We start from the raw sequence: 72089 nt of genomic DNA on the forward strand, positions 1-72089 counted from the left end.
TTTTCCGTTAATATGTATTAGAGCTATGACAAGTGATTGAAATATTATTTAAATTTTTGCTGGCGTCAAATCTTTGATAGATGTAATTGTTGTACTTGCTTCCATCTATCAAGTATGAGATCATACATGGATTTTTCTAGGAGGAAAAACTTGAAGATCGTGGTAATTTTTTTTTCCCATTAATATGTATTAACTTTATAATTCATGATTGATAGATGTAATTGTTGTGTTTCCACTTGCTTCCATTTAGGATTATACATGGATTTTCCTTGTAGGAAAAAATTTGAAATTATATATGGATTTTTTTTTTTTACATTTTTGTAATCAATATAAGGATAAACTTATGTTAGAATCATTATTCTCTAAATAAATAAACAAATGTAAAAAAAATTAAGATCCAAAATCTTGAAAAAAATTGTTATATGTGATTTTTTTTTTTTAGGAAAGTCTTAACCTTATTAAAAGAAAAGGTAAGGACTTTACCTCCTCACTCCTTTTCATTATCTAAGTTTTGATTCAAAACCAAGGACATATTCCCCAAAACTAACCCAAAGATTATTGTTCATTTATGGGAGGAAAGATCTTTCCTCTGACTAATATTACTTAACTCAATATGGAAAACAACAAGATCTTGGTAGCATAAGTCTTCTCAAAGAAAAAAAATTTACAATGTTAAGAAACTTTAATGTACATTAATTAATATGGGAAGATATATAACCATTATTTAAGAGTTATTAGTGCCAAATATTTGAAATTTTTTTCATCTTAATTTAAGAAGATTTTTTAATTTTCTTTGCCTAAAAGCATATGGATTAATTAGACACTATTACTTGGTGTCATGGAATAACATGGGATATCTTATCAATTATGAGACGTGCTATATAACATATAGAATTGAACATTACATAATATTTCCCAAAAAGATGTTTGCTCACAATTGTAGGTTATTTCGTCATTAAAAATCAAATTAATTTTAAAAAATGTTTATGCCTAAACATTGAAATGAAATTGGATTTCTATCTCATACTTCCAAAAAAAAGTATTCATGAATTTTTTTGTTTGTTTGTCAAGTTGTGTGTGATCCCCCAATTTGTGGCTTTAGGAGCACCAAGGTGCATCTAAGTTGTCAAAGTCATGAGTCCAACCTATGGCTTGAGGAGCCCCTAGGGGAATCTAAGTTGTCAAAGTCACCACTCTATCACACATGGCCTAGCCCACATGAACCATATTCTCACTAGATTTTTTAGCATGTCTCCTCCTCCTAGCATAGAGCACAACCACCCCCCATGAGGTTTGATCGTGGGTTGCCTTGCTAACTAGGCCCATCCTCAACTACTTGTGCTAGTGAGAATTGACTTATTCATGAATTTATTATTGTGACTTATTCTTCTCCAAAATTCTATGGAGAAGAATAACTTGGGCCATTAAAAAGAAAAATATTCCTATACCACAAAGAAAATCCTTCCATGATTTGTTAGGTTAGAATTTCTTAGAAATTTGAATTTTCCCACGATGGATTTTTTATTTTATTTTATACCATTCACACATATCACTCATCTTTTTGAAAGAGGTGTACTATTCTAATCTATTTGTAGCCTTTTATATGGTCTATTCTAATCTATTTGTCTCGTTTTATATGTTCCATTCTAATCTATTTGGACTATAATATAAAAAGGAAAATGAAAATGAAAATATTGGTTTTGGTTTTCATCGATACAGAAGAGGAGGCTATTGTAGCCTATGATATTGCATGCATTAAATATAGGGGGCGCAAAGATGTTACTAATTTCGGCCTCAATAATTTAGATGTCAACATAATTCAACATCTCAAACGTGAAATCAATACTTGTGCTACTCGCACTCCCAATGCCAGTGAGCATAAAAGTTGCACATATAAAATCAAGTGGATGCTACAAGTTTCAACATGGCTACCTCCCTAGTGTTGGACAAAAAGCAACCTGAAATTCAAGGCCCTCAACTTACAAAGCGTGAATTGTATTCTCAATAGTACATTTTTTTTAATCTAAAACATGGTTTTCAACACGACTCTCTATTATTGAGAAAATGATTCATGCTTCGTAAGTTGAGGGCGTCGACTTTAAAGTTGATGTTCATCCAACATTAGGGTGGAAGTCGTGTTGGAAATCATCGCATCCGTCTATGGATTGGCGTTAAGGTCGATTTTATATCTACAACTTTTGGGCTCACTCCCAATGGAAATGGTAGTAGCACAGGTATTGATTTCACTTTTGACACACTAAATTCTATTGGCATTGTAATTATTGAGGTTGAAATTAGTGACATATTTTCGACCCTTGTATTTAATGGTTGTAGTATCATAGGCAACAACAACCTCCTCTTCTGTATTAGTGTAAACCAAAACCAATTATTTTTATTTTCACTTTCTTTTGTATCTTACAATTCAAATAGATTAGATTTGGACATATAAAACACTACAAATAGATTAGAATAGAAGAGAACATACCCAAATACATTAGAATAGAACATATAAAAAACTACAAATAGAATGGAATAGTACACCTATTATACCATCCACATCATTTTGAAAGAGAACAAAAATGAAAATAGATGGATATTACTAAACCACATGTTATCTCTTACATGAAACCCGAATACAGGAAAACCTATAAGGTAACCTTAAACCTCTTTCAAGTTGAAAGCTGACCCTTCAATGTTGAGAGCAATCTCTCCCTAAAACCTCAACTACTCAAGGTCCTTGTAGTAGAAGGCTTGCAATCGAGTCCTATGGACATATTTATTGAAGAATGGTTGAAATTTGTTTGGGCTATGTGAAAATACTACCATTGGGCATGGAGTCTAACCTAATCAGGTTTTATACAAACACAGTTTTGATGAGTAAAACACAAAAGCAGGGTAGCAATAATTCCTCTGACGCTTAAGTGATTTAGAGGAAGATGAAGGAAATTAATGTAAGGGTTAAGTGAACAATAATTATTAATACCTGAGAAATAAAGAAACAAGAGCATGAAATATGAATCCCATTCTCATACACTCATTTTTTCAGACATGAGGAAATATAAAACAAGGAAAAAACAGACACAAAAATACAACACGAGAATTTCTATAAATGATCATGAAGCAAGGAAAATTTTAAGGATGGAAATTTTTCTTGAAGTTTAAAACATTGGTGAATCTCACTAATCCCTAATATGCAAATTATAAATGTTTATTGATATATTTGTAAAATTATTCAAATTTATAATTATTTTATATATAATCTCTATATAATGTTGGCGATTTTTAAGGTAAAATAATTTTCTATTCTAAAATTTGGGTGAATCGTCTTTTATAAAATTGGAAATTGGCGAATCTTTTTTGTGGAAAAATCATGGAAAATTAGCCCACTGGGTGAACATTAGCCCCTAAAATTTTCCATGTCATGAAGATTGTTTTCATTAATGATATGCTCAAAAAATACACAAGGATTTTATATCTCAAATAAACATCAACCTTTATTCCTTCTACAATTCTTTCTTATATAAGCATTACAATAACTGGAAGTTTTTTGTCGCTAAAAAATAATTAAAGTTATCCAAAAATATAAATATAAATATTTTAGGTACATGCATCTAAAAATATCCTTTTAATCATATCAAAAATCAAAATAACTTGTTGAAAATTATGCTGAAAATGGGGTTGAGAAAATGTGTCATGATTGTGTTTCGCTCGTTGTAGATAAACCTTGTCATCCTCCAAAAATGTATTTTTATTTTGTTGTTGTCTTCTCATTCATCCCTGTTGCAATAAACTGATCCTTCTGCTATCAGTCCTTTAGTTGTCTGAACTGATAGTTTCGTTGATGGGCCTATTGTGAGCACTTTTCTCAAACTGCTTCTCTGAGAATGCGCTAACAATGGAAATGTCTGCACTTTCTGTGCAAAATTCTCTTACAATGGAAATGTCACCTCTCCTTTGTGTTTTTCTATATCTTTTTGGAAGAGTTGTACTATTCTAATCTATTTTTAGCCTTTTATATGTTCTATTCTAATCTATTTAGATATGTTCTTTTATATTCGAATATATTTGTCTCATTTTATATGTTCCATTAAAATCTATTTGAACTATAAGATACAAAAGAAAATGAAAATGTCACTAATTTTGACTTCTATAATTAATATGCCAACATAATTCAACGTCTCAAAAGTGAAATCAATACTTGTGCTACTCGCACTCCTAGTGGCAGTGAGCCCAAAAGTTGCACATATAAAATTGACATCAATGTCGATCCAAAGTGGATGCTACGAGTTCCTTGCTAGTGTTGGACAAACATCAACCTGAAATTACAGGCCCTCAACATACAAAGAGTGAACTGTAATCTCGATAGTACATTGTTTATCTAGAACATGGCTTTGAACATGGCTCTATATTATTGAGACTATGATTCACGCTTTTTCATTTGAGGGCCTCGACTTTGAAGTTGATTTTCATCAAACACTAGGGTAAAATTCATGTTGGAAATCATCGCATCCATCTATGGATTGGCATAAAGGTTGATTTTATATCTGCAACTTTTGGGCTCACTGCCAATGGAAATGGCAGTAGCACAAGTATTAATTTCACATTCGACACGCTCAATTCTATCGACATCGTAATTATTTAGGTTGAAATTAGGTACATCTTTGCACCCCTTGTATTTAATGGTTGTAGTATCATAGGCGACAACAACCTCCTCTTTTGTATCTGTGTAAACCAAAACCATTATTTTCATTTTCATTGTTTTTTGTATCTTAGAATTCAAATAGATCAGAATTTGACATATAAAACACTACAAAACGACTAGAACATACCCAAATATATTAGAATAGAACATATAAAACACTACAAATATAACAGAATAGTACACCTCTTAGTACAACTATTATACCATTCACATCATTTTGAAAGAGAACAAAAATGAAAACAGATGGCTATTATTAAACCACATGTTATCTCTTAGTGGAATCCCAAATGTGGGAAAACCTATAAGGTAACATCAAACCTCTTTTAGGTTGACAGTTGACCCTTCAACCTTGAAAGGGATCTCTCCCTAAAATCTCAACCTCTCAAAGTCACTGTAGCAGAAGTCTTGGAATTGAGTCCTATGGCCATATTTATCAAAGAATGATCAAAAAGATTAGAATAGAAGAGCGCATACCCAAATATATTAGAATAGAACATATAAAACACTACAAATATAACAGAATAGTACACCTCTTAGTACAACTATTATACCATTCACATCATTTTGAAAGAGAACAAAAATGAAAACGGATGACTATTATTAAACCACATGTTATCTCTTAGTGGAATCCCAAATGTGGGAAAACCTATAAGGTAACATCGAACCTCTTTTAGGTTGAAAGTTGACCCTTCAACCTCGAAAGGGATCTCTCCCTAAAATCTCAACCTCTCAAATTCACTGTAGCAGAAGGCTTGGAATTGAGTCATATGGCCATATTTATCAAAGAATGATCAAAATTTGGTTAGGCTATGTGAAAATACTACCATTGGGAATTGAATATAACCCAATCAGGTTTTATACAAACATAGTTTTCATGAGAAAAACACAAAAGTATGGTAGTAATAATTCATTTGATACTTAAGTGATTTAGAGGAAGATGAAGGAAATTAATGTAAGGGTTAAGTTAACAATAATTATTAATTACCGAGAAATAAAGAAAAAAGAGCATGAAATATGAATCCCAATCTCATACACATTTTTTCAGACATAAGGAAATATAAAAGAAAGAAAAAAACAGTCAGGGAAATACAACACAATAATTTTTGTAAATGATCATGAAGATTGTTTTCATTAATGATTTGCTAAAAAATACACAAGGATGTTATATCTCAAATAAACACCAACCCTTTTTCCTTCTACAGTACTTGCTTATACAAGCATTATAATAACTGAAACATGTTTGTAGCCCAAAAATAATTAAAGTTATCCAAAAAATAGAAATATAAATATCTTAGGTATAGGCATCTGAGAATATTTTTTAAACATATCAAAAATCAAAATAACTTGCTAAAAATTATACTGAAAATGGGGTCGAGAAAATGTATCATGATTGTGTTTCCCTTGCTATAGATCAACCTTGTCATCCTCCAAAAATGAGTTTTTTTTGTTGTTGTTATCTTCTCGGTCATCCCTACTACAATATGTTGATACTATTGCTATTAGTCCTTTAGATGTCTGAACCAATAGTTTTGGGTATGGGCTTATTGTCAACACGTTTCTCAAATTATTTCTCTCAAAATGTGCTGACAATGGAAATATCAACACTTTCTGTGCAAATTTTTCTTACAATGGAAATGTCACCTCTCCTATGTGTTGTTCAATATATTTTTGAAAGAGGTGTACTATTCTAATCTATTTGTAGCCTTTTATATGTTCTATCTAATCTCTTTGGATATGTTCTTTTATATTCAAATCTATTTGTCTCATTTTATATGTTCCATTCTAATCTATTTGAACTATAAGATACAAAAGAAAATGAAAATGAAAATATTGGCTTTTGTTTTCATCGATATAGAAGAGATGGCTATTGCAGCCATTAGATATAGAGGGTGCAAAGATGTCACTAATTTCAACCTCAATAATTACGATGTCAACAAAATTCAATGTCTTAAATGTGAAATCAATACTTTTGCTATTGGCATTACTAGTGGGAGTGAGCCCAAAAGCTACACATATAAAATTGACATTAATGTTGATTTAAAGTGGATTCTATGAGTTCTAACATGACTACATCCCTAGTGTTGGGCAAACATCAACTTGAAATTCAAGGCCCTAAACTTACAAAGTGTGAATCATATTCTCGATAGTACATTTTTTATCTAGAACATGGCTCTATATTATTGAGAATATGACTTAGGCTCTGTAAGTTGAGTGCCTCGACTTTCAAGTTGATGTTCATCCAACACTAGGGTGGAAGTCATGTTGCAAATCATTGCATCCATTTATAGATTGGCATTAAGGTTGATTTTATATCTACAACTTTTGGGCTCACTGCTAATGGCAATGACAGTAGCACAAGTAATAATTTCACATTTGACATGCTAAATTCTATCGACATCGTAATTATTGATGTTGAAATTAGTGACATCTTTGAGGCCCTTGTATTTAATGGTCGTAATATCATAGGAGACACTAACCTCCTCCTCTGTATATGTGTAAACCAAAGCCCACATTTTCATTCTCACTTTCTTTTGTATATTACAATTCAAATATATTAGAATTGTACATATAAAACACTACAAATAGATTAGAATAGAAGAGAACATACCCAAATATATTAGAATAGAACATATAAAACACTACAAATAGAATCAAATAGTAGACCTATTATACCATTCACATCATATTGAAAGAGAACAAAAATGAAAATAAATGCCTATTATTAAACCACATGTTATCTCTTAGAGGAAACCCGACTACGGGGAAAACCTATTAGGTAACCTCGAACCTCTTTGAGGTTTAAAGTTGACCCTTCAACCTCAAGAGGGATCTCTCCCTAAAACCTAAACTACTCAAGGTCACTATCGTAGAAGGCTTGCAATTGAGCCTTATGGCCATATTTATCGAAGAATTATTGAAATTTGGTTGGGATATGTTAAAATACTACCATTGGGAATGAAGTTTAATCGATTCAGGTTTTATACAAACAAAGTTTTGATGAGAAAAATACAAAAGTAGGGTAGCAATAATTCATTTGACACTGAAGTGATTTAGAGGAAGATGAAGGAAATTAATGTAAGGGTTAAGTGAACAACAATTATTAATGCCTCGGAAATAAACAAACATGAGCATGAAATCCCAATCTCATACACTCATTTTTTCATACATGGGGAAATATAAAACAAAGAAAAAAGCATATAGGGAAATACAATACAAGAATTTCTGTAAATGATCATGAAGATTGTTTTCATTAATGATCTTCTAAAAAGTACACAAGGATATTATATATCAAATAGAAAGCAACCCTTTTTCCTTCTACAATTATTTCTTATAGAAGCATTACAAATAATGAGATTTTTGTAGCTCAAAAATAATGAAAGTTATCCAAAAATAGAAATATAAATATCTTTGGAACAAACATCTAAAAATATCTGTTTAAACATATCAAAAATCAAAAATAACTTGCTGAAAATTATGCTAAAAATGGGGTTGCGAAAATGTATCATGATTGTGTTTCCATCATTGTACATCAACCTTATCATCCTCCAAAAATGACTTCTTTTTTTTATTGTCTATTCCGTCATCCTTGCTGCAATACGCTGATACTACCACTATTAGTCCTTTAGTTGTCTGAACCAATAGTTTTGTTGATGGGCCAATTGTCAGCACCTTTCTCAAACTATTTCTCTAAGAGTGTGATGACAATGGAAATGTTAGTGCTTTCTGTGCAAAATTCGGTTATAATGGAAATGCCACCTCTCCTCTATGTTGTTCTATATCTAAACACTGACATGCACGCGATCAGTGACAGCTCAACAAAATTCACTTTAATAGTGAATAATAAAATAACAAAAAATGGTTATCGACTCCCGAACTAAGGGTACTTTCCATCTCCAAAAGAATGTCCATCTTATCCATCCTCTGCCCCTTGCTCTGTCTGGTTTCCATAGGGATTTTCTTTTTAGTTTCCTTAGCCTTTTACATTTTAGAACTTGCAGTTTTCCCTTTGTTTATTATGTTGTCCTTTAATAGACATTGTCCACATCTATCACTTCCTTGGCAAGGTCAAGATTTTTTTAGAAATTTATCTTCAACCCTAATTTGTTTAAAGGCTTTGTGTGAGGCATTTTACCCCATTTGAACATTTGAAACATGGAGGGTTCTTCTTCATCACAGGGTTCAATTTCAACTTATTTTCCTTGGTCTACTCTGGTGGATGCGTTTCTGCAAGGGAACTCTCAGTGGGTGGCTTCTTATGATGAGGGGAATTCACTAAAGGAGGCAGCTCATTAGAGGGAGGGTTTTTAGTAGTAGCTTTTGTTTTCAAAATTATTTTGATTCTTTTAACATAAACCTTAGGAATTATAGGACTAAAGGATGAGTGAATGTCTTTCTCTTTTCAACTTTGGGTTTCATTGGAGGTGCCTTGAGAGGAGATTTATACTTAAATTTTCTTGCCTGTTTGGTACTCTTCTGCCTCCCTCATTTAGCTTTAGGGTTTTGGGGCTGAAACGCTCCCCAAATCAGGAAATGGATCCAAGTTCTGTTAGATTTTTCCAACTGATTGTTAATTAACAACCTAATTAATCCTTTCTGATAAACAAAATGAGGGGATAGGTCTGTCCTGACCTAGAAATGAGCAACCATGTGCTTGAGACTCTCCAATAAATAAAAAAGCATGCGTTCTTACTTGTCCTACTAGATGTGTTAAGAAATGAAAATGGTATAGATTTACCCAGTTCAAACACCCTTCACATGTGAAATATAACTCTGTAGTGTGGAGTATCCCATGCCATTTTTCCTCCAACGAGGATCTCTGCACCCCTGCCTTCCTGTTTCCGTCCTTGAACTCTGCTCTCAGGAAAAATGGGACATCAATCCTAGATGAAACGTGAATTATGAAAAAAAATTACCCATTCATAGGCAGAGCTCTAACCTCTCCAATTAGTTCCTCTGCGATCGGGAACAAAATCTCTCCTACCTGCACACATTGATCATCAAACCCTTAGGTGAATGTTCGATCCACAATGTCATGGTAAATGGCGCATCCATGGAACATTTCCTACCACCAAGCTTGTTGTAATTATTGCTGAATATATGGGTAAATCTCCAGGAGGTTAGGACCTGTACGTCCATTTCTGTTAAGCTTACCTCCTTTCTCCATTATCCATACAATTTAGTGATTAAGCATATGAGAGATCACGATCAAATTTTGTATCTTTGTCGGTTAATTTGAAACAAACAGATCTACAACGCTAAACTAACAAAAATTACAAATGACAATGGTGAAAATACTGTGTGGGAAAAACAATGAGGTTTTCAGGAATAATAATTGATTTACAGGTGAAATGAAATTTTAACTCTTTGATAATTACAAAAACCACATCGGTACCACTTTGACAGTAAAAAACATTCCTTTCAAACATAAATTTCACCTCCAGATTATTTGTAGCATGACCTCGCAATGAATATATGTCAACGTGATTTCAAAAATCCAAATTCAAATTTTACTTTTGGCGTTGATATTCCCTTTATCAACCAATATCCAATAATGATGACACTCTCGTTGTTAGCGTATCCCTATTAATAACTTTCTAAACTTAATAAGCATTGATAATCCCATTATCAACATTTCTCCTGTTTATTACAATTTGCTTTGCTGACATTGAAATTGTTAGTGTTCCTTAAAAAAGTTCGTAACTCAAAATAAAATGTGACAATAGTTGGCTCCAATGGGATGTTGTCGGTCATTGATGGAAACAATAACCTCACATACCAGAGGCCTACTTATTACATAAAATCTTGCTAAAAGAAGGAATATGACTAAATTTAAATAAAGAAAACCCATCTTTCTAAAATATGTGCTTTTTACATACTTTGTGATTTTTAAAACAAAAACATAATTTCTCTCTCTAATAAACATTATCAGAACCTTAGGGCCTTCTCCTTGGGCTTCAAGTTCTTCATAATGTTCGTCCACATTTGTAAATATGGACATTTACAATGAAACTTGAAACATTTTTTGTTTTAGGAAATGTAATTTTTCATGAAACGTCCATTAACTCGACCTCATGGAAGCAACACTCCTTCCAGATATTCTAAAATGAATTTTTTCTTACCACGGAAAGTTTTGATTCTGTATGGACATTTCGAGATGTTGTCAAACTTCCATGCTTACCTTTATCCTCAATGTGAGCATCCCATTTCAAGACTAGGTCTAGGCACTTAAAATCATCTTCTTTTGTCTTTTTATCAAAAACCTTCTTGATTTGATTTTGAACTTCTTGAGACTTTTCATACACCTCTTTTTCCTCTTGTACCTATATTAACTGATTTATCCTCCTTTGCAGATGATTCAATTCTTCTCCTAATTCCTGTAAATATCTCATAACAGGGATTCAATTGAAACCGGGAATGTTGCATCAACACCATATACTAATTGAAAAGGGGTAGTACCTATTGACCTTTTAGTACTGATCATGTCTACCCACAAAACAAACTTAAGTTTTGTATGCCAAGCTTTCTTGTTATATTCTATTTTTTTTTTAATAATTTTGATAAGAATTTTATTTGAGGACTCAGCCAGTCCATTACCTTGAGGGTAATAGGTTGTGGAATGACTAAGTTTAATATGGTACCATTACTCATCATAAGAATTCATTAGTCTTTTGGATTTAAAACATAGTGCATTATCTGTAATAATTCATTTTGGGCTACGAAACCTAGAAAGAAAGTTTATCTAAAAATTGAATAACAACAAGATCAGTGGCTTGCCTACTTGGAAGTGCCTCAATTCATTTGGTAAAGTAATTTGTTCCTATTAAGATCCATTTGTGTTGTGCTGAGGATGTTGGATGAATTTTTCCAATGAAGTCAAGGCCCCATTGTTGAAATGGTGCTTCTACAGAAATGGGTTTCAAAGGTAGAGACATTAATTTGGCTTTGCCTTCAAACAATTGACATTTATGGCAGGCTGCAACTTCCTTTTTGACATCATAAAAAATTGTAGGCTAGTAGAATCTTTCTCTTAAAATATTATCAACAATTGTCTTTGAGTAATGATATCCTTCACAGGCTCCTTCATGAAATTATTTGATCATTTCTTTGGCTTCATCTTCTAATAGACAATTCAATAATATGCTTTGCGAGTATTTCTAAAATAGATAAACATCCAAAAGACAATATTTGACAAATTCGAGTCTTAAAAATTGATCCCGAGCTTTATTTGTCCCCGGTGGTGCTTATAGATTCTATAATATGTAAATGACATCAATATACCATGCGCAATTTCTGAAACAATCATCCACTTTAACCACTGACTCATCCTCTGGCAAATCTAATAATTCCGTAATTAAATTCACATCAAAAGTATCAATATTTGTTTCATTCATTAGCATAGCTAAACCCTGTACTTTGATTAATTTGGTAGGCTTAATTTCAAAATGAAATTATAACATCTTACTAATCCACTTCCCCCTCCTGCCATCACTATCAAGCTGGATCAGAATAATTTTTATTGCAGTGTTAGGTACATAGGCAATCACATGAGAATGCATTTTAAAGACCCTGAAATCTTTGAGTGATTTAATCAACACATATGCCTATTTTCCCATTATGTTGTATTTTAGTTCAGCGTTCCTTAATGTCATCCTAAAAAATGAAATGGGTTGTTCTTGATCTTCCTCATTCTTCTAAAGTAAAACACCAAAGATAGTGTGCTTAGAAGCAAATGAAAATTACAAAATCTCTAAAGAAATATGGACTATTGAGTAAAGGAGCTTGGCCTAAAGACTTTTTGATATCACTAAAGGATGGATTAGCTTGTTGAGTCCATTTATCTCATTTCCTTTATTAATCATGTTTGATATTACCTTCAAAATCTCTGCAAAATTTGGGATAAATCTTCGCAAAAAATTTATCTTACCTAGAAAAACAACACTTCTTTCTATTTTTTGGTTGTTCAATATTTTTATTATTGCCACTCGACTGAGATCCATATGAATGCCCTCCTTTTATAATATGTGACCCAAAAACTTCCCCTCCTTCATAGCAAAATCGGATTTTTTTGGATTTAAAGAAACTCCGAACTTCCTACACTTAGTGAAGATTGTCCTCAAATTTTTTAAATGAGTAGATTCCAATTTTGAAAAGACAATTATATCATCTAAATAAATTAAAACAAACTTATATCAATCATCAAAGAAAGTGATATTCATTTCTCTCTAGAAGGTGGCTTTGGCATTCATGAGTCTAAATGGAATTTTTGAATACATAAATGTGCCCCATAGCATGGTGAAAGCAATATTGCCCTGATATTTTGGATCAACCAATATCTGATTACATCCACAAAACCCGTCCAACGCGGGAGTCATTTCTGAGCTAACATGAATTCTTATATGTTTCCTTATTTAGGCATGATTATAAAAAAATAGATATTATTCTCCTTGTCCTTGGAATTGTGACTTGAATTAGCAAATTTTTTTCTCTTTAGTTCTAAATTTTACAAAAGGATTTCAAAAACAATTTCATTTTCATCCGAACAATTTTGCCATTAAATTTAATTTTCTATTTTTCAACCTTTCAAAAGTTGAATGCGCTAGTAAAAGTTCTTCCATTAATATGCATTTGAGCTACATCTCATGAATGAAATATCAGTTATATTTTTGTTGGCCTCAAATCTATGTTAGATGTAATTGTTATGCTTCCATCTATCAACTATGAGATCATACATGGATTTTAGTGGAGCTTAGTAATCAATATTAGGATAAAATTTGAGATCATACATTATTTTACTTTGGATTTTTGTAATCAATATAAGGATAAAATTATGTGGAATCATTATCCTCTCAATAAATAAATAAATGGAAAAAGAATTAAAATCTAAAACCTTGAATTTTTTATTTTATGTGATTTTTTTGTAGGAAAGTCCTAACCTTACTATAATAAAAGCTAAGGACATTCCCTCGTGACTCCTTCCACTTCCTATGTTTTGAAGATTCAAAACCAAGGACATATTCCCTAAAAATAACCCAAAAATTATGGTTCATTTATGGGAAATATTTCCTATGACTAATCTAACTTAATTCAATATGGAAGATGACAAGATCTTGGCAGCATGGGACTTCTCAAAGAAAGACAATTTACAATGTTAAGAAACTTTAACGTATATTAATTAACATGGGAAAATATATAACCATTATTTAATGATATGGTAAAAGATATAACCATTATTTATGAATTATTAGTGCCAGATTTTTGAAATTGTTTCATTTTAATTTATGAACATTTTTTAATTTTATTTGCAGAAAGGAATATAAGATAAGAATGTATTAATTAGGCACTATTACTTGGTGTCATGGAATAACATGGAATATCTTATCAACTATTAGACATGTTAGATAACCTATAGAATTGAACATAACATAATATTGCCCTAAAAGGTGGTCTCTCACAATTGTAGGTTATTTTTTCATTAAAAAACAAATCCGGATTATAGGGAGCTCAAAAAGCTCACTATTAAAGATAAATTTCCCATTCTTGTCATTGATGAATTATTGGATGAATTGCATGGATCAATTTACTTCACCAAGTTGGATCTTCATTCAGGATATCATCAAATCAGAATGAAGACTGAAGACATTCCGAAAACAACATTTAGAACTCATGAGGGTCATTATGAATTTTTGGTCATGCCTTTTGGCCTTACCAATGCACCTTCTACATTTCAAGGTTTGATGAATTCCATTTTCAAACCCTTCCTTAGAAAATTTGTGTTGGTATTTTTTGATGATATACTAATCTACAACAAGTCTTGGAAGGATCATGTTGAACATGTTGACAGGGTGCTCAAACTATTGGAGGAGAAACAATTATATGAAAAAAGCTCCAAATGTTTATTTGGAGTACACGAGGTGGAATATCTGGGTCATATTATATCTCATGAAGGAGTTAAGGTAGACCTTAGAAAAATTAAAGCCATTAAGGAATGGAAAATCCCCACATCCATAAAGCATCTGCGAGGATTTCTCGGGTTGACAGGGTATTATCGTAGGTTTGTTAAGAATTATGAGAGAATAGCAGCACCTCTAACAACATTATTGAAGAAAGATGCATTTTCATGGACTCTAGAAGCAATAAAGGCCTTCAAACATATTAAAGAGGCAATGTGCCAAGCATCGGTCTTAGCTACGCTGGACTTCACAAAAACCTTTATTATGGAATTTGATGCTTCAAGAAATGGAATTGGTGTTGTTTTAATGCAAGATGAAAGACCCATTGCTTTCGAAATTCATCCAATCAAGGGAAAGTATTTACAAAAAGCTAATTATGAGAAGGAAATGTTGGAAATACAACATGCACTTAAGAAATGACGACCGTACCTAATGGGAAGGCACTTCAAGGTAAAACAGATCATGATTGTCTTAAATACTTTTTAGAACAAAGATTATCCTCTGAAAAGCGACAAAAATGGGTCACAAAGATGTTGGGTTATGACTTTGAAATCATCTACAAAGAACGGAAGCAAAATGTTGTGGAAGATGCACTCTCAAGAAATGATGAGGATGTGCAAGCATTGTTGTGCACCATTTCTACTATCCAACCAAATTGGATAAACGAAGCAAGGGAGGAATGGAAGAATGATGAAGAAGTGTGGGTACTCATTCAAAAGTTACAACAAAATCCCAGTACATCTGATACATTTAGCTAGAAAAATGATTCGTTATGGTACAAAGATCGCATATAACTATGTAAGAATTCCAAACTCAAACAAAATATTCTTATGGAATTGCACACTTCTCCCTTAGGAGGGCACTCAAGATTTTTAAAAACTTACCACAGGGTTAAGAATGAATTTTTTTGGGATGGCATTAAATTGGATATTCAAAAGTTTGTGGCGGAATGTTTGGTTTGTCAACAAAATAAAGTTGAAACAATTAAGACCCTGATTCTATTATAACCTTTATCCATTCCAAGCCAATGTTGGGAGGAGGTTTCAATGGATTTTATCACAGGTTTACCCAAGTTCGAGGGAAAGAGTGTCATCATGGTGGTAGTTGACAAACTTACCAAGTATGCACACTTTTTTGCATTATCACATCCATTTAAAGGCAGTACAGTTTCTACTGCATTTATGGAAATAATTCAAAAGCTACATGGAAACCCAAAGATTATTGTAAGCAACAGAGATCCCATTTTCACTGGAAATTTTTGGACAAAATTATTTTCTTGTCTCGATACTTAGTTAGCTCATAGATCATCTTATCATCCTCAATCTGATGGGAAAACTGAGATAGTAAACAAATGTTTGGAAGGATATCTTCATTGCTTTGTATCTAATAAACAGACACAATGGGTCAAATGGTTGCCTCTATCTGAATGGTGGTATAACACTTCCTTCCATACTGCAACAAAAATGACCCCATTTATAGAACTTTATGGATATCATCCACCATCCATCACATCATATTTAAGAGAAAATTCTAAGTTTCAAGCAGTGGAACATCACATCGAGCATCAACAACAAGTTCTCCAACTCTTAAAAGATAACCTCACGTTGGTGCAGAATAGAATGAAACAATAGGCAGATCAACATCGCAGCGAAATAAGTTTTGATGTAGGTGACGGGGTATTCCTACAACTACAACCATATAAACAAATGTCCCTCAAGCAAGCTAAGAAGGATAATAAATCATCACCAAAGTATTATGGTCTGTACAAGGTGTTGCAAAAGATTGGTACTATGGCATACAAATTGGAGCTTCCTGTAGCTTCCCGAGTGCGCCCAGTTTTTCATGTTTCATGTTTAAAGAAGGTTATAGGTGACAAGCTCCCAGTTCAAACAATATTTCCAGAACGTGACGAAGAAGGAAAAATCATATTCGATCCGGAAGTAGTCACAGAAACAAGAACTCGATAGCTATGAAATCGATCAATTTTGGAGTATCTCATCAAGTGGAAGAACTTATCTGCTGAAGGTTCCACATGGGAGGATGAGAATTTTATGCAGAAGCATCCATAACTACTCAAGCATTGAGGATAACACTTTTTGGAAGGAGAGGGGCATGTTAGGCCCCTATAATACTAGTGATTTCCCCATTAATATTGTCATTGTATCCGTTATTGTTATTATTGTTCACCTATTGTCCCCATATTGTTATTAGTATGCCCCATAGAAACCCACTATTGTTATTTTTGTGCCCTTCTGTTATTACTATTATGTCGGCTTGATTATATTATGACCCCTTAGACTCCTATATATAGAAGGGAGGTTTAGTCATTTGAATCATCCAAGAATTGTTCATTTGTGTAATGTAAAGGAGGTTGCCCCCTTGAAGAGGCTAAATTCTAAGGCATTGATCTATCTTTTCTATCTTTCTGTGAGCTAGTTTCCTAACAAAATTATGCTAAAAATGGGGTTGAGAAAATGTATCATGATTGTGTTTCCATTGTTGTACATTAACCTTATCATCCTCCAAAAACGGATTTTTTTTGTTATTGTTTTCTTTGTCATCCCTACTACAATACGCTGATACTACTGCTATCAGTCCTTTAGTTGTCTGAACCAATAGTTTTGTTGATGGGCCTATTGTCAACACTTTTCTCAAACTATTTCTCTAAGAGTGTGCTGACAATGGAAATGACAGTGATTTTTGTGCAAAATGCGGTTACAATGGAAATGCCACCTCTCCTCTATGTTGTTCTATATCTAAACACTGACAGGTGCGCGATCAGTGATAGCTCAACAAAATTCACTTTAATAGTGAATACTAATAAAAAGAAATGGTTATCAACTCTCGAACTAAGGGTACTAGCCATCTCCAAAAGAATGTCCATCTTATCCGTCCTTTTCCCCCTTGCTCTGTCTGGTTTCCATATGGATTTTCTTTTTAGTTTCCTTGGCCTTTTACCTCTTAGAACTTGCAGTTTTGCCTTTGTTTATTATTAGGTCCTTTTATAGACATTATCCACATCTATCACTTCCTTGGCGAGGTCAAGATTTTTTTTTAACTTTGTTTTCAATCTTAATTTGTTTAAAGGCCTTGTGTGAGGTATTTTACCTCCCCTGAACATTTGAAACAGGGAGGGTTCTTCTTCATCATGGGGTTCTGTTTCAACTTCTTTTCCCTTGGTATGCTCTGGTGGATGTGTTTCTGTAGGGGAACTCTCAGTGGGTGGCTTCTTATGATGAGCAGAATTCACTGAAGGAGGCAGATATTTAGAGGGAGGGTTTTCAGTGGTAGCTTTTGTTTTCATAAGTCTTTCACTTCTTCTAACATAAACCTTAGGAATTGTTGGACCAAAGGATGAGTGAATGTCTTTCTCTTTTCAAATTTGGGTTTCATTAGAGGTTCCTTGAGAGGAGATTTCTACCTAAATTTTCTTTCCCTGTTTGGTACTCTTTTGCCTCTGTCTTTTAGCTTTATGGGTTTGGGGTTGAAATGGTCCCCAAAACAAGACATGGCTCCAACTTCTGTTAGCTTTAGCCAAATGATTGTTAATTAACAACCTAATTATTCCTTTCTGATAAACAAAATGAGGGGATAGGTCTGCCCTGGCCTGGAAACGAGCAACCATGTGCTTGAGACTCTCCAATAAATAAAAAAAGCATTCATTCTTACTTGTCCTAGTAGATGTGCTAAGAAATAAAAATGGTAAATGTTTACCCAGTTCAAACACCCTTCACATGTGAAATATAACTCGGTAGTGTGTAGTAGACCATGCCATTTGTCCTCCAGTGAGGATCTATGCACCCCTTCCTTCTTGTTTCCGTGCTTGAACTTAGCTCTCAGGAAAAATGGGACATCAATCCTAGATGGAACATGAATTATGAAAACCTTTTCCCCATTCGTAGGCAAAGCTCTAACCTCTCCAATTAGTTCCTCTGTGACCAAGAACGAAATCACTCCTTCCTGCACACATTGATCGTCAAACCCCTGGGTGAATGCTTGAGCCACAATGTCATGGTAAATGGTGCACCGATGGAACATTTCCTACCACTTATATCGTTGTAATTGTTGTTGAATACATGGGTAAATCTCCAGGAGGTCGGGACTTGTTCGTTCATTTCTGTTAAGCTTACCGCCTTTTGTCGTTATCCATACAGTTTGGCGATTAAGTATATGAGAGATCAGGATCGAATTTTGTATCTTTTTCAATTAATTTGAAACAAACAGATCTACAATGCTAAACTAACAAAAATTACAAATGACAATGGTGAAAATACTATGTGGGAAAAACAATGAGGTTTTCAGGCATAATAATTGATTGACAGGTGCAATGAAATTTTAACTCTTTGATAATTACAAAAACCACATCAATACCTCTTTGATAGTAAAAAACATTCCTTTCAAACATAACTTTCACCTCTAGATTATTTGTAGCATGATCTAGCAATGAATATCTGTCAACGTGATTTCAAAAATCCAAATTCAAATTTTACTTTTGGCGTTGATATTCCCTTTATTAACCAATACCCAATAATGATGACACTCTCGTTGTAAGCGTGTTCCTGTTAATAACTTTATGAACTTAATAAGCATCGATAATCCCATTATCAACATTTCTTTTGCTTATTACAAATTGTTTTGTTGACATTGAAATTGTTGGTGTTTCTTGAAAAAATTCAAACTCAAAATAAAATGTGATAATAGTTGGCTCCAATGGGATGTTGGTGGTCATTGATGGCAACAATAACTTCACATACCAGAGGCCTACTTATTACATAAAATCTTGCTAAAAGAAGTAATATGACTAACTCTAAATAAAGAAAACCCATCTTTCTAAAATATGTTCTTTTACAGACTCTGGGATTTTTAAAACAAAAACATAATTTCTATGAAAAAATTATTCTCTAATAAACATTATCATAACCTTAGGGCCTCCTCCTCGAGCTTCAAGTTCTTCATAATGTTCATCCACATTTGTAAATACTTTTAAAAATATGGACATTTACAATGAAACTTGAAACATTTTTTGTTTCAGGAAATGTATTTTTTCATGAAACATCCATTAACTCGACCTCGTGGCAGCAACACTCCTTCCAAATATTCTAAAATGAATTTTCTCTTACCACGGAAAGTTGCATTTTGTATGGCCCTTTCAAGATGTTGTCAAACTTCAATGCTTACCTTCATCCCCAATGCGAGCATCACATTTCAAGACTAGGTTGAGGCACTGAAAATCATATTCTTTTGTCTTTTAATAAAAAACCTTCTTGATTTGATTTTTAACTTATTGAGACTTTTCATACACCTTCTCTCTTTCCTCTTGTACCTATATTAACTGATTTATCCTCCTTTGCAGATGATTCAGTTCTTCTCTTAATTCCTGTAAATATCTCATAACAGGGATTCTAATTGAAACCGAGAATGTTGCATCAACACTGTATAATAATTGAAAAGGGGTAGTACCTGTTAGCTTTGCTATGCAAATGGATTAAAAATAGATTCAAAAAGCTCTCAAAGGCTGCAAATATGCTTATAGTCATGCTCAAAATCCATGTTTGTTGTTCAAATCATCAAGACATGACAAAAGCTACCCACCGATCAAAGAGGTTGCAAGATGGAAGCCCTTTGGAGCGAAGAATTACACTATCGGAAGGTGAAAATACCCAAAAAATCACATAAAAACCAAAGTTGCAGGCTTAAGGGTCCGAAATCATATCAGCCGTTGGATCTGGCCGGTCAACGGTCCAGATCGCGTCGGCATTTCGCTATTAGCGATTACGAGGGGCAGGCTTTAACATAAGTTATGCGCCGATGCGATGGGCCGGACCTGATGGCCCTTCAACACTCCATTTTATAAAATATCGGGTCTGCGGCAATATCGGCAATCAGCGGGTCAGCGGTATCGGTAGTGGCATTGCGATTGCGGTCTAGCAATTTGATCAGGGTCGTTAATCGCGTGCATAGATCAACGGCTCGCATCACGTCGGCATTTCGCTATCGTGGCTGCCAAAGAGTACAGGGCCTTCACATATGTTATGCGCCGATGCGATGGGTCAGACCCGATGGCCCTTCAACACTCCATTTTATAAAATATCGGGTCCGTGGCAATATCGGCGATCGGCGGGTCGGCGGTATTGGCAGTGGCATTGCAATTGCGGTCTAGCGATTTGATCAAGGCCGTTAATCGCGTGCACATATCAACAGCTCGCATCACGTCGACATTTCGCTATTGGGGCTGCCAAAGAGTACAGGGCCTTTCACATATGTTATGCACCGATGCGATGGGCCGGACCCGATGACCCTTCAACACTCCATTTTATAAAATATCGGGTCGCGGTGATCGCCGATATCGCATTGGCACTTTCAAAGGGGCGGGGCTTTAACACAAATGATGGTGCAGGCCGATGGGTCGGACCCGATATATGCACAACACTCCATTTCATATTTTTTAAAGTCCGCATCCATATCGTTTTCAATGTATTTGGTGTATTTTCTTTGTATATAGAAAATATAAAGGGAAGCCCTGGGCAGATGTCGATTATGATGGGTTTTGCATCTGATGGGATTCGAAAGTAAAATATATATATTCTTCAAATCCACTAGAGCCATTTTTCATGATTTTGCAGCTATTTTATGTATAATGTTCAAATATTAAAAAAAAAGGGACCGGTGCAGGGATTTCATAAGAACGGCAGCCACTCCATTGTAGGTTCAAGCGGCAAGCCATCCTTGAAGGAACCGTGCAGTTATGTTATATACCAGAAGAAGGATTCGACGGAGGGACAACGACCGACAAACATAACCCAGAAAGGGAAGGGGAAGGGCCACTACACACCTCAACCCAAATCAAATAAAATCATGGAGCATTCACAGCCCTGCCAGTGCAGCAATCATCCTAACGAACTTAATGGGGCATCTTTGGCACGAGGGAGCTCCTATGCATCACAGCAGGCCACCCAAAATATCTGAGTATGGTTATTTCTCTGTCAGAAGAGGAAAATCGCCGAGCCATGCCTACCTATTGAGGGAATCGATCAGTTAAACAAGACAGAAGGATAGATTAAGACACCTGAAGCCTCAAAAGGCTGAGGACCATTGTAAACAAGCTATAAAAAGCTAAAAAAAAGATGTAACAGGGGTTCGACTTTTGGAGATTATTCCCTCCCTGTTTTCTCAAGCTTCTCATATGTAGTCTTTAGTAATACAAGCTTCTTTTGCTGCTACATGTTTAATGTCCATTTCTCTTTTGTTCTATGCTTGCACCTGAACAATTTGTTTAGGTTTTCTGTGTGTTCGAGGCTAGATAACTGTCATATTATCTCTGCTTTGATATATTAGATTTGCAAGCTTCTTTGCTGCCTATGGCTAGCCATTTATATGTGTAATTATATACGCATCTGCCGGTATAGTCAGTAAGTTCATTTGTTGCCTGTAGCTAGCCATTCGTATATGTCCATGTATGCAACCTGCTGGCATAGTCAGTGTTCTCCATCTATCCATTAAATCTACAAACTATTGAGCATCAGCAGTCTAAAGCCTTGTGTTATTGGGGGTGTTCATGCATGCCTTGAGTGTGAATAGAGCTGAAATGGTTATCCGACTTGATCCAAACCATCTTTCATTCCAATATTTCAGAGTACAATATTAAAATTTATATGTTACCAGGCATATCTGATTTACAACCTCAGAGAGTTTCCTGGAGTGATAACAGTACCTATTGACCTTTTAGTACTGATCATGTCTACCCACAAAAGCAACTTAAGTTTTGTATGCCAAGCCTTCTTGTTATATTCTAACAATTTTTTAATAATTATGACAAGACTTTTATTTGAGGACTCATCTAGTCCATTACCTTGAGGGTAATAGCTTGTGGAATGACTAAGTTAAATATGGTAATACTACTCATCACAAAAATTCATTAGTCTTTTGGATTTAAAACACTGTGAATTATTTGTAACAATTCATTTTGGACTACCAAACCTAGAAAGAAAGTTTTCTAAAAATTGAATAACAACAAGATCAATAGCTTGCCTACTTGGAAGTGCCTCAATCTATTTGGTAAAGTAATTTGTTCCTATTAATTTCCATCTGTGTTGTGCTGAGGATGGTGGATGATTTTTTCCAATGAATTAAATGCCCCATTGCTAAAATGGTGCTTCTACAGAAATGGGTTTCAAAGGTAGAGATATTAATTTGGCTTTGCCTTTCAAAAAATTGACATTTATGGCAAGCTGCAACTTCCTTTTTGACATCATAAATAATTGTAGGCTAGTAGAATCTTTCTCTTAAAATATTATCAATAGTAGTCTTTGAGTAATGATATCTTTCACAGGATCCTTCATTAGATTATTTGATCATTTCTTTGGCTTCGTCTTCTAATAGGAAATAATAAGATGCTTTGTGAGTATTTCCAAAATAGATAAACATCCAGAAGACAATCTTTGACTGATTTGAGTCTTAAAAATCGAGATGGAGCTTTATTTATCCTTGGTGGTGCTTATAGATTCTCTAGTATGTAAATGACATCAATATACCATGCACAATTTCTGAAACGATCATCCACTTTAACCATTGACTCATCCTCTAGAAAATCTAATAATTCCATAATTAAATTCACATGAGAAGTATCAATATTTGTTTCAGCCGTTAGCATAGCTAAACCCTGTCCTTTGATTAATTTGGTAGGCTTAATTTGCAAATGAAATTATAACATCTTACTAATCCACTTCCCCCTCCTGCCATCACTATCTGCCTAGATCAAAATAATTTTAATTGCAGTGTTAGGTACATAGGCAATCATGTGAGAATGCATTTTAAAGACCTTGAAATCTTTGAGTGATTTAATCAACACACATGCCTATTTGTCCATTATGTTGTATTTTAGTTCAATGTCCCTTAATGTCATCCTAAAAAATGAAATTGATCCAGGTGGATGTTGGTGGCCACCCACCTATCCCATCTGGACCCCCACAACTATCCCTTTCAGTTTTTCAGTTCCTTAATTATAGCGCAGTTTACTATTTTTAGTAGTTTTTCGGGTCCTAAACTTCCAGAGCCGTTTTGAGGTCCTAAACGACATTTTTTGGGAAATCTACCGCTAGTGATTTTTCTATCAAAAAATCGTCTTTTTTGTCGTAGTCCTCGGAGAGATCTTTCTAACGGGCTATCATTCATGTCAAACAGAGATAATACGACCAATTCGCGACGCTGGGAAGTTGATGTACCAACTTACCCAAAAACAGGGCCCACAATTTGGCGTTTCATCTTCTAGGGTTAGATTTTGGAATGTGAAGGGTTTTCCATTATTTCTCAACAATAAATAGGCCTTCGAGCCTCATTGTAACATATTTTAGAACAGTTCAGAGGCATGTAGATGCCACATCTCTTCTCAGAGATAAGCTACCATCGCCCTAGCTGGTTTAGTTCTATTCTGGTTGTAAGCATATTTCAGTATTTTCCATTAATGAAATGAAGTATTATTTCCGCTGCATATCTGTGTTTATGGTTATCTCTGTAACTTGTTGCGTTCCTGTTTAAGTCCAGATCAGTGGTATCAGAGCGGTCTGCTTTTTCTCTGTTTTTCTTTGCATGTCGAACCTTTGCAAGGCCAGCCTCGCAAATCTCGACGACCTCCCATGGCGGATGAGAAGAAAAACGAGGGGGCAAGAGATCCTATCAAAATCTTGCTCGAAGAAGCCCTCGAGTGACAAAGGAATGTGATGATGGACAGCTTTGCCCAGATCCTTCAGCGACTACCCAGAGGCGACGCATTGGCTTCCAACAGCTACTCTGGAAATGCCACACCCTTTAAGGTATAAGTTAATTTTGAAATCCCCATCTTCGAGGGTCAAATAGATGCAGATGCCATAGATAAATGGTTAAATCTTCTAGATGGGTATTTTTCTGTTCATGAATTTTCAAGTCAGGAAAAGATTGTTTTCGCTCTTCTTAAAGCAGCCCCCCATGTCAAGGACTGGTGGGAAACCTACTGCGAGTAGAAGGATGAAAGTACAGGCTCACTGTTTTCAGCCGCACCCACTTGGAATGACTTCCGGGATGCCATCAAGGAGCAGTACTACCCTGTCAAAAGCTATGAGGACAAATACATCAAATGGACCACACTGCGGCAGGGATGAAACCAAGATGTGCCGAAGTTCACAAACATTTTTTATACCCTTCACACACAATTGTGTATCAAAGACTTTGAGCTACATCTTGTACTCAAATACCGCGACTACCTACACAGATGCATCCAGGAAGAGATGGAGTTCTTGAACATCTCCTCACTCGGCACAGCATACCAATACGCTGTCAAAATCAAGCAAAAGTTCAAACGGAAGAAGCAAGACTTTGGATCTACAAATCCGAAGCCCAAAGGACAAAGCCAAGGTGGGGTGACCCAAGACAACCCCTCGAAGCCGCAAGAAAATAACAACACCACGAAGCCGAAGAACGACACAGGAAAGTGGTGTGAGTTCCACAAGAGTCCCACTCATAACACAAGTGAGTGTCGGACTAAGCATTCGTTGGTGGCTGAGTTGAAGGCTTCCGATTCAGATGCATGTTCCGACCCTGAGCCAGAACTTGACAAGGGGAATCGCAAAGGGAAGGAGATCATTGATGCAGAGCCCAGCACCACTGTTGCCACTGCCAAGATCCAGAAAAATGAGCCCGAAGATCCAGAGGAGGGGGAGCGTCTTTTCCACTCACAGATGTGGGTGAAGGGTTCGCCGCTGCAATTCATTATCGACAGTGGTAGCCAAAAGAACCTCATTTCAGCAGAGGTCGTGAAGCCATTGGGCCTACCAACTACACCACACCCACAATCGTACAGTATCGGGTGGCTTCATGAAGGACGAGATCTCAAAGTTCGCCAGCAGTGCCGCCTTCCCTACAGCATCAAGCCCTTCACAGACGAGGTATTGTGTGATGTTACACCTCTGGATGTTTGTGATGTACTATTAGGTCAACCATACTTGTGGAGGCGACATGCTGTGTATGAGTCAAGGCCTCGCGCTGTCATTATTTCTTTGGATAATTCATTATACAGGATACCGGAGGTAGCCCCACCTACCACCACCTCTTTGATCACTGCCAAGAAAGGAAGCAAGCTCATCTCCCAGACTAGGAAATTCATTTTCTATCTAGTTTGCTCCCAAAGTAAGGGGAAGATCGTTGCTACATCCATGACCCCCGCAAAGGGTTCCTCCACACAGTAGCAGCAATAAAGGGATATGGTCATGATAGAACACAGGAACAACTTCTCCTCACCCACAGGGGTACCACACAAGTTTCAGGTGGGCAACAAAGTTTGGTTACATCTGCAGAAAGAATGCCTTACCAGAACCCATCAGAAACTCAGACCACTCCGACATGGTTCTTACACTAGTACCAAGGCTACGGGAAACAATGCTTGGAAGCACAACATTCCTCCATTCCTTTGCTTGCACCGAGTGTTCAATGTGGACCATCGTCGACCATGCTTCCCACCATTTATGGACACATCAGAGATTGCAGAACAACTCACCAAAGACCCAGCTCAGCAGAAGCTTCCTCATCTCAGGGAGGAACTCAACGCAATGGGGACCATTGCTTCCTAAGGGGGGAGGAATGATCCAGGTGGATGTTGGTGGCCACCCACCTATCCCATCTGGACCCCCACAACTGTCCCTTTCAGTTTTTCAGTTTCCTTAATTATAGCGCAATTTACTATTTTTAGCAGTTTTTCGGGTCCTAAACTTCCAGAGTTGTTTTGAGGCCCTAAACGATGTTTTTTGGGAAATCTACCGCCAGCAATTTTTCTGTCAAAAAATCATCTTTTCCGTCGTAGTCCTCGGAGAGATATTTCCAACGGGCTATCATGCGCGTCAAACGGAGATAATACGACCAATTCGCGACCCCGGGAAGTTGATGTACCAACTTACCCAAAAATGGGGCCCACAATTTGGTGTTTCATCTTCTAGGGTTAGGTTTTGGAATGTGAAGGGTTTTCCATTGTTTCTCAACAATAAATAGGCCTTCGAGCCTCATTGTAACATAGTTTAGAATAGTTAAGAGGCATGTAGCCGCCACATCTCTTCTCAAAGATAAGCTACCATCGCCCTAGCTGGTTTAGTTCTATTCTGGTTGTAAGCATATTTCAGTATTTTCCATTAATGAAATGAAGTATTATTTCCACTGCATATCTATGTTTATGGTTATCTCTGTAATTTGTTGCGTTCCTGTTTAAGTCCGGATCAGAAATGGGTTGTTCTTGATCTTCCCCATTCTTCTAAAGTAAAACACCAGAGATAGTGTGCTCAGAAGAAAATGAAAAAATACAAAATCTTTAAAGAAATATGGACTATTGAGTAAAGGAGCTTGGCCTAAAGACACTAAAGGATGGCTTAGCTTGTTGAGTCCATTTAATCTCATTTCCTTTATTAATCAGGTTTGATATTACCTTCAAAACCTCTGCAAAATTTGGGATAAATGTTCACAAAAAATATATCTTACTTAGAAAAAACAACACTTCTTTCTATTTCTTAGTTGTTCAAACTTTTTTATTGTTGTCACTTGACTGAGATCTATATGAATGCCCTCCTTTTATACTATGTGTCCCAAAAACTTCCCCTCCTTCATAGCGAAATGGGATTTTTTTGGATTTAAAGAAACTCTGAACTTCCCGCACTTAGTGAAGGTTGTCCTCAAATGTTTTAAATGAGTAGATTCTGATTTTGAAAAGACAATTATATCATCAAAATAAATTAAAACAACCTTATATTGTTCATCAAAGAAAGTGATATCCATTGCTCTCTAGAAGGTGGCTATGGACTTCATGAGTCTAAATGGAATTTTTGAATACATAAATGTGCCCCATAGCGTGGTGAAAGCAATCTTGTCCTGATATTTTCGATCAACCAAGATCTGATTACATCCAGAAAACCCGTCCAGCGTGGGAGTCATTTCTGAGCGAACGTGAATTCTAATATGTTTCTTTATTTAGGCATGATTCTAAAAAAATAGATATTATTCTCCTTGTCCTTGGAATTGTGACTAGAATCAATGAATTTTTTTTTCCTCTTTAGTTCTAAATTTTACAGAAGGATTTCAAAAACAATTTCATTTTCATCCAAACAATTTTGCCATTAAATTTATTTTTCTATTTTTCAGCCTTTCAAAAGTTGAATGTGCTAGTAAGAGTTCTTCCATTAATATGCATTTGAGCTACATCTCATGAATGAAATATCAATTATATTTTCGTTGGCCTCAAATCTATGTTAGATGTAATTGCTATGATTCCACTTGCTTCCGTCTATCAAGTATGAGATCATACATGGATTTTAGTGGAGCTTAGTAATCAACATTAGGATACAATTTGAGATCATACATTATTTTTATTTTGGATTTTTGTAATCAATATAAGGATAAACTTATGTGGAACTATTGTCCTCTCAATAAATAAATAAATGGAAAAAGAATTAAAATCCAAAACCTTGAATTTTTTTATTTTATGTGATTTTTTAGGAAAGTCCTAACCTTACTATAATAAAAGCTAAGGACATTATCTCGTGACTCCTTGCACTCCCTAAGTTCTGAAGATTCAAAATCAAGGACATATTCCCTAAAACTAACCCAAAGATTATGGTTCATTTATGGGAAATCTTTCCTATGACTAATCTTACTTAATTCAGTATGGAAGATGACAAGATCTTGGCAGCATGGGACTTCTCAAAGAAAGACAATTTAAACTTTAACGTATATTAATTAACATGGAAAATATATAACCATTATTTAATGATATGGTAAAAGATATAACCATTATTTATGAATTATTAATGCCAAATATTTGAAATTGTTTCATCTTAATTTAAGAACATTTTTTAATTTTATTCGCAGAAAGGCATATAAGACAAGAATGTATTAATTAGACACTATTACTTGGTGTCATGGAATAGCATGGAACATCTTATCAACTATTAGACATGTTAGATAACCTATAGAATTGAACATAACATAATATTATCCTAAAAGGTGTTTTCTCACAATTGTAGGTTATTCTCTCATTAAAAAACAAATCCATCTAAAAAAAATTCATGCCTCAACATTGAAATGAAATTGGATTTCTATCTCATACTTCCAAAAAAATGATTCATGATTTAATTTTGTTTGTATTTTTTTTGCTTGTCAAGTTGTTTGTGATCCTCCAACCCGAAGCACCCGGGGGCATCTCACACATTGCATAACCCACACCAGCCATATGCTCACTTGTTTTTTAGCATGTCTCCTCCCCTTAGCACAGAACACAACCACCCCCATGAGGTTTGATCCTACGCCACCTCACTAAAGACACCCATCCTTAATCCGTTCTTCTATTGAGACTTGACTTATTCATGAATTTATTAATGTGAATTACATTATCTATTAAAATTCTATGTAGAAGAATAAATTGGACCATTAGAAAGAAAAAGATTCCTATGCCAAAAAAAATTCCTTCTATAATTAAAATTACTTGGAAATTTAAATTTAATAAAAATAAAAAGTATATCATTCAAAGATATCACTCATCCTTTTGAAAAAGGTGTACTATTCTAATATATTTATAGTTTTATATGTTCTATTCCAATTTGGGTATGTTTTGTTCTATTTTAATCTATTTATAGCATTTATATGTTCCATTATAATCTATTTGAACTATAAGATACATAAGAAAATAAAAATGAAAATATTAATTTTGATTTTCATATATACAAAAGAGAAAGTTATTGTAGCTATGATATTGCATCCATTAAATACAACAGGCCGAAAGTTGTCAATAATTTTGACCTCAATAATTATGAGGTCAACAGAATTGAACGGCTCAAACGTGAAAGCAATATCTGTGCTATTGCCACTACCAGTGGCAGACTTCAACCCATATCTACAAAAGTAGTATACCTAAATGTATAGTGGTAAAAACCTAGCGTTAAAAAAACAACTGAATCACCAATTCCTCCAGTGGGAAAAAAATTCAGGTGAATCAACCTCAACCACGTTAAGCATTCCCATCAACTGAGAAACATGATGTTGGGGTAGAGAAATTAGTTTGAACAATGGCGGTTTTATGGAAAGTTTTCTCTGCCTCTGCCTTCTCTAGGGCAATATGAATATGTCTCTTTTATGGTAGGTTTTCTCTTCCCCTGCTTTGTCTTGGGCAATATGAATATGTCCCTATTATCTTTTCCTCCCTCATGTCTACTCCCATTGCCACCTCCAATTGAAACTTCGATCTCTCACACGCAGATCCTGCATTTTTATCATCTTTGTTTTTACTTTTATGGTCGTTGCGCTATTCCAACCTCCATTGTTGCTGCCGCAGCAGTTAATCAGGGGTGTAGGAATCAAGTAAAGAAGACGGCAGAAGTTTCAGCACAGGCCAAGCAAAACCAATTCTCACACAGACAAAACAATGCTTTCTTATGGAACGACACGATTAGAGGTTATGTCAAGAACGGCTTGTGGGGTAAAGCGCTGAGGATGTATTATCAAATGCGACGCGCAGGCATAATCCCCGAAAAGTTGGTGTTTATTTCTTTAATCAATGCATGCGCCAGACTATCAGATCTGCAAGCAGGCAGGAAGATTCATGAAGATATCATCGTTGGGAATTTTGAGTCCGATGTTATTGTGGGTACTGCACTCACCTCGATGTATGCAAAATGCGGGAGTGTAAAGAATGCACGCCAAGTGTTTGATAGAATGCCTGAACGAGATGTCGTGTCATGGAATGCGATCATCGCTGGTTATTCCCAGAATGGCTATTTCCATGAAGCATTGGCGTTCTTCAATAAAATGCAAATGCAGGGAATAAAACCAAACTCTATCACCATGATTAGTATTCTTCCTGTCTGTGCTCATTTATTGGCTCTAGAAGAAGGTAAGCAGATCCACAGTTACGCAATAAGAAATGGATTTGAATCTGATGTTGTTGTGGGCACTGGGCTTGTGGATATGTATACCAAATGTGGGAATGTTAACATTGCCCACAAATTGTTTGAAAGAATGCCTGACCGAGATGTTGTGTTATGGAATGCAATCATTGCTGGTTATTCACAAAATGGCCATCCCCGTGAAGCACTGGCATTCTTTAATGAAATGCAAGTCCAGGGAATAAAACCTGACTCATTTGCCCTCGTTAGTGTTCTTCCCGCGTGTGCCCATTTGTTGGCTTTGGAGCAAGGTAAGCAGATCCATGGCGTTGCAATTAAAACTGGATTCGAATCTGATGTGGTTGTAGGCACTGGTCTTGTAAACTTGTATGCCAAATGTGGGATTATTGACATTGCTCACAAACTGTTTGAAAGACTATCTGGACGAGATGTTGCATCATGGACTGCAATCATTGGGGGTTACTCCCAGAATAGCCATCACCATGAAGCCTTGACATTCTTTATCGAAATGCAAGACCATGGCATAAAACCTGACTCAATCACCTTGGCTGGTATTCTTCCTGCATGTAGTAATCTAATGGCTCTGGAGCAAGGTAAGCAGATACACGGTTATGCAATAAGAAATGGATTTGGATCTGATGTTGCTGTCGGCAATGCTCTTGTATACCTGTATGCCAAATGTGGGCACGTAGGCATTGCTCAGCAAGTGTTTGAGAATGTGTCAAGTCGAGATGTAGTCTCATGGAATGCAATGATTTTGGCACTTGGAATTCATGGACAAGGTGCTGATGCTCTTGCTCTTTTTTCCCTGATGCAACAGACAGGCATAAAGCCGGATCATATCACCTTCACTGCTGTTTTGACTGCCTGCTCTCATGCAGCGTTAGTCGACCAGGGCCGGCAATACTTTGAGTCCATGAAATCAGATTATGACCTTGCCCCTAAGCTGGAGCAATATGCATGTTTGGTTGACCTTCTTGGTCGTGCTGGGCATCTACATGAAGCGCATGACATTATTAATAAGATGCCATTGGAGCCGGATGCTAACGTGTGGGGGGCCTTGCTTGGGGCTTGCAGGGTTCACTACAACATTGAACTTGCAGAACAAGCAGCCAATCAACTTTTTGAATTAGAACCAAACAATGCTGGAAACTATGTACTTTTGTCAAATATCTATGCCGAAGCTTGCAGGTGGGAGGATGTGGTAAGGGTAAGAACACTGATGAAAGAGAGGGGAGTGAAGAAGCAACCGGGATGCAGTTCTGTTGAGGTACATAGAAAGGTACATACGTTCCTCGTAGGAGACAGAACCCATCCTCAATCTGAAAAAATTTATGCAATGTTGGAAACCTTGTATGAGCAAATGAAGAAGTTGGGTTATGTACCCAACACAAATCTTGTGCTCCAAGATGTGGAGGAGGAGCTAAAGGAAAACATGCTATGTAGTCATAGTGAAAAGCTAGCCATTAGTTTTGGGATCATCAATACAAACCCAGGCACCCCCATCCGTATCATGAAGAACCTTCGGGTTTGTAATGATTGCCACAATGCCACTACATTCATTTCCAAAATTGTAGGGCGAGAAATTATTGTGAGAGATGCAAACCGTTTCCACCATTTTAAGGCTGGATTGTGTTCTTGTGGAGGTTATTGGTGATGCTAGTTAAACCAAGCAACGAACGTCTATATGCTTTCAAACTAATACTTGCATACTATTCCTTTGTTAGGCAGATGATAATATCTGTCGAACATGCTATATAGTAGTATGAGGCAGAGTATAATATCTGTCAAACACGCTATATGGTAGTTTGAGCCTGATTTTTGTGTTTTGGGCTGTCGTATGAACCTTATGTGAAGCAATTCAATATGCACATAACATTGTTTTGAATGTGCAATATAACATTGTTTTGTAACAGGAGATGTAATATATGTTATAGTCACCTCATAGTCCTGGTTACGATTCCTCTAATTTCAACGAAATCAAAGGGTTCGGATGAGAAATGGAAAAGGTGCATACATGACTATGAGAGTACAAAAGAGACACTTGCATCTACATGTTCTATGACAATGTATATATTGTGTTTTGCTTATATTTCGTAGATTTTTTGTTTTTGTTTTTTTTTGTTTTTGTTTTTTTTTGTTTTTGTAGAATTTGGAATCATGTTTGATTTATATGGTTCTTTGATAAAGAAATAATTTCATATGTTAAATTGATTAGCAGATCTCTTTCCTTTCATCTCATCTCTTGTGTGGGTATGGTCATTATGATCAACACATAGCATGACTTTCACAATCTTTGATGTAAGTTATCCTTATTGATTTTATAACCAAAACCTGACCTTTCATGATATATGATATCAGATTTGATGGTATTTGTTTGTTGACCATATGTTATGTTTTTCTACAATGTCACTTAAGTAATGAAATTTTATGATTTGCATCCCATCTATGTTAATTAGGAACTTCACTATGACACAAGTAGGACAAGTTGGTAGGAAGGGTGACAACACTAGTCAAAACTAGCACAGGCAAGCACAACATACATAAAGTGAAAAGCATGGGAGACAATAAAGCACAACAAAAATAAAGTAGCGAGAATCAAAGACAACACTAGCCAAGGAACATAGTAAGAGAAGGTGTAACCATCATAAAGGAAAAGGGCTAGATAGGAGAGAAAAAGGAGCAAGCAGGGGTTGCTCAAGGAAAGGAAAAGGATGGGAGACTTTCCAACTAGTAACATAGAATAAAGAGGAAGAAAGGAAGCTTGACCCCATTAGATTGGCCTTGAATAAGAGAACTGAAGAAGATGCAAAAGGATCAAAAGGGGCTACTTCAAGTGCAATAGGAGAAAAGGAAGGTGGTTAAAGGCTAAGGTGAAAATAGGTTTGAGCAAAAGTAGAAGCTTAATGCACAAGGGGAAGCAAGTAGAGGAAGAGACCCCCTCTAAAGAAGAAAAGATAATAGGAGAATGCTTAGTAGAGGCATATTACCCACCAAAAATTGAGTAACCCCATGGGAGAAATTTTTTCTCCTTCTTTGGATAGCTAGCTGGCCACCAACCTAAAATTTGTTAATATATGATGATATGCCACATTCCTCTGCCACTTGCATTGGTCAAACACGGATCTAAAATGGATCCAGTTTTGCCTCTGGATCAAAGTCTTCAAATGTAGATGAAAGTGGGATCAAGTCAAAGTGCTCGTCGATACGATTCCAATGGTGCAAACAACGCATAAATCCAAGTCCAGATGAAGAAGTTAGAGCCAGTGAAAGTTTATGGAAAATTAGGGCAAAAAAGTCAAAAGTCAAAGGTCAACAGTCAACGGTCAACAATCAATCTAGTCAATGCCTACGTTAGCAAGGACACGTGTCAACCCAGGAATGAGCCACGGGTCCTGGATGATGTCAACAGAGGAGGTGATGTGGCAGATTGTGATTGGTTCATAAGGCCAATTTGGCGCTAACACGTGGCTGCCCAGATTTTGCCCAGTTTGGCCTTATTTCCAAAATTTTGGGGATCAGGGAGGATCGAACCCCTGACCTCCCGGAATGGCAATGTTTCGTTGGAACCAGCTAACTGGATGAGCTACCGCAAGCCTTGGTAACAAAAGCAATTAGGGTTTATTTATTGTGTGTCGGGATATTCGCCGGTAAAACGTTGGACAATCGGGGTCAACCCCACCACTGTCGGACCTTTGAAGTTATGGTTATCATATAGTTCGAAATATCCCACATTCAGTGCAAGTCAAAACAACACATGGTATATCATACCATACGGCTAAGGTATCAACCAACAAAACAACCATATCATATCGCATATACGTTGTAACAACATAACCAACGACGGAATGGTTGGGCGGGGGTTTCGAACCCTCGACCTTCCAAAACCATATATATTCAATGCTTTAACATAGCTCCGCTAACCAACATGTCACAAATTTGGGCTTGAAACAAATCCGAACAAATTTTTACCACCAGCGCACAGACCGAGGTGGTTTTATGTACGCAAAGGTGGTTTTTGCCAAACAGAGAGTGGTTTTGTAGGGACAGAGGCGGTTTTGGACTATTCCAGGGGGTTTGGAGGTCACAGTGGCCAAATATGGTCAAGTTTATGCTTGTTTGACTTGAAATTTTGAGCTGAACGCAGTGGTGAGGTCCATTTTCTTATTTGAGACTCTGTTTTCAAGCTCATACATGTAACAATGTTTTGAAGACAAAATAAAGAAGTCAGCTCTGGAAGCGAAAGGACCAAGAGATGTAGCCAGGGAGTCTGGTGAACTCCTTTATTAAATTTTGCTGTGTCGATGTGTTTGAATGTGTTTTCAACTTGTTTATGTGTTTATGTTATTTGAAATTTTTTCAATCTGTTGCACTAAGTAACATAAGCGAATTCACATAAAGTTTGTAATACCTTTTTCATTAACGGATCAAGTGGTATCACAGCAGCAAGGTTTTTAAAGTTTGACAAGTGTGTGAAGATTTGAATGCTTACTAGGTTGAGGCTCAGACAAGGTGAAGGTGAACTTGTTGAGGCGAATCTAGAGATTGGAAGGGTCTTTTCACAAAGAAAGATGACAGATGAAACTTCATTTAGGTTAGAATCCCAATTCTTGGATAGTTTCATGATGATACGTGCAATGGTGGAAGAAATGTATCGTGAGTTTAAGAAGAACAAAGATGAAGGAACTTCATCACCTAAAGATCAAGAAGATAAAGGAAAGGGAGGAATGCTTCCTCCACCATCTCCTCCATCATCACCATCATTGTCATCATCATCCTCTTCTTCTTATAAATCTAGTCCTTCTAAGAAGAAAAATAAGAATTTCTCTTTGATCAAATTAGATGTAAAATTTGATTTGCCAATTTATGATGGAGAACTTAACGCTGAAAAGCTTGATAATTAGATAAGACAAATTGAAGTGTATTGTAGGGTGCAAAAAGTTGTTTCAGAAAGGAAGAAGATCCAGCTTGCTAGCCTTCGACTTGGAGGAACCACACTTGTATGGGGGGAAGGCAAGACACAAGATGATATCCAAAAGCATGGTAAAATCATTTCAACTTGGAATGAATTTGTTTCTGCGATTAGAAAGCAATTTTATCCTTCGGCTTATATGCAACAAGAAATGATGAGTTGGCAAACACTACGTCAATGAAAAGGTCAAAGTGTTCAAAGTTATACTCAGGAATTCCGTAAGAGAGTTTTAACATTAGGCATGTCATTGGACTCACCAGAGACATTGTTGAAATACATAGGTGGTCTTCATATTTATTTGAGGCATACCATACTTATGTTTAATCCAACTAGCTTAGATGATGTATCGGTTCAAGCAACTCATCTAGAAGCTAGAGGCAAAAATGTAACCCAAGATGTTGGAAAATCATCCAAACCTATTGAAAGCAAGAATAAAGGCAAGAAGAAACTTAAATGGAAGGAGAAGAAAACAAACACTGTGAAGAAAGATAAACCTTCATGCACTCATTGTAAGAAGGAAGGACACGATGAGGCACACTGCTGGTCATTGCATCCAGAATTGAAGCCTAAGAAGTTTGGGAGTAAAGAGCGAAAGAATGCTGCTGCTATTCAAAAGGACTTGGGATCAGATTTAGGTGACGAGACAACGGTTACAGCTACAGGTATAAAAGGTAAAGATTCTAAAGCATCTATAAGTACTTCTTCGCATTCTGTTGATAATGATAATGATGAGAGGAAAAAAAATGAGCTATTTCACATTAGAGTGATTTCCAAGCATACTAAAATTGATACTTTATTTGATAGTGGATCACAAGTTAATTTGATTTGTGAAGCAATTATAAAGAAGTTGGGTCTAGAAACAAAACCTCATAAAAAGCCATATTCATTAGGTTGGGTGTGTGATAAAACTAAGCTACAAGTTACGAAATAATGTGAACTTTGTTTTGCTATTGGGTCAAAGTTTGTAGATGAGGTTGAGTTAGACATAGTCCCATTGGACATGTGGAATTGTATTAAGAAGTCCATACTTGTATGATAGAAATGCTATCTTCTATCGAACTAAAAATAAGTATCAACTCACTAAGGATGGTATTGTAAGGGCTCATAAATTCAAAGATAACTTCTCTCTCATAAATTCAGGATAGATGAAAAGAATTGTAAATTCAAGTAAACAACTTTTACTTATGATTGTAAAAGCAAAGGATATTGATAAATATGATGCTTTCCAAGGCTGTAATCCTAAACAAAAAGCAAATCTAGTTAAAGTTGTTTCTGATTATGATATTCTATTTCAAGAGCCTAAAGGGCTTCCACCCAAGCGAGAGATAGAACATGAGATTTATTTTCAGCAAGATGCTCCACTACCTAACATTGGAATGTACATGTTATCAACTCTAGAGAATGCAAAGATAAAGAAGCAGGGACATGAGTTGCTCGATCAAGGGTTTATTCGACCAAGCACATCACCGTGCAGATCACCTATTGTGTTAGTGCAAAAGAGAGATGGTTCGTGGAGAATGCGCATTGATTTTAGAGCATTAAATAAAATCACAATAAAGAATCGTTATCCTCTTCTTCGTTTTGATGATTTGTTAGATCTGTTAAAAGATGTAGTTTACTTCTCTAAATTGGACTTGTGAAGTGGCTACCATCAGATCAGAGTTGTAGAACAGGGTGTATGGAAGACTGCTTTCAAAAAAAAGAAAGGACTCTATGAATGGATGGTTATGCCTTTTGGCTTAACTAACGCTCCAGCTACATTCATGCGAGTCATGAATGATGTATTTAGACCATTCATTGATGATTTTGTAAGAGTCTATTTAGATGATATTCTTGTTTTCAGTAGAACATGGGTTAAACATGTAAAGCATATAAAACAAATTTTAGATGTTTTGAAAAGAGAAAATCTCTGTGTAAAACTGTCAAAATGTGAATATGGTAGAACTTGTTTGAATTATTTGGGTTATATTGTAGGGGGTGGTGAATTGAAGATAGATCCCTCTAAAGTAGAAGTCATTGTAAATTGGCCTAAGCTCAATACTGCTACAGAAGTTGGAAGTTTCTTAGGGGAACACAGTATTGGAGAAAGTTTATTGCTAACTTTTCTTTGATTGCAGCTCCTTTATGTGCTTTGACAAGTGTGAAACAAGTGTTTCAGTGGGGAGGCAAACAGTAGAAGGCCTTTGACACATTAAAAGAAAGGATCAGTACAACGCCAGTACTAGCATATTCACTTACAACCATGCAAAACATTCTTCTACTCAAAGATCTCCTTTTGAGACTTGTTTTGGTTTTATACCAAAGTGTCCCTTGGATTTTGTCTTTGGTAAAGACATAGAAGTTGATGGACACAGTGATGTGGACAAAGCAACCAAGTTCATTGAACAAATCTAGGAAATTCACCAGGCAATATAGGAACAGCTGGAAAGAAGCCAAGAAAAGTATAAGGCGCGACATGACAAGCATCAAGTTGAGCATAGTTTTCAGTTTGGTGATCAAGTCTGGTTGTATATCAGTAAAGAAAGACTACAAGGGGAAGGTAAGAAGTTGAAACCAATTAGATATGTTCCTTTCAAAATACTTGATAAAATTGGTGAAAATGCTTTCTGCCTAGATCTACCAGCTTATATGCAGATTTATTCTGTTGTAAATGTTGAAAACTTGTGATTGTATGAACCTTCATTGATTGAAGATCCCAAATAGCAAGGTCAGCTACCTTCCACTGAAGATATTTTGCCCGAGTATCTAAATGAGCTACAAGAGGATAAGGACTTGCAACAAGGAAATTTTGAGTATCTTCGAGTTGGACTCAAAGGTACAAATCCAAGTAAAACACGATGGATAGAGATTGGAAAAGTGAAGGAAATATATCCTCACATACTGAACAACTAAAACCAACTTTTGGTGGTCCAAAAGATTCTAGTGGGGAGGAGTGATCCAAAATGGATCCAGTTTTGCCTTCGGATCAAAGTCTTCAAATGCAGATGAAAGTGGGATCAAGTCAAAGTGCTCGTTGATACGATTCCAACAGTGTGAACGGCGTGTAAATCCGAGTCTGGATGAAGAAGTTAGAGCCAATCAAAGTTTATGGAAAATTAGGGCAAAAAAGTCAAAAGTCAACTTAGTCAATGCCTACGTCAGCAAGGACATGTGTCAACTCGGGAATGAGCCACGGGTCCTGGGTGATGTCAACAGAGGAGGTGATGTGGCAGATTGTGATTGGTTCATATGGGCCAATCGGTTCTGACACATGGCCGCCCGGATTTTGCCCAATTTGGCCTTATTTCCAAAATTTTATGGATCAGGGAGGATTGAACACCTGACCTCCCGAAATGGCAACGTTTTCGCCAGAACCAGCACACCGGATGAGCTACCGCAGGGCTTGGTAACGAAAGCGATTAGGTTTTATTTATTGTGTGTTAGGATATTCACCAGAAAAACATCAGACAGTGGGGGTCAACCCCACGATTGTTGGACCTTTGAAGTTATGGTTATCATATAGTTCGAAATATCCCACATTCACCACAAGTCCAAACAACACATGGTATATCGTACCATACGGCTAAGGTATCAACCAACAGAACAACCATATCATATCACATGTACGTTATAACAACATAACCAATGACGGAATGGTCGGGCGGGGGTTTCGAACCCTTGACCTTCCAAAACCATATATATGCAACGCTTTAACATACCTCTGCTAACCAACATGTCACAAGTTTGGTCTTGAAACAAAGTCGGACAAATTTTTATTAAAACTGTTGCAGGTGTTGAACCCGCCATACCATCAGCGCGTAGACTGAGGTGGTTTTATGTAGGCAGAGGTGGTTTTTTCCAAACAGAGAGTGGTTTTGCAGGGACAGAGGCAGTTTTGGACCATTCCAAGGGTTCTGGAGGTCACAGTGGCCAAATATGGTCAAGTTTATACTCGTTTGACTCAAAATTTCGAGCTGAACGCAATGGTGAGGTCCATTTTCTTATTTGAGACTCTGTTTTCGAGCTCATACCTATAACAACATTTTGAAGACAAAATAAAGAGGTCAACACTGGAAGCGAAAGGACCAGGAGACATAGCCAGGAAGTCTGGTGAACTCCTTTATTAAATTTTGTTGTGTTGATGTGTTTGAATGTGTTTTCAACTTGTTTATGTGTTTATGTTATTTGCAATATTTTCGATCCGTTGCACTAAGTAACATAAGCGAATTCACATAAAGTTTGTAATACCTTTTTCATTAACAGATCAAACACCTCCTAGCATTTGGCATTCTTCTTGAAGGAAGGTGGGACACCACTCAGCAGGTACTTTAACCATTTTTCAATCATGTGCTTTTACTTAATGTTTTGGGCATTTTAACATGTGTTAAGGAGTGATCTGGATGATTGACCGACCTTGATTGAAAAGTTGTTCTCACACCTTACTAAGGGAGTTAGTTTTTGACCCTAGTCTAGTGGAACCTCCTTTGAGGCCTTAAGGTTATAGGAGGGGCACTACTTGGAAAACTTGGATTGAAGTAGCATGTCCATAACCTTTCCATGCTCATCACTTTTCACCATTCCCCTAATTTCATGTCCATACTTCGGGTTTGTTGTCATTGGTTCATTGGAACTAACACCCTCATGCCTTCATCCTTGAGTTTGGGTCAAAAGCTTTGCCCTAGAGGTTGATTCAGTTATAATGAAGGTAAAAGCATAAAATGGCCACCATGAAAGAAAAAGAAAAGTGAAATTGCAAAAGATAGTTGGAACATTAATTAGCGTGTGGGAAAAATCCTAACATGAGCTTTACCCCCGTCATTAGCCATCACTTAGTTCCAGAGCACTAGACATAATAAAGGAACCATTGCATGTCCAACTCTAATGAGAGAGAAGCTGACTCATCATCAAGGGGTAAATCAATGTTATATCATTAAAATTAAGCTTGGACACCTGACCTATCCTCCTCATCAAAGCATAATAAAAAACAAGTAAAAGGAGCACTAGAGGCGTGCAAAAATAGGGCAAGGAAAGGGGTACCTCATGCCTCCATGATTGTTCCCTCCATACATCTATACGCTCAGGATGATGGACCTCCATCAGTTGGTCCCATGACCATGGCACTTAGCCATAGAGAATTTCCCCATCGACTTGTCATCTAGCCATCCCTAACACTGGTAGGGAACACTTTTACAGGACTTGGTCTAGTTAGATGTTTTAAGGTGATCCCAATTTGACGTATTATTATGCCCTTAGAAATTAAGTATGGTCCACTATGATGCATCTATGGTGATTGTCTCTAATGATTGGTAACCTTAATTGGAATTTGAGATGGTTTTACCGTGTGGTATTTTTCATAGCAATAGAGGCCTTGATGGCACACTTCATGCCTCCACTCATGATGCCAAGGTTGTATCTCACTTCCAGAGAGCAATAATGATATTTTAGATTCAACGTTGCCCCTCCAGAGTAGAGCATTAGGAAATTTGATGATTCCAATAGTTAATTGACACCTTACAACATCCATAGATGCTGAAATGTTGAGCTTGCTTTTCTTGGTGTTGGAGATTCTTGATGATGTGTCCAATAGACCCAACATTCCCCCAGGCTAGCCTTGACACTGTTTGAAGTGCATGACTTGATTTGGAGTCGAGATGATGATGGTCATCCCTAAGATGACAAGGGAGGGCTTGTACTACGACTTGGAGTGACACCGTTAGAGAGAGATTGTGCCACGTCATACTTCTAGCCCCCTTGAAGATGACATAGAGCACAAAAAGTATGATTTTGATATTTGGCGACATTTTGAGGCAAGCCTTGAGGGCTTCCCCTCAATGATGGTGTTGATTATGAGGCTGGTACATGTCCCTTGCCCATTTCATGCACTTTCATAGCATTTATTGCCACAAAAGGGCATGATGTCATGCTTGAGGAGAGTTTCAACCCATGTGTGGGATTTTGTGGCATATTTTTGTTATTATGATCCATTGGGTTGACTTGTATCTCATTTTCTTCATTCATACTCAAAATTAAACTTGTCATAGGGCTTTTAGGCTAATATTTTGTTGTAAAATGGAAGGATAAACCTCATATAAATTGAGGATCCTTCCATTCATTATATTCATAATCGCACTTGGATTTCAACCTATTCTTAAGAGCTTGACTTGGCCTTTGTTGAACTCGCTACATTTTTATGGTGCTATTGCTATTAGAGATTGACTTATGTCTTGGAGATGCCTTTTTGGAATTGAAAGAATGCTTTTTCAGGGAAGAATTGTAAGTTTATTGCAAAATAATTGTTTTACATGTAATTAGTTATTGCTAAGTTTTTTCTATGCTACATGTCTAAATGCAATTTGTTTATGGATAATATTGGATAATTTCTGCATGTTGAATGTTTCTATCTAGAAATCCGTGAGAGACATCCTAATGTGCTTATCCTATTTAATTTCTCCCCTCACAATTCTTTTTAGGGTTTATACAAGCGGAAACAAGAGTTATCCCCCCCTTTACTCCAAGCATATGTCCTTTATCTCTTGAAGTGGCCCTAAAGAATCCTTCACCCAAGTATGATTACGCAATGACTGTTGGAAAATGTAACTAGTTTCGGTCTTCATAATTTTCATTATACTCATGTCGATATGTATATCTTATGTAATAAGAAAAAGAAGAAACATCAATTATTGTTTTAGAGCATGGGTTTCATTCTTCTTTTGATTGGTCTTCTAGGTAAAGCATGTTCTTCATGCTTATATGGTTTGTCATGTCATAAGATTTATTGTCATCAGTGAAGACAGTCAAATAAGACTCCTAGCACAAGTCGTCCCTGACAGAGACAAGTTAGCCTAGAAAGGGGTATTCGACCCACATAAATGAGTATAAATAGAAGTTGTTGGACCTCATTTGCTCACCAATTCAATATACAATAAAGAAGTTCGATTTGAAGTGAAAAGATCAAGAAAGGCCAAGAAGGAAGAAGTAGAAGCTGGAAGGAAGGAAAAACAAAGTTTTTCCCTAGTTTTCTCTCACACGTGCGAAGTAGTTGTGGTGCTGCAAGGGTTGAAGTTGCAGGATTACTACAGGCCTGCAATTTTGAAGTTGGGGGGATGAAATTATGAGTTTGATGTAGTTTTGGAAGTGTTTGTCTCTCATTGACTTGGTTTGACTTTGACCTAATTGGAGGGTCTTCTTGGAGGGTTGACTTGGTGCTAGGAGGCTTTGGTCTTGTGGTTTGGTTCTTGGTTTTCTGACATTTGAAGCAAGTTCTATAGGAGAGAAGATATTTTTTGGGTTTTCCCCTTGGGGGGATTTTACCCTGGCTTGGAGCCTAACCTCTGTGTCCATTGTCTCTACTTTTTTTTTTCTCTTGTTATTTGTTTGATGAAAAGATCTAATAAAGAAATACAAGAAGATAAATAAAGTTCACAAGAAAATATTAAGGAATAAGGAGAAAATGGAATTAATAAAAACCCTACTATGTTCTCCAACATGGTATCAGAGCAAAGGTGAACAAGAGAAGGTAGCTGGAAGGACACAAAGAAGTATTTGCTTGTCAAGGGGAATCATTTGTAGAAGAATACCTATTGACCTCGAAGGAGGGCTACTACATTGAAGAAGACCTCATTGTCAAGCTCTCATTGGAATTTCTTTTGCATACTTCATCTTGACAAAGAAGGAAGCAACAAGGAGTTTTGGATCTCTTTTGAAGATGTTTGAAGACATAATTGTTGAAGACATCCTAGAAGACATCAATCTAGGGCATCTTTGAAGTCTCCTAAGGGGTCTTGAAAACATCAAGTCAATCCGAGAGGCATCATCAAGAAGGACTCTTGACAAGTAAGTGTTAGATCGTTTTCTATGTCTCAACCTATAGATCATATGGCTACATTTTGCAAGGAAAGCAACAAGCTTGGTGGATCAACAAACTTCCTAGCTTGGAAGAAAATGATTGACTTGGCACTCACAAAGAATGAAGTTATGGAATATGTCCTTGCAGAAGTGGTTGAACCTAGCAAAGAGAAGAGTCAAGAGTTAGAAAAGTACATGAAGGGGGAGGTAAGAGTACACAGAATCATTGTGGAATCAATAAAAAATCATCTTGTTCCCTTCGTTTCTGATTTGAAGACATCAAAGGCTATGTATGATAAGTTGGTAAAGTTGTACTCCATAAGTACACAAGGGAAAAAGATTTCCTTGAGGAATCAACTATATAGAATAAGGAAATCAAAGCATGAAGACATGACCACCTATCTGATGAAGATCTCAAAAATAAGAGAGTAGTTGCAAGGGCTTGGGGAGACTGTTTCTGACTCTGAAATGACTCTTTGTGCATTGAATGCTTTGCCACCTGATTGGAGTTGTTTTGCAACTAGCATCTACTAAAAGAAAGATACTACACCCTTTAATGAATTGTGGGCTCAATGTACCTTGGAAGAATCTAGGATCAAGGCAAAGGATGATACTGAATCAAATGAAATATTTAAAGCCTTCATCGCAAAAACTAAGAAGTTGAGGAAAGGGAAGTTTTGAAAGTCCAAGAAGAAGACAAACATGTCCAAGATTCAATGCTTTGGGTGCAATGAGTATGGAAACTGTAAAAGGGATTGTCCAAACATCAAATTAAACAACAAAAGGAAGAAAAAAAGTGAATCTCATGTAGTTGATGAAATGAGAGAACCTAAGAAGAAGCCAAAAGGTGAAGATCCCAAGGATCTTTATTATTGAAGGAAGTCTCATCTCTGTCAGGTTCTTTATTATTTTGTCTTTATTTTATGTAGAAAGTAGAGTAGCATGTATTATTATTATAAGGAGAGTCTTGGTTTTATAAAAGGCATGACATCATATATAGAAGCACATGATAATAGAAATATTAGAATCTACTTGTTTAATTTTCTTTGGGAAAGATCATATAGTTTAAAATTTAAAGAGAATGAGAAGTTTGGGACCATAATTCATATTATTATTCATTCGAGCAATTTCTAATATCATGTTAGAGGTGGTCATTTTGCAAAGAAGGATCATCAAGATCTATAAGAATCATCATTATGGAAGATTCTTGGAAGAAACATTATAACTGATATATATTCCATCTAGTTTGAAAACAACATGTCTAAAGGATGAAGGAATGCTAATGGTCTTTCTCTTATTGGAAAAGGAAACCTATCTTTGATAGGTATAAAGAAGCAAGCTCGTTCAAAGGATAGCTATATGATTATACGAAAACAAAGGCATGCAAATTATTCCCTAGAGCATGGTTCATATTTACAAGAATCACGAAGGAAGAGTTAGTTAAGAATGAGCTTGGTAAGACTTCCATATGGTTGCATAATATACTTTGGAATGGAAAGATATCAAGACTTGCATGGAAGATGACAAAGTTGATCTACATTAAGTATAACCTCTGAAAGAAAGAAAGGGAGTTAACAATAACAACTCCAAGGAAGGTATTATAGCTAGGTAATCAAGCTCGATCCATGGGCACTCTAATGACTGCACAAAGAAAGATTCATATGGATATGGATCATGCGAAAGGATGTTGATCTCGAAGAACTCAAGTGAAATTATTCTTTGATAAGAAGGGCCATCATGAGAAGGTAATTATGATATTTAAATTTTAATATTTTTTATTTGGTCAACATATTGTATGGCTACCTGGTAGGATATTGCCAGAATGCATGATGATAATTGAGGCAAGTTCAACTGTGAACAAACATATGATATGAGTATATGATTTTGGCAATTAAGAAGTCAGGGTGTTCACATGATCACCTTGAGAATGAAAGGTAGCAGTGCGTTGATGCCTCTAAAATCGCTGCAACAACATCGGGGAAAACCACCCGGTCCGGACCTTAAAAGCAGCTCCTTTTCCTTTTGGTGTGGTGGCACCGACTGGAAATAATGGGACCAGTTTCCCAATGATTTGTAGATAAGGTGGATAAGTGATGGATCTTCTAATATCTAATGATAATGGATGGATAATTTAATGTAAAAGATAGAATTATAAACAACTAATCTATCTTGGGAAATTTCTGCCTTAATGTAACTTTTGATGATCTTTATCTACAAACAGTGATATAGATGACTCTATTGGTAAACAAAGACATTAATTTATATGATAATTACTTTGTTCAAGTAGTTGAACAAAGTAATCATTAAAACAATATTACACTATTCTTCATATATCATTGACATAAATATGTTTGAAAGAATAACACTCCTTAGACGTTCAATAGTGATAAGTATAAAGACTGCTGTTAAAACACATACATATATCCAATGATAGCAAGATTAAATAAATACTGATTCACATGAAAGAATGGAACAAAAGCATAGATAATAATACCATATGTTATTTGAATCACTCCCAATATCAATTGTATTCAAATTCCTTCTTCTAACTTAGAAACACTTCCACAAAAAAGCAATAGTGCATATCTCATCAAAGCTTTCTTCATTAAAATTCAGAATATTGGCCCAGTCTTCATAAAAATATATCAGAAGCACAATAGTGTGACTTACTGATTTGAGTTTATAAAAAAACTGAGGACCCTTTCTAAAAACATGAAAGGGTCTATATATACTATCTAAGCTAACTAATTGTGAAATAAAAATGCTATTTAGTGGTATAACTAAATCGTGAAAATATCCTCAAAATAAGCTTGTTTACAGTCGGTAGTATGATTCATTGTTTTCACTGATCATCCTTTAGCTTGAGCTAGAAGATAGCAAGCATTGGTTGCAATTCTGGAGGGTGACTTAGACGAGAATGTAGTTGGGCTGAATATGTGGCATCATGAATTTCGGGAATCATGTAACCGATTGCATCAGTTAAACATTTGAGCGCTACTCTTTGACTGTATGGTTTAACTAGAAAAAACCAGAAGGTATCCCAAGTTAAACTTTGGATGCCGACGATTAATTTTTCACTCTTCTCCAATTCTTGATTGCATGTTTGTTCTAATACTTTGGCTGACGGTAATTTACCTGGAGTGCACTGTGGAATCAAGTTAGATAGATAAAGAGTATCATTGATTAACTCAAGTAAATTACTAGTTGCTGATCTGCATTTTGAAGTTTTCCTTTCTGTTTTCATCAATTGTGACTGCCATTATAGGAAAAGAATTTCTTTGTGTGACTCTATAATTTTAGGCAGATTTGTGGCTTGCCCTTCATTGGTTTCTTGCCAAGCAAGAAAGATGGTTAAAGTCTCATCAGCCTGTTCCAAATCCTGCCTGGAATCAACTGATTTGTCAATCATTGATGAAGCAATCTCATAGAGGGACTCAACAAGGGAAATATTATGAAATAGAAAATTCAGCTTTCTAGCCAATGTTTTATTGATCTAGAGAGCTTCGGATCTGAAGTCTGGTGGTTGAAGAAGATTCTTGAAATTTTCCACTTGGTGTGATAGTTGAGCGATTTGCTCATCTTTTGTTTTACTAATTTGTTCATTCATAGTCTTGATCTTGGCCAATGCTGTGAATAATTCCTTTTGTTTCTGCTTTGCGCTTTGGTATATCCTCTGCTTCTCTTTGAGCAATTGTTCATTTAATTGGTTGTTTATCTGCTGTTGTGCTGTTCACTGTTGTTATAACTGTTCTATTCTTTGCTGTCTTTCAGATACCTGTGACTGTAATGAAACAATTGCTTGGTTTTTTTGCTTGAGTAAATTATTTACTTCCGATGCTTTATCCATAGTGGCTACCGAGTAGGCTCCATCACATTGAGAAAGTTTTGTGAGGTCTTCGGAAGGATTGAATTCTTCTTTCCAATACCACATTAGCCATCTCTGTTTGTACAGGTAAAAGGGAATATTGATCAAGTCTTCTCTTTTTCCTTTGTCTTTTTACTACAGTCTTATGTTTGGGACTGTAAAAGACATCTAATGGTGGTATGTCTTCTATCTGCAAAACAATTTGCTCTGATGGATCCTTAGGAATGATTTCTACATCTTTGCTGGTAGGTAGGCTGCTAGTTCCTTCAATTGAAACCGTATTTGTTGCTGTCTCGTGATCGACTGTTACTTCAGGTGTGCTGAAACCTTATGAACCTTTAGGATTGCTTATAATGGAATCGAATTATTGCCATTCTTTGAGGAGCTTGGGATCAATTCGAGTATCTATATTGATGTGTTCACTGCCCTTTTCCTATTCTTTATCCTATTCTGTCTCTTTTTCTTTATCGAGAGTCTTATCCATAGCAGGAGGTTTGTCAACAATTCGCTATTTAGGCTCGCTTGACTGGATTGCTGGGGTGGTTGCTAATAAGTCTAGAGGCAAATTTTGCAACCTCTGTTCTCCGAGCCTATTGAAGACTCATAAGAAGAGCTTCAGCGTAAATCACATATATAAATATCTTTGTCGACGCATTTCGAGCCAGCAAGTGTGGCTCATCGTCAGGACAAGTTGAAGAAACATATCCAGCCTTACGTGTTAAATAGTCAGAGCAAGGCCTCCAACAACTATCTAGATTAACGGCTAGCTTTGACTTAGGGACAGTCAAAAAGTCAAATTGATTATTTCAAGGAATAATTAGTTAAAATGATAATTTAATAATTAAATTTTTTTATTAAATGGGAATTAGTTAAATTGAAGACCTAACTTATTTATAAATAAGGTAAATGTAACTAAATAAAATAAATAATAATAATAAAAATCAGCAAATAAATAATAATAATATATATTCGCTAGATAAATAAATAAAAATAAAATAACAATAATATATATATAAATTAGTTATGAAAGAAATAATAAAGTAAATAACAATAAGAAAATAACAATGATAATAATACTGATATATATCCGTTAATAAATAGATAAATTACCAATACTGACAGTATATAAAAATTAGTTATGACAAAATAATAATAATAATATATATTCCCTAATAGATAAATAAAATTAGTATATAATAAAATAATAATAATATATAAAAATTAGTTACGAAGAACTAATAAATAAATAAATAATAATAAAAACATAAGTAAATAAATATTTGTTATAACAATAATAATTAGGGAAAAGGGGACGACTCAACAATAAAAATAATAATAATAATAATACTATATATTCGTTAATAGATAAGTAATTAATTAATATATATATATATATATATATATATATATATATATATATATATATATCTATATATATATATATATTATAATAATAATAATATAAGAAAAAATAATAATAATAATAATAATAATACTAATAATAATAATAATAATAAGTAAATAAATATTAGCTATGATAATAGAAACCAATATCAATCAGGGAAAAAGGAGCGACACAAAATAAACAGGAGAAGGCCTGAAAAGAGTCCAGAGCCAAAAAGGATAAACCCTAGGAGATAGGAAGGCTCCAGGGGAACGACGAAAGCGACAAAGATGAAGGGGGGGGGGGAGACTAAGATGAAAGGGCAGGGATCCAACATCTACTGATCTTCCAGCCGTCATCTCTATTGAGATTGTTAGGCCTTCTTTCGATCTCAATAGCTTCCCTGAGTTTCCGATGATGGAACTGGGCAACCTTGGCAATAACCTTAGCCTCCTCAATACAAACGTGATGCTTGGTCTTATCCACATGCTCTGCCAGCGCTGAAGACTTGGTTCTCCCATGTCTTAGGTCAGCTGCATGTTCACAAATCCTCTGATGGATGGAGCGCCCTGTTTCCCCGATGTAGGGGGTCCCACAAGAACAAGGGATCAAGTAGACACCCTTCATGTCCTTGGGGTTAACGGGATCTTTAACCGATCGGAGGGAATTACGAATAGTTTTGAGGGGTCTAAATGAAGAGGGAATATTATACCTCTTAAGGATCCGAGCAATCTTGTCCGTGGTTCCTTGGACATATGGAAGGTGGACACCTAGTCGGCGTTCCTTAGGTTCTTTCCTAATAACTGCATTTCTAGATGCTTTAAGGAAAGCCTTCTGACCTAGGCGCCTACTATATCCATTTTCCACAAAGACATAAAGGATATGGGATCTCTCCTTATCAAAGCTCTCATTATCAGAAATCCCGAGGGATGAGTAGAGAGGGTGTTAAGGACACCCATCTTCTGAGTAGGGAAATGATGGGAATCGACATGAAGATACTGCTTAGTATGCGTTTTCTTCCGGAACACAGAGTGGGAGAGATAGCCGTCCTTATTCTTAGAAATAAGAAAATCTAGGAAAGGGAGGCAACCATTGACCTCTTTGTAAGGACTCTGGACACCACATATCTCCACAATGGTATGATATTGTCCACTTTGGGCCTAAGCCCTCATGGATTTGCTTTTGGACTTACCCCAAAAGGCCTCATACCAATGGAGATATTTGTCCATCCTTATATATCCATGATCCTCCCCACCTCTAGTCAATGTGGGACTTTGGTCGTATACCCAACAATCCTCCCCTCGAACAAAGGACCATCGAGCCTCCCCTCAAACGATTATCCATCTGTCCACTCTCTACCAACCAGGATTCTCCGCTCCAATGCGTTGGAAGCACACGCCTTATATGGAGCACCACCTACCTCGAGAGCTTGCTCTATCCCAGGTCAACTCCTCTTCACCGTGTTGGGGCCAGGACACGTCCATGAAGAATCCGGAGCACACCGCCTGTCTAACCGAGCTCATCCACGGATCCCATTGTGATATTACCGGGGCCCACCACCTTCGTTCAACATTCCGAGGATTCATCCACTTGGCTAACTTTGGGGCATGGCTCTGATACCACTTGTAAGAACTCTGGACACCACATATCTCCATAATGGTATGATATTGTCCACTTTGGGCCTAATCCCTCATGGATTTGCTTTTGGACTTACCCCAAAAGGCCTCATACCAATGGAGATATTTGTCCATCCTTATATATCCATGATCCTCCCCACCTCTAGTCAATGTGGGACTTTGGTCGTATACCCAACACTCTTTCTCCATGGTGAACTTAATGGCAGAGGACTGACCATTGAGGTAATTGAAGAAGTGATCCAGCTCCTTTTGGCCATGGGACCAGATGGCGTTAGTGTCATCCACATACCTTTTCCAAAGCTTGGGAAGGAGACGAGCCGAGGCTGAAGCTTTGGCTTCGAAATCTTCCATAAAAATATTTGCAACAATCGGGGAAAGGGGGGAGCCCATGACAACACCACAAGTCTGTTCAAAGAATTCACCCTTGAAACAGAAGAAAGTGGAAGTGAGACAGATCTCAACCAGATGCGCGGTATCGGGATCTGTTAGGCGATAGATCACTTCCAAGGCCTCCTTTATAGGGATGCAAGTATAAAGAGAGACCACATCAAAGCTGACGAGAATGTCCTCAGGGTCCAGCCTAATGTCCTTAAGCTCCTTAATGAAAGAAGAAGAGTCCTTAACGAAGGACTCAGTACGGCCGACAAGGGGCTTAAGTTTAAGGGCAAGGAACTTAGCAAGAAGGTACGTAGGACTTCCCTGATTGATATTGTTTTCTATTATCATAGCTAATATTTATTTACTTATTATTATTATTATTATTATTGTTAGTATTATTATTATTATTTATTTATTTATTTATTTTTTTGTTATATATATATATTTTAATTAATTACTTATCTATTAACGAATATATAGTATTATTATTATTATTTTGCTTATTTTTATTGTTGAGTCGTCCCCTTTCCCTAATTATTATTGTTATAACAAATATTTATTTACTTATGTTTTTATTATTATTTATTAGTTCTTCGTAACTAATTTTTATATATTATTATTATTTTATTATATACTAATTTTATTTATCTATTAAGGAATATATATTATTATTATTATTTTATTATTTTGTCATAACTAATTTTTATATACTGTCAGTATTGGTAATTTATCTATTTATTAACGGATATATATCAGTATTATTATCATTGTTATTTTCTTATTGTTATTTACTTTATTATTTCTTTCATAACTAATTTATATATATTATTATTATTTTATTTTTATTTATTTATCTAGCGAATATATATTATTATTATTTATTTGCTGATTTGTATTATTATTATTATTTATTTTATTACATTTACCTTATTTATAAATAAGTTAGGTCTTCAATTTAACTAATTCCCATTTAATAAAAAAATTTAATTATTAAATTATCATTTTAACTAATTATTCCTTGAAATAATCAATTTGACTTTTTGGCTGTCCCTAAGTCAAACTAGCCGTTAATCTAGATAGTTTTTGGAGGCCCTTCTCTGACTATTTAACACGCAAGGCTGGATCTGTTTCTTCAACTTGTCCTGACGATGAGCCACACTTGCTAGCTCGAAACGCGTCGACAAAGGTCTTTCTATATGTGATTTACGCCGAAGCTCTTCTTATAACTATTATGGATCACAGAAGTCTCAATTCAACCTATTGAAGACTACCAACCCTTCATATTTATATCTCATCTTGGCCAATTCTTTTACCTGGAATAATGATTATGCTGAGGAAAACAGGTCATCAAATTCATCCTTTTCATGATCAAACTTTGTAAGTTTGGCTTGTTCGAGAACAGTATATGCAACTTTCCTTGGATCATATTTCCTGTTGGGAATGGCTGCAAGATTGAGCATGTTTATTTTATCCACCTCCTTTTCTGCATCTCTGTAATCATGGAGAGTGTAAACACCACATCTCAAAGGAAATGTAGGCCATACATGCTTTTTGGAAGTTCTAAGAGTTTTGGATGTTCCTGCTGTTGTTATCTGGTAGGCCAATTCCCCAGATAATAGCTTATCGAGTACATATAGAGGAAGGACATGGGGTCTTGTAAGGCTACCAAAAAGCTTTACATATGTAAACTTGTCTTCTCTGAACCAATTTCCTACAATAGCCAAGTCGAGTCCTGCTTCCTCGGAAATCCTTGGGTCAGGCTTATCAAAAATAGCATAGTAAATAGGCAACATAAAACCATTACAATTTTTGTACAAATGGTCTTTATAATGAGCCTTCCATAACATCTGATGATAAATGTGGACTGGCTTAGGGTCCTGGGGAGTCCATCTTCATCCGAGTACCGGATATTCAGAATTAAAGCAAATAATATCCATAATATAAGCACTGTAATAAAAAGGGGCAATGGTCCTGGTAGTTTTGAATGAATTTGATCTAAATTGAAGAATTACAGTGGCTAATTTGTCGGACAATATGTTTGCCCAATCCATCACATAACTACTGACTGTTGCTTCCATTAAAGGGACCATTTCAATAATGAACTTTGCAGAGTCATGAATTCCCCACATTCTACATATCATTGCCCCTGCATAACAGTAAGGAGAAGACAATGATTCTATAGTGTACTTACCTGATGATTCATGTTTGTGCTTTGCGGGATTCTGTCTCCACTGCTTAATTGGGGTGGATTCAGTCTCGTTCTCTTCTATGAACTTTTCAAGGAATACTTTGTTGTATTTCTTTTCAGGTTCAGGTAAGTGGTACATCTTCCTTAAGTCATCTGGTTGAAATGAGCCAAAAATCCTCCCGTCAACTGTGCAAAATGTTCTGTTTGAAACTGGAATTTATTTTACTACCCATATCATTATGTCAGTGTATGGAAGAATTTTCTCACGCACTGCTATTCTGTGCAAATATGAATCAACTAAATCTTTGAGGGATGCTTCCGATTTGCTAGTTGAATCGACTGTAGCTTCTTCTGATACTTCCTCAGGCTCCTCTGCTTCAATTAAATTGTAGATGCTTTGCCAACTAGTATTTCCAAGGCCGAGGCACGTAGTGTCTGAGATTAACCCTTTTTTGCTTGGTCCTGGATCGTTGGCTGGCTGCACTGTTGTTGTAGGAGCCGTCGCTGCTGTGGATTTCTTTGATTTCTTTCCCATTTGTTTCAAATTCGTTATTTCAGCGTAGTTCTGCACAAGTAATGAGACCAACATGATATGAAGAATAGCTGGTATGAACCAATATGAAAGAATTATATCAATCAACGGATAATAATGGATTATAGTGAAATTGCCACAGATGCAATCTAAAGGAAAATCTCTCCATAACTGCTTCATTGATTAGCCGTTTAACCTGTAAATCATGGTAAAGGAGTTTTTAAATGTTCATCATGTCATTTATATGACGAATGATTCATTCAAGCGTGGCTTAGATTTTTTGACGGATCATCGGAAGTAAATCGCAATCGACGATTGGTAACGTGAACGGAAAGGCTTTAATAATTGTTCAAAATATCTTTCGATCATTGAAAGGTAATACAATGCATGCAAGTTTTTTAAATACATTTTCGAAACACACGCCATGATTTAATGCATCACAATCGGGGATGGGTTCGTGTTATATTTACTTATGTCATTGCAACTTCACCGATCGCCGATGGCGTTACGCCTTATCGCATCGGAAGATTTGAATGTGCCGTTAATCAGTTGTTGGCTTGCTACCGCCGATTGCTGATGGCGATATCTCATCGGAGAAATGAGGGAGGATTTTTATTATACTTTGTGATTTGCCTTTTCCCGATATCCAATAGTTATTTGCTTTTCGTATCAGAATGAGTCAATGGGTCTTTTATATATGTTTTCCTTATCATTGTGATATGCGATCTTGCGATCACTTTATCGCAATAACAAAGAACTTTATTAATTATTTAAAAGACCTACTTTATTTCTATTTAAAAAGGTTTATTTTAAAAAATACCATTTTCCTTAAACCTTTTGATGAGGGTTTTTCTAATGATGGGTTAATACCAATTTATTCACACGTCTAGGTTTAAAAGGGACCCATTTCATATTATGCTTTTTAAATGAAAATAATATGAAATGGGGGGGTTGTTGTACAACACAACAATTGGTGATTCACTGGGAGAAACAATTATCTCTGAGAAATTAATTAAAATACTTACCTTTCTTAATCTGGAAATCTTATCTGAATTTTTTTTTTTCTAATATAACTAGGCAATCATAAATTCAGAATATATTGATAACTATTTCTGCTATTTTCTTCTCTTGTTAAAATTAAATACATTCTAAGTTTTGATTTAGCCTTAATTGGTTGATAATGATAAAACGAAAACTTTTCCAACTCAGCTTTATAATGACTCCTTTGTCATAGGTAGAGCCTCTGCTGCCAGCAAACGTCTATAGTCTCGACAGGGATACCTTTTAACCATTTGATCATTCATTATTCCATCCATTTCAGAGTATAATTAAAAATAATGAATGCAAAAATATGTCTCCATATTTTGTATCACTTTTTCTTTTTTTCTTATTTTGTAAGATAAAAAACCATTGTCCTGGTTTGTTAGCCAACAATTTGACAATGCCATTCACTAGTTGTACTTTAACTGAACAAGCTGGCTTGTGATGAGACCCCTTGTCCTATAATTATAAGCCATTACCCTGTTTTGGTATGCAGTATTAGTAATACGAGTTGAACTATTCCCCTATGATCATGGTAAGCACGCTTGTAATAAAACCTCTTATCTTTTATATCAAATATATTTCAGAATTACACTCTAAGTAATTATGAACTTTGATGAATGGGATGAACAATTTTCTCCTTAAGAGACCATGGATGACAGGGTGAGAGTTGAAGATGCTAAGATTGAATCAATTTCTGCTTTGTATTGATATCCGTTTTCAGGTTACTTGAAAACATTAAAACGATTTACAGTACTTCTAAATCTTCAGAAGATTTCACAAAAATAAAATGGGGTTTTCAGAATCTAAATATACCTAATTTCCTAGAAATTTCTCTTTCGTTCAAAGCTTCCATTTCTTAAAGTTAATATCAGAACTATTTCTTTTGAGTAGCTTATTCAATATAGCAAAAGACCAATGGGAGGCTTCTTACAACTTTATTTTCATAATATTCTAAAAAATAAGTTATGCGCACAAATTTTGCTGAAAATTGAATATTTACAAAGAGAGAAGGGGTTACCTCCTCAATTGAAGAATCTTTTCAGGATAAGGCCGTTAACAAGAAGATAATCTCTCTTTCCTGATAGATCTCGCAATATGAATGTAGAAGGGCCTATCTTCTCGTTGATTTCAAATGGTCCAATCCACACTTTTTGGAACTTAGCGTGTTTTCCTTTATCCTCATGGGCTTTGTCCCATTTCAAAACTAGATCACCAACTTGTAATTGTTTTGAGCTGGTTGAAGTTGTATTGAAAGATGATTTGATCATATCTAAGTTGAATAGAAGATGAGAGACTTTCTTCAATAAACTGCACTAAAGCTAGCAATGGAAGTACTAAATTTGATGGTATGACAACTTCCTTTCCATATACAAGATTAAATGGAGAAGTGCCTATGGAGAACTTCTATGTTATTATGTCAGCCCATAGTGCAAATATCAAAGATTTATGCCAGTTTTTATGATTCCGCTTAATAGTTTTCTTAATAATTTTGATAAGACTTTTATTGGTGGATTCTACTAAATCATTACCTTGAGGGTAGTAATTTGCATAATACTTCAATTGAAATCCCCTTTTGATAGCAAACTCAAATATAGAATTTCCAAAGAAATAAGATGCGTTATAAAAAACAATAGCGTTTGGGACACCATACCTGATAATAATGAATTGATCTATGAATTCCATGATTTCCTCAGAGTTTGATGTCTTCAAAGGAATTGCTTCAAACCACTTAGTGAAATAATCAGTAGCTGTAAGGATATACCTATGTTGTTTGGATGAATGTGGAGTGATTTCTCCAATGATGTCCAATCCCCATTGTTCAAAAGGTTGTTCAATGTTAACTGGTTGCAAAGGGAAAGCTGGCTTCCTTTGTCTTCCACTAGTGGTTTGACAACTTTGGCATTTCCTTACGTATTCATGAGTATCTCTGAACAAGGTAGGTAAATAATATCCAACATGAATGATTTTGTGAGCTGTTGTGTCAGCTCCAAAATGTCCTCCTGCTGGTCCGTCATGTAGCTCCTGTAAAACCTTTTGTGCTTTAGGTTTTTCTAAACATCTTAATAAAATTGAATCATAATTTCGCCTAAACAATACATCATTTACAATTATGAAGTTTTTCGCTTTCAATCTAATGGCACATTTGTTTTTATAGGAAAGATTAGAAGGAGCGTATCCATTTTTCAAATAGAAAATCATATCTGCATATTGAGATTTAGGATTTGTGATACATATCTGATTGATTTCTTCAGTATCTTTTGTACCTTTAGGTTCTTGAATATTGGATGCTCTTGCTAACAACCTGAAAAAACCTTGGCATTTGACAATATTTGCTGGTTTGATTTCTAAGTCATATTCTTGTAGTGTTGTGACCCAATTTGCTTTCTTTTCCCCTAATTCCCTTTGAACTAGTAATTGTTTTATTGCTGAAAAAGGAACTATAACTTTTGTATGAGATTTTAAGAGAAAGGGTCTGTAGTGTTTTATGGCTTTGTACACAACAAAGGCTTGTTTTTCAACTTCTGAGTAATTAAGTTCAGCACCTTGAAGATTTGAGCTATAAAATGAAATTGGTGCTTCCAAGTTTTGATCGTTAATCTGAGTCAACATTGCTGCATAAGATGAAGCAGATGCAAGGGTATATAACATGAAATGATTTGAAAAATTGGGAGTGCTTAAAGTAGGGGCATTTATGATTGATTGTTTGATAGAATCAAATGCCTCTTTGATCCGGCTTTAAACAGGATCGCAACAAATTACAGAGATAACCATATACACAAAGATGCAGCGGAAATAATACTTCATTTCATTAATGGAAAATACTGAAATATGCTTACAACCAGAAATAGAAATAAACCAGCTAGGGCGATGGTAGCTTATCTCTGAGAAGAGATGTGATGGCTACATGCCTCTGAACTGTCTTACAATGAGGCTCAAAGGCCTATTTATTGTTGAGAAACAGTGGAAAAACCCTTAACATTCCAAAACCAAACCCTAGAAGATGAAACGCCAAACTAATGGGCCCCGTTTGGGGTAAGTTGGTACATCAACTTCCCGGGGTCGTAACTTTGGCATACGATCTCCGTTTGACGCATACAATAGCTCGTTAGAAAGATCTATCCGAGCACTATCATTGTTGGAATGGGCAACATTGCATGGACCCATGTTGCCCCCAGATTCCCCAAAAAACGTCGTTTAGGGCCTCAAAACGGCTCCGGAAGTTCAGGACCTGAAAAACTGCTAAAAATAGTAAGTTGTGCTACGATTAAGGAAACTGAAAATGCTGAGAAGAACAATGGTGGGGGTCCAGGTGGACTTGGCGGGTGGCCACCAATATCCACCTGGATCATTCCTCCCCCCTTAGGAAGCAATGGTCTCCATTGCGTTGAGCTCCTCCATGAGATGAGGAAACTTTTGCTGAACTTGTTCCCTGGTGAGCCACTTGCCCTGCTGAGGGAGTTGGCCTGCTTTGACAACTCGATACAGTTGGATATTCTGTTGGCGAGTTTTCTTGATCTGTGTGTCCATGATCCGATCAGTTGCATCTTGTCCCATGCAATCTGGATTTAATTCTGTGGGTTTGAGCTGTTCTGCAATGTCGGATGTGTCTAGTAATGGTGGAAAGTATGGCCGAAGGTGGTCCACATTGAACATTGGGTGCAGGCCAAGGAATGGGGGAATGCTGAGCTCAAATTCATTGTCTCCCATAGCCTTAGTAATGGTGTAAGGACCATATCGGAGTGGTCTCAATTTCCGATAGGCTCCAGTAAGGCGTTCCTTTCGCAAATGCAACCAGACTTTGTCGCCCACCTGAAACTTGTGTGGCACCCAATGTTGATCATGTCGCTGCTTGTACTTAGCATTTGATTTCTCAAGGATGTCATGGACCTGCTGGCGAATGTGTTGGATGCGCTCAATGAAGTTGGTGGCCTTATCTGTTTCGGACTGGACATGAGCTGAATTTATGTGAGTAGCTGCAAGTGGCATGGCCACATCAATGGGGCATAGTGGCTGGAATCCCAAACCCACCTGAAAAGGGCTATGGCCAATGGAGCTGTGAAGAGCTCGGTTGTAGCTGTGCTGAACATAGGGGAGGCTCTCGTCCCATGTGCGTGGATGCTTTGAGTTATACATGCGCATAATGTGCACAATCATCCTATTGACAACCTCTGTCTGGCCATCAGTTTGAGGGTGGAAGGCTGTGGACTTCGTGAGTTTGGTGTCCAGCATTGACCAGAGACTCGACCAAAATGTGCTGAGAAACCGACTATCCCGATTTGAGATGATAGACTATGGGATCACAAAGTGCACCCACACTCGTTCAAAGAAGAGTTTAGCAGTGGCTTCTGCCGTGATATTCTTCTTGCAGGCCACCATAATGGCCATCATCGAGAACCTGTCGACGACCACAAAAACACAGTCATTTCCATGCTTAGTGGAAGGAAGGTCTGACATGTAATCCATGGAGATGGATTCCCAAGGTCGACTAGGGTTAGGCAACGGGGTATAGAGGCCGTGCTTCTTAATGGTCGGTTTGGCAATGGCACAGGCAGTGCATGATCTGATGTACTTCCCAACATCCTGTCGAAGATTCGGCCAATAGAAATAATTTTGCAGAACTGCCACTGTTTTCTCGACCTCGAAATGCCTAGCAGCCCGACTATAGTGGGATTCCAAAATCATCTTGGCACGCTCGCTTGAAGGAACACAAAGGTGACCGAGGTGACATAATAGGGCATCCTGGAGGTGAAAATCTAGAACATGGCGACCCTCCAAGAGTGTCTGGTATGTGTGGCCAAATTCTGGGTCACTTTTGTAGAGAAGTGGCCAATCAGAAGTCTCGTGTCCACAAGAGTTGAGCACGGTGGTTAACGCCATGATCGGTGGTCGACTGAGGCAATCTACAACATTATTGGTGCTGCCCTTCTTATACTTGATATTCAAGTGGAACTGTTGCAGGTATGTAGACCACTTCTGATGGCGATCATTCTGCAATTTCCCTTGGGTCTGTATGAACTGCAGGGGTCGGTGGTCGGTGTGGATGACCGTTTCCTTCCCCAAAATGTAATGCTTCCATTGTCGGCAGGCCTGTACAATGGAATACATCTCTTTATCATAAGTGGGGTACTTCCGGACTGTGTCTGAAAGTGTTTCACTGTGATATGCCACTGGATGTCCATGTTGAGTAAGGACTGCCCCAATAGCATAGTCAGAGGCATCTGTATCGACCTCAAATGGTTGTTGTAAATCTGGTAACGCGAGCACTGGTGCCGTGCAGAGGCGATCCTTCAAATCCATGAATGCCTTCTGTTGAGATTCAGACCAAAAGAATTTTGCTTTCACCCCTCCCTTGGTGACTTGACTTAAGGGCCAAGAAATATGAGAAAACCACAACACAAACCTGCGGTAGAAGTTGGCAAGACCTAGAAAGTTGCGGAGCTCGTTAGAGTGGTTGGAGAGGGCCAATCCCCAATAACTTGGATCTTGGATGGATCAACATGCACCCCCTGTTCATCAATGATGTATCCCAGATACTGAACCTGGGTCATGCCAAAAGTGCATTTCTCCAAATTGGCACAAAGCTTGTGTTGCCGCAGTGTTTGGAGAACCTGTCGGATGTGGCGGAGGTGCTCTTCCCAACTCTGGCTGAAGATCAGAATGTCATCCAAGTATACTACTACAAAGGAGTTGGTGAATGGTCGCAAGATGTCATCCATTAGCCTCATGAAGGTTGCAGGAGCATTCGTCAATCCGAAAGGCATAACCAACCATTCAAAGAGGCCCTCCTTGGATTTGAAGGCAGTCTTCCACACATCAAAGGGTTCGATTGGTACCTGGTGATATCCTGACTTCAGATCGATCTTGCTAAAATATTTCGCCCCCTTTAGTTGGTATAGGAGGTCATCAATCCGTGGGATCGGGTACCTATTACGGACAATGATCTTGTTCAGCGCCCGATAGTCAATACAGAGTCCCCACGCCCCATCCTTCTTCTGTACCAACATGATCGGGCTCCCACAGGGTGATGAACTCGGACGGATGTGACCTTTCTGCAGGAGCTCCTAAATCTACCTCTTGATTTCATCGTTCTCCATAATGGAGCGCCGATAAATTGGTCCATTAGGTAGTGGCGCACCTGGGGTCAGATCGATGGAGTGCTTCACTTGACAATGCAGAGGAACCCCTGCCAGGGAGGTGAAGATGTCCTCGTACTCCTCCACAACCTTGTCCATCTGTAGTTGTCGTGCAGAGGGACCCCATCTGGAGGCCGCAACCAATGTCTTCTTCTTTCCTTGAGGGCGTATCATCAGGAAAACAAATTTCCTGGTTTTGGAAATGATCTTACTGCATTGTTTTGCAGTAATCAAAGAGATGGCGGTAGGTGGTGCTACCTCTGGTATCCTGTACAACTTATTTCCCAATGTAATAATAACAGCACGGGGCCTTGATTCATACACAACATGTCGCTTCCACAAGTATGGTTGTCCTAGTAATACATCACAAACTTCAAGGGGAGCAATGTCACACAATACCTCATCCGTGAAGGGCTTGATGTTGTATGGAAGGCGACACTGCTGGCTCACGCGAAGATCTCGTCCTTGGTGAAGCCACCCAATGGTGTATGGTTGTGGATGTGCTGTGGTCAGTAAGCCCAACCGCTTCACGACCTCTGCCGAAATGAGGTTCTTTTAACTCCCGCTATCAACAATGAACTGTATCGGGGATCCCTTTACCCACATCTGGGAGTTGAAGAGACGCTCCTCCTCCTCTGGATCTTCGGGTTCATTTTTCTGGATCTTTGGGGTAGCAACAGTGGCGCTGGCATCCGCATCAATGATCTGCTTCCCTTTCTCATTCCCCTTATCGGGTTCTGACTCAGAGTCGGAACATGCATCTGATTCTGAAACCTTTAGCTCAGCCACCAGCGACTGCTTGGCCCGACACTCGCTTGTGTTGTGAGTGGAGCTCTTATGGAACTCACACCATTTTCCAGTGTCCTTTCTCGGCTTCGCGGCGCTGTTCTTTGCTTGCAGCTTCGGCTGGTTGTCTTGGGCTGTCCTGCCTTGGCTTTGTCCTTTGTTCTGTGGTTTATAGGCCCCTTTCCCCTGATTTGGATTCGCAGACCCAAAGTCTCGCTTCTTTTGTTTAAACTTCTGCTCGACCTTGACGGCATATCGGTATGCTGCATCGAGCGAGGAGATGTTTAGGAATTGTATTTCTTCCTGGATGTACTTGTGCAGGAAGCCACGGTATTTGAGTATCAAATGTTTCTATGAATCCTTGATATCCAACTTTGTGCAAAGGGTATGGAAAATATTGGTGAACTCCGGCACGTCTTGGTCCCTTCCCTGCCGCAGCGTGGTCCACTTTATGTATTCATCCTCATAGCTTCCAACAGGGTAGTACTGCTCCTTGATGGCATCCCGGAACGAATCCCAGGTGGGTGCGGCTGAAAATAGTGAGCCAGTACTTTCATCCTTCTACTCGCAGTAGGTTTCCCACAAGTCCTTGACGTGGGGGGCTGCTTTGAGAAGAGCAAAAACAATCTTTTCCCGACTCGAAAATTCATGAACAGAAAAATAACCCTCTAGCAGATTTAACCATTTATCTACGGCATCTGCATCTATCTGACCCTCGAATATGGGGATTTCAAAATTAACTTGTACCTTAAAGGGTGTGGCGTTTCCAGAGTAGTTTCTGGAAGCCGATGCGTTGCTTCTGGGTAGCCATTGAAGGATCTGGGCAAAGTTGTCCATCATCGCGTTCCATTGTCGCTCGAGGGCTTCTTCGAGCAAGATTTTGATGGGATCTCCTGCCCCCTCGTCTTTCTTCTCATTCTCCATGGGAGGCCGTCGGGATTTGCGAGGCTGGTCTTGCAAAGGTTCGACCAGTTCAAGCCCTAACTCCTTATATCCCAACCTTGTTGGGGACATGCAAAGAAAAACAGAGAAAAAGCAGACCGCTCTAATACCACTGATCCGGATTTAAACAGGATCGCAACAAATTACAGAGATAACCATATACACAAGGATGCAGCGGAAATAATACTTCATTTCATTAATGGAAAATACTGAAATATGCTTACAGCCAGAAATAGAAATAAACCAGCTAGGGCGATGGTAGCTTATCTCTGAGAAGAGATGTGATGGCTACATGCCTCTGAACTGTCTTACAATGAGGATCGAAGGCCTATTTATTGTTGAGAAACAGTGGAAAAACCCTTAACATTCCAAAACCTAACCCTAGAAGATGAAACGCCAAACTAATGGGCCCTGTTTGGGGTAAGTTGGTACATCAACTTCCCGGGGTCGTAACTTTGGCATACGATCTCCGTTTGACGCATACAATAGCTTGTTAGAAAGATCTATCTGAGCACTATCATTTTTCGAACGGGCAACATTGCATGGACCCATGTTTCCCCCGGATTCCCCAAAAAATGTCGTTTAGGGCCTCAAAACGGCTCCGGAAGTTCAGGACCCGAAAAACTGCTAAAAATAGTAAGTTGTGCTACAATTAAGGAAACTGAAAATGCTGAGAAGAACAATGGTGGGGGTCCAGGTGGACTTGGCGGGTGGCCACCAATATCCACCTGGATCATTCCTCCCCCCTTAGGAAGCAATGGTCTCCATTGCATTGAGCTCCTCCATGAGATGAGGAAACTTTTGCTGAACTTGTTCCCTGGTGAGCCACTTGCCCTGCTGAAGGAGTTGCCCTGCTTTGACAAATCGATACAGTTGGATATTCTGTTGGCGAGTGTTCTTGATATGTGTGTCCATGATCCGATCAGTTGCAGCTTGTTCCATGCAATCTGGATTTAATTCTGTGGGTTTGAGCTGTTCTGCAATGTCGGATGTGTCTAGCAATGGTGGAAAGTATGGCCGAAGGAGGTCCACAGTGAACACTGGGTGCAGGCAAAGGAATGGGGGAATGCTGAGCTCAAATGAATTGTCTCCCATAGCCTTAGTAATGGTGTAAGGACCATATCGGAGTGGTCTCAATTTCCGATAGGCTCCAGTAAGGCGTTCCTTTTGCAAATGCAGCCAGACTTTGTCGCCCACCTGAAACTTGTGTGGCACCCGATGTTGATCATGTCACTGCTTGTACTTGGCATTTGATTTCTCAAGGATGTCATGGACCTACTAGGGAATGTGTTGGATGCGCTCAATGAAGATGGTGGCCTTATCTGTTTCGGACTGGACATGAGCTGAATTTATGTGAGTAGATGCAAGTGGCATGGCCACATCAATGGGGCATAGTGGCTGGAATCCCAAACCCACCTAAAAAGGGCTATGGCCAGTGGAGCTGTGAAGAGCTCGGTTGTAGCTGTGCTGAACATAGGGGAGGCTCTCGTCCCATGTTCGTGGATGCTTTGAGTTATACATGCGCAGAATGTGCACAATCATCCTAATGACAACCTCTGTCTGGCCATCAGTTTGAGGGTGGAAGGCTGTGGACTTCGTGAGTTTGGTGTCAAGAATTGACCAGAGACTGGACCAAAATGTGCTGAGAAACCGACTGTCCCGATCTGAGATGATAGACTATGGGATCCCAAAGTGCACCCACACTCGTTCAAAGAAGAGTTTAGCAGTGGCTTCTGCTGTGATATTATTCTTGCAGGCCACCATAATGGCCATATTCGAGAACCTGTCGACGACCAAAAAAACACAATCATTTCCATGCTTAGTGGAAGGAAGGCCTGACATGTAATCCATGGAGATGGATTCCCAAGGTCGACTAGGGTTAGGCAACGGGGTATAGAGGCCGTGCTTCTTAATGGTCGGTTTGGCAATGGCACAGGCAATGCATGATATGATGTACTTCCCAACATCCTGTCGAAGATTCGGCCAATAGAAATAATTTTGCAGAACTGCCACTGTTTTCTTGACCCCGAAATGCCCAGCAGCCCAACTGTAGTGGGCTTCCCAAATCATCTTGGCACGCTCGCTTGAAGGAACACAAAGGTGACCGATGTGGCATAATAGGGCATCCGGGAGGTGAAAATCTGGAACATGCCGACCCTCCAAGAGTGTCTGGTATGTGTGGCCGAATTCTGGGTTGCTTTTGTAGAGAAGTGGCCAATCAGAAGTCTCGTGTCCACAAGAGTTGAGCACGGTGGTTAACACCATGATCGGTGGTCGACTGAGGCAATCTGCAACATTATTGGTGCTGCCCTTCTTAAACTTGATATTCAAGTGGAACTGTTGCAGGTATGTAGACCACTTCTAATGGCGATCATTCTGCAATTTCCCTTGGGTTTGTATGAACTGCAGGGGTCGGTGGTCGGTGTGGATGACCGTTTCCTTCCCCAAAATGTAATGCTTCCATTGTCGGCAGGCCTGTAAAATGGAATACATCTCTTTATCATAAGTGGGGTACTTCTGGACTGTGTCTGAAAGTGTTTCACTGTGATATGCCACTGGATGTCCATGTTGAGTAAGGACTGCCCCAATAGCATAGTCAGAGGCATCTGTCTCGACCTCAAATGGTTGTTGTAAATCTGGTAATGCGAGCACTGGTGCCGTGCAGAGGCGATTCTTCAACTCCATGAATGCCTTCTGTTGAGATTTAGATCAAAAGAATTTTGCTTTCGCCCCTCCCTTGGTGACTTGACTCAAGGGCCAAGAAATATGAGAAAACCCCAACACAAACCTGCGGTAGAAGTTGGGAAGACCTAGAAAGCCGCGGAGCTTGGTTAGAGTGGTTGGAGAGGGCCAATCCCCAATAACTTGGATCTTGGATGGATCGACATGCACCCCCTGTTCATCAATGATGTATCCCAGATTCTGAACTTGGGTCATGCCAAAAGTGCATTTCTCCAAATTGGCACAAAGCTTGTGTTGCCGTAGTGTTTGGAGAACCTGTCGGATGTGGTGGAGGTGCTCTTCCCAACTCTGGCTGAAGATCAGAATGTCATCCAAGTATACTACTACAAAGGAGTTGGTGAATGGTCGCAAGATGTCATCCATTAGCCTCATGAAGGTTGCAGGAGCATTCTTTAATCCGAAAGGCATAATCAACCATTCGAAGAGGCCCTCCTTGGATTTGAAGGCAGTCTTCCACACATCAGAGGGTTCGATTGGTACCTGGTGATATCCTGACTTCAGATCAATCTTGCTGAAATATTTCGCCCCCTTTAGTTGGTCTAGGAGGTCGTCAATCTGTAGGATCGGGTACCTATTACTGCCAGTGATCTTGTTCAGCGCCCGATAGTCAATACAGAGTCTCCACGTCCCATCCTTCTTCTGTACCAACACGATCGGGCTCCCACAGGGCGATGAACTCGGACAGATGTGACCTTTCTGCAGGAGCTCCTGAATCTGCCTCTTGATTTCATCGTTCTCATGAACGGAGCGCCGATAAATTGGTCCATTGGGTAGCGGCGCACCTGGGGTCAGATCGATGGAGTGCTTGACTTGAGAGTGCAGAGGAACCCCTGCCGGGGAGGTGAAGATGTCCTCATACTCCTCCACAAACTTGTCCATCTGTAGTTGTCGTGCAGAGGGACCCCGTCTGGAGGCCGCGACCACTGTCTTCTTCTTTCCTTGAGGGCATATCATCAGGAAAACAAACTTCTTGGTTTTGGAAATGATCTTACTGCATTTTTTTGCAGTAATCAAAGAGATGGCGGTAGGTGGTGCTACCTCTGGTATCCTGTACAACTTATTTTCCAATGTAATAATAACAGCACGGGGCCTTGATTCATACACAACATGTCGCTTCCACAAGTATGGTTGTCCTAGTAATACATCACAAACTTCAAGGGGAGGAATGTCACACAATACCTCATCCGTGAAGGGCTTGACGTTGTATGGAAGGCGACACTGCTGGCTCACGCGAAGATCTCGTCCTTGGTGAAGCCACCCAATGGTGTATGGTTGTGGATGTGCTGTGGTCGGTAAGCCCAACCGCTTCAGGACCTCTGCCGAAATGAGGTTCTTTTGACTCCCGCTATCAACAATGAACTGTATCGGGGAGCCCTTTACCCACATCTGGGAGTGGAAGAGACGCTCCTCCTCCTCTGGATCTTCAGGTTCATTTTTCTGGATCTTTGCGGTAGCAACAGTGGCGCTGGGATCTGCATCAATGATCTGCTTCCCTTTTTCATTCCCCTTATCGGTTTCGGACTCAGAGTCGGAACATGCATCTGATTCTGAAACCTTTAGCTCAGCCACCAGCGACTGCTTGGCCCGACACTCACTTGTGTTGTGAGTGGAGCTCTTATGGAACTCGGACCATTTTCCAGTGTCCTTTCTCGGCTTCGCGGCGCTGTTCTTTGCTTGCAGATTCGGCTGGTTGTCTTGGGCTGTCCCGCCTTGGCTTTGTCCTTTGTTCTGTGGTTTAGAGGGCCCTTTCCCCTGCTTTGGATTCGCAGACCCAAAGTCTCGCTTCTTTTGTTTAAACTTCTACTCGACCTTGACGGCATATCGGTATGCTGCGCCGAGCGAGGAGATGTTTAGGAATTGTATTTCTTCCTGGATGTACTTGTGCAGGCAGCCATGGTATTTGAGTATCAAATGTTGCTCCGAATCCTTGATACCCGATGCGTTGCTTCTGGGTAGTCGTTGCTTCTTGGAAGGCGATGCGTTGCTTCTGGGTAGCCGCTGAAGGATCTGGGCAAAGCTGTCCATCATCGCGTTCCGTTGTCACTCGAGGGCTTCTTCGAGCAAGAAGCCCCCTCGTATTTCTTCTCATCCGCCATGGGAGGCTGTCGGGATTTGCGAGGCTGGTCTTACAAAGGTTCAACCAGTTCAAGCCCTAACTCCTTATATCCCGACCTTGTTGGGGACATGCAAAGAAAAACAGAGAAAAAGCAGACCGCTCTGATACCACTGATCCGGATTTAAACAGGATCGCAACAAATTATAGAGATAACCATATACACAAAGATGCAGCGGAAATAATACTTCATTTCATTAATGGAAAATACTGAAATATGCTTACAACCAGAAATAGAAATAAACCAGCTAGGGCGATGGTAGCTTATCTCTGAGAAGAGATGTGATGGCTACATGCCTTTGAACTTGAGCCTAGAAGGCCTATTTATTGTTGAGAAACAGTGGAAAAACCCTTAACGTTCCAAAACCTAACCCTAGAAGATGAAACGCCAAACTAATGGGCCCCGTTTGGGGTAAGTTGGTACATCAACTTCCCGGGGTCGTAACTTTGGCATACGATCTCCGTTTGACACATACAATAGCTCGTTAGAAAGATCTATCCGAGCACTATCATTGTTGGAATGGGAAACATTGCATGGACCCATGTTGCCCCCGGATTCCCCAAAAAACGTCGTTTAGGGCCTCAAAACGGCTCCGGAAGTTCAGGACCCGAAAAACTACTAAAAATAGTAAGTTGTGCTACAATTGAGGAAACTGAAAATGCTGAGAAGAACAATGGTGGGGGTCCAGGTGGACTTGGTGGGTGGCCACCAATATCCACCTGGATCACTCTTTCTCTGCAGGCCCCCATTTAAACACCGAATTTTTCTTGATCATCATTTGCAGTGGTAAAATAATTTGGGAAAAATTTGGGATAAATCTTTTTACAAAGTTAATATTTGACCTAAAAATGACTGCATGGAATTTTTATTATGTGGGAATGGAATATCAGAAATCTCTTTAATTCTATTTGGATCAATATAAATGCCATATTTTGAAACAATGAAGCTCAAAAGATTTCCTTGATTAAGAGAAAAAAAGGACTTCTTTGGATTAAGTGAGATACCATACCTTCTGTAGCATTCAAAGATTTGTTTTAAATCATGTAAATGATTTGATCTCTTCTTGGAAAATACAGTAATATCATCTAAATAGACAACTACTGACTTATTGATCAAACCTTTGAATGCTATGTCCATTGCTCTTTGGAACGTAGCTCCAGCATTGATAAGTCCAAAAGGCATTTTTTGGTAAGCATAAGTTCCCCACTTGGTTGTAAAGGTAGTTTTAAGTCTGTCATCAGGATGAACCAAGATTTGGTTATATCCTGAAAAACCATCTAAAAAGGACATTAACTTAGAACTAACTACTGAATGGAGTGTCTGCACCATGGTAGGTAAAGGGAAGTTATCCTTTTGGCTTGCCTTGTTAAGATTTCTGAAATCGATACAAATCCTAATGCTGCCATTTTTCTTTCTTACTAGCACCATATTGGACACCCAGTTTGAATGTATAACAGGAAAAATTATCTTAGCCTTTAAGAGTTTGTTAGTTCAACCTTTATTTGACTCTCTAGGTTGGGATGAATCTTCCTTAATTTCTGTTGCACTTGTTTTTGTCCAGAAAGCATTGGAATAGTATGCTGAATCATCAATGTATCGTATGTTTTCAAATCATCATATTTTCAGGTGAAGGCATTTTTATTTTTATGCAATAGTCTAATGAATGCAATTATTTCTTCTGAAGATATTCCTAATCCCAAATTGATGTTTTGAGGATTTTCCTCAGTACCTAGGTTTACCAATTCAAATCTTAAAGTCGAACTCTAGAGCTTTGAATTGGTCGCCTGTTTAAACCTGTCTTTAATATCAAAAAGATCTTCAAGCTTGACCACTGGTTTAGGTATTGAGTTTTCTTCTTGATTTTCCTTTATTTGAAGGTCATGATCACTTTCCTCAATGATTTTACCATCATAGGACTTATCAGAAGTCAAGAAATTTAAAATATCTTGATCATGATTGAACACTCGCTAATTGGTGACATTATCAGGAATTGATGGTCTAAAAATTAATTCTACTGAAAATATGTTTGGGCTGTAATATTCAGATGTAAGGAGCTTGGAAGCAACATTAGCTAGTAGGTCTACTGCTGCATTTTGGGACCTAGGGATGGGAGAAATATTGAATGCTAAAAATTTAGATATGAGTTCCCGCACCAAAGACTGATAGTGTTTGAAATGACTAGAAAGGTAATGAATTGTAATTCTAACTTGTTTTATAACAAATTCTGAATCACCGAACACTTTCAAATATTGAACTTTAAGACCAATTGCTTTGTAAAGTCCTTGAACTAAGGCCTCATGTTCGGTTGTATTGTTTGTGCATTCAAATTCCAATCTGCATGACAACATGGGTTTTTTCTCCCTCGGGACTAACTAAAATACATCCTGCTCCTGCACCTTCACCAGATTTAGACCCGTCAAAGTATAGTGACCAAAATAAAGAATTATCAATAATTTTATTTACAGTTCTCAGCAATATTAAGACATCTATATCTATCTGTTTGTGAAATTTTTTCTATTTGAGATGTGAAATTATTAACTAAGAAAGGAGATGATTGTGTGGTGAAATTGCCAAAGAATGATTCAGATGAGTAATTCCCGAAAATATTGTTATTGAATGCTATTGGTTGATTTTCTTGTTCAAATTCAGTAATAGTATGGGCCATGTGTTTCTCCCGATCGATCTTGATCTGATTTGGCTTTCCTTTATAGGGTAGCCACATATGGGACCAATTGGTGGAAATATAACCATGGAGTTTCTCTGAACAGTCTCTACTCAAAATCAAACCATAGAATTCAGGTATATCATTGATTAAAATATCAATTATCTGAACCACTTTGGGATCAAATGATAACCTGATAATCACTAAGTTAATTTCTCCTAAAACTTGGACCTTAGTTCTATCCAAATGTACAATATGAATTGCAGACTTTTGGGGTTCAATGTTCAGTTTTGAACAAAATGAAGTTGGCATTATATTAGAGGAAGCCCCTGAGTCAATCAAACAATTATGTAGATTTCTATTATAGATCTCGTAAGTTAAGAGGAAATGAGGAGTATGGGAATTCGATCTATCCCCAATTAAAACAACATCAGTAGCTTCTACTCTACCTGGAGGTGGTTGGCTTGATTCATTAGCAGCTTTGGATAATACAACATTAAGAAGAGGAGAAGAAGGTACAACATTTAACTCCTTAAGAAGTAATTTCTGTTGATGTTTGAGTTTACTAAGCTCAAACATAGTAATATTTTCCTTTTTCTTCTTCATGTCTTCGATAATATTGTAGTCCATAGAATCTGTAACTAATAATGTCTTTGATGTTGAAGGTGAATTTGGAGATGATGGCTGATTTTGGGATGGTATCGCTGCAAATTTCTTTGTGGGAACCTTTTCTTTGGTAGTAGTGGTACCTGCATTCCTTTTCTTCAAAGTTATCTGAATAGGTTCAAGAGTACCCTTACTCCTCGTAGTCACAGGAAAAGCTTCCTGTTCATTTTCTGTATTGGAATTAGGTAAAATAAAGTCCCACATCCCATGACATTCTACAGTCTCCTCTTCTTCAGGTTCCGCAGATGACAAGACTGTTTCATCCTCTTCTTCCTCTTCAGGATCTGAGTCCGCATTGGATATAGAATTTTGTGGTTTTGATTCAGGTTTCTTAAAATTTCTAAATGGCCTTTTTGTTGAAGTCTCAGCTACTTGCTTCTTGATTTCTACCATTTCATTTGACACAGCCTTGAGAACTTTTTGGAGACCCTCCATATCATATGGATCTTTAGGGGCTTTCTTCTTTGAATCATCCTTGAAAGAAACTTTTTTGGATTTTCTATGTTCAAGAGCAGCTTTCTTTTCTAAAGAAATAATGCGTTTCTCTATAGCAAGCGCCTCTTTCATGTTTTTAGCTAAAGTTGGTTTTGCAACTCTATCTACAAAAATAACTATATTTGAAGGGAGGGATGTTATATGCCATTCACTTCTGATTTGCTCACTTGGATTGGAGGTGGTTGGAATCTTATTCAAGAGTTTATTAAATCGTGAGTTGAACTCCTTTATAGGTTCTTTAGATTCTATCCTAAGATTCGAGAGACAGTTGATTAATGTTGCTAAAGATCTGTCATCGCCATTCTTAGTCAGAAATTGTTCTTGAAAAATGTTCCAACTTGTAATGGATCCAGAGGGTAGGGAAAAATACCAAGACCCAGCTGATCCTTGTAAGGTATAAGGGAAAAGCCTAACAACAACATCTTCCTCTGTCACTCCTTTTAAATTAACTGATAACATGAAATTGTTAATATGTTCTTCGGTTTGTGTTCCTACATCTGGATTAGATTTCGGCAACCATTTCTCAGGATGATCTGGCAATGGATGTAATGGTGCAGGCATAGAGACAGCACCAGGATTACTCCATGGATTCTGAGCCATTGTAAAATTAATAACAGATGATATTGCCGATGAAATTCCAGATGTTTGGGAAGGAGTTGATATTGAGGTTTGAGGTGGTTGGGATGTTGAATTTCCTGATCCCTATTGAGCAACAATGTGTAATGGAGGGGTGGATGGCTGACTTCGCACTGGAGAGGATGAAATGGAGGATGATGATCAGAAAGTCTCACTGTCAGATCCTTTAGTAGTCTTTTTTTCCCTTTTCCTTTTGGGTAAAGGCAACTCAGTAGGTTCATTACTGAGCTTTCTGCTCTGAATTCTTGCGAGAGGGTGAGGTGGATTGAATTGCGAAGTCTCACTGCCTTGAGATACCTCATATTTATGTGGTGATATCGAAAAGCCTTGAAGTTTATGGATGAGAGACTGAACTTTAGGACACTCAGGACTTAATCATTCTAGGGTATGTTGGATTTGAGCAGTGGTAGTTGAATTCTCTTCTTCTTGTTTGAATACTAGTGTTCCAGCATGCAAACGGGAAGTCTGAGGTGAGGTGGAGGGAGATTTACTCTCAGAATGGGTTGTAGGTTTGGGTTTGCTCGCCATTCA

General features: G+C 37.6%; 1 pseudogene; it reads left to right on the forward strand.

Moving 5' to 3' along the window:
- Nucleotides 1-29482: 29482 nt before the first annotated feature.
- LOC149211561 (pentatricopeptide repeat-containing protein At3g12770 pseudogene) lies at nucleotides 29483-32647 on the forward strand (annotated as a pseudogene).
- The last annotated feature ends 39442 nt before the right edge of the window (nucleotides 32648-72089 follow it).

Source organism: Pinus tabuliformis, chromosome 1_1, assembly GCF_031772625.1.
Source record: "Pinus tabuliformis cultivar Carrire ecotype Pingquan chromosome 1_1, CPIR1, whole genome shotgun sequence".
Lineage (NCBI taxonomy): Eukaryota > Viridiplantae > Streptophyta > Pinopsida > Pinales > Pinaceae > Pinus > Pinus tabuliformis.